Raw genomic sequence first — 72089 nt, forward strand, 5'->3', positions numbered from 1 at the left:
TTCTGTGTGCACCCATTGCTGCACTTGTGAGAGCGTCACCCTTCTGTCCAAACGCCTCCCTCCCCCTCTCCCTGCAAGGTCATTAGCATCTAGAGCTGTCACAACATCCTCTTTTACAGAGCTCTGAAATGTTTCCTAAAAGCTGTGCGTATATGCATTTGCAGGGAGGGTGTAATTTGCAGCAGACAAATTGCCCTTCAATAGACATAAAAATGACACAGCTTGAATGATCTGGAGTGTTTTAAATGGATACTTTAATGGCAATTCAAGGAATGTTCAAAGGCACATTTCACTAAATTACACAGATAAGAGGCACAAATCGTATCCACCATTTTATAAAGGTAGTTAATGATGAGAGGAACACCCAACAGACTTGGATACCCTTATCACCAAATTGTCAGTTATCTACATACCTGTATAACATTGCCTGAAGTAAATTGTCTTTTCCGGGAACCATTGGTCACATTATCATTGGACATTAACAACATAAGAAAAAGCTGCTAGATCAGGGCAGTGGCCCATCTAGTCAAGCAACATATTCTCACAGCGGCTAATCAGATGCCTGCGGAAAACCCACAAACAGGACCTGAACACAAGATAACTCTTCCTTCCTGTGATTTCCAACAACTGGTATTCAGAAGAATCATGGTGGAGGCAGAGTATAGCCATCGTGGCTAGTAGCCACTGATTACCCGTAGAGTACTGTGTAAGGCTGAGAAGAACAGGGTTCAAATGCCTGTCCAGCCACCATGCTCACTAGATGACCATGGGTCAGTTTCTGGGGGACAGTCAACTAAGTTTTACTCAGAACAGAACAACTGAAAGTAATGGATCTAACTCAGTCATGCCCATCAATTTCAATGGGTCTACTCTGAGAAACTTAGTTTAATTCCACTCACTGTCTGTCAGCTTAAACTATCCCACAGAGTTATGAGAAATAAGGACGCTTAGCAGAATACAACCCATTTTCATTTAGCTGATTTATTTTTATTTGTTTGTGTCAGAAGGGAAACATTTTGTCTAGCTTTCTACACAAATGTGACTCTACTTCCCTAGTTTCTATTTTTAATTAAGGGGTTTGTAAGTTACTCCTATTTAAAAAATGGCAAAGCAACATCTTATGTGTTCAGAACATAGTGAGGGATTCTATACCTTTTTCTGTAAAGTAATACATGTAAAATAATTACACACATCTCGTATCGTAACCCCACTTTTATTTATAGAGCCTTGGGAATCCTAAATTATCTCTCTTGCCAACTTTATTACCTTGCTTTTGCACTTAATGCTAGTTATTTCTCTTTAGTCAAATCCATGCTGAACCTCATATCTTATAATAGCTGAAACTACATTTACAGTTGCAAAATTTACAAAATTACAGTTTTGTCATTTTAAATGGCAGTAGACTAAGTACAACAGGCACTTGACAGCATAAACATCTAGTTTAATGAGCCACTAGAGTAAGCCTTTAACACTGATTTGTTCACTCTGAGATTTAAAAAAAAATAAAGACAAACAGAATTTTTCCAAAAGCATTGTGAAATGTGAAAAGTATCTGTTCTGGCTTGTTCTCAAAAGGCATAAGGGATAAAAGGCCACTGACTTTAATCAATAAAAGTAAGTGAGGAATCATAGAATTCTGGAGTTAGAAGGGACCATGTGAGTCATCTAGTCCATCCCCCAGCTATGCAGGATCCTTTTGCCCAACATGGGGCTTGAACTAGAAAATAGAACTTTTGCTTCACTACTACTTGATTTTTAAATGGACACTAAAACTCTTTTTGATGTGTTGATACCTCTCTCCAAGAACAACATTTGTTCATTGAAAATATTTATAGGCAACCTTTATGGGTAAAACTCACCCACTCAAGGCCACTTATAAAAGCAACAGATAAAAATACAGTTCCCACGATAAAAATACAATACCCAGCATGAAGGGCGAAATTGAAACATCTTCTTCAGAAGCATTCTCGGAAGATAAGTCCCTTTTTATAGGCAAGAAGTCCAGCTGCAGCCAGTGAGGTGAGGAAAGCAGAACATCCAAGGAACCCCAAGAGGCCTGGGACAGATGGCAAGTTCCTCTCCAAAAACGTGGTAGTGATTGGGAAAGCTGGGACATCCTAGGTAGAATGTGCAGTCATTTTTAGAGCACAGCAATTTCAACAACAAAGAAAGCAACTGTACAATGCAGTTAAACAGGGCGCCAGAAACTAACTCTTGCTAGATGAAAGCTAGAAGAACCCCTATCTGGTATGTAAGCAAATGAGTGAGACTACAAGACTATCAGGAACTAGAAGGAGGTGGAGACAGGAACTAAGGGATAGAGATGGGCAGTTTGAGGAGCAGAATGAGAGACTTGCAATGCATGGGAATGACTTTTCCCACTGTACTTAACTAACTGGAAACTATTTATGTGCATTTTTTCCAGTGGGAGAATGCAGGGCTGTTTGGGCTTCTGCTAATGAAATATGCCCACCTTGAATGCACACACTAGAAACTAGGCCAAGATTTCCATTTTAAGTTCATGGCTATTTTTCTATCAGGTATCCTCATAATAATATGGCAATCAATTATAGTGATGCAGTCATATAAGCCAGACAATGAAATGTTGGGTTCAGCCGTACAAAAAGAGCATGAGAAATCATACTTGCCTTTGATTCTGGTTCTGTCGCCCAAATTTCATTTTTTGAAATCCTTCCCATACTGCACAGTATCTGGAAGACAGAAAATGATATCCCACTAACAGTAATTCTTTTCATCACCATGCAAGTCATGAAGGCAGAAATGAGATAAAGACAACTGAGGGCCATTTCCTGCATCACACATGGTGTTCAGACACTGTTTCCACATACTAGAATCCCACATTGCAAGATCAGATCTAAGATCAGAGACAGATCATACACTTAACTTCCATGCTAACTCTCTTGGCTTCCCAGAAGGTGCACCACTGATGTGGTAAGCACCACATTGTCTGACCATCCCAAATGATCCGAATTTCAAACATTACCAGTATGTTGGTGGTGCAAAACCAGACCATGTGGAAAAATAGACACACCACAAGGGCAACTCATAATTCAGCAGGACAATGAGGTGAGATACGAATTGGTTCCATGTTTACTTCCCACAAATACTGCAAGCTAGGAAGATTCATAGATCCAAGTCCTCAATATCTAGCCTATACAGAAAATACCGCAACATGTTTACAAAAGAGGTTCAGATGTCACAAGGAGGTTAACTGACACACACCTAATACCTTTATCGTTTGAGTCATCTGAAGTGGTTTACTTGATAGCTGAATGGTGCACATTTGACTACAAAGAGCTATTGTTTAAATTAAAGCAGCTGCTCCACGCCATTCAAGTTTATTCTGGCTTAATTAGCATTCTGTTTGAAAAAATCCTATTGTACATAAAAACTTTGATTCAGGCATTTCAAGGATACATTAAACAACAATAGCTGGGATTCATTAGCAGCTGATGGTTATAAAAGAATGTTAGTTTCTATTGTTCTTCTTTGGTCCTTCTGATTTGCTGAGAATTCTCTCTTTAGCACAGTGACATTGAATTTGAATACCAAGAAGACCCAAAATCTCATTGGTACAGCTATATCATTTAGGTCTTTAATGAAGATGCCCAGTGAGTTCTGGCTCTCTTTACCTCTCTGGCAGCTCTCTCTCCAGCTTGCACTGCACCTTCCATGTAGCCACTCCACTGAGTAGCTGTCTCTGTGCCAGCAAAGTAGACCCTACCTACTGGCTGACGAATGACCCTGTAAAACAAACATTGCAACACATAAGTCCCACTTGGTAGGTACTGATATCAAAGAGCTTTAGGCTACTGAACAGTAGCAGGCAGTATAGCATCAAATATTCATGATGTTCAACTTTTGCTATTGTTACAGATCTGGTATAAATATGTGTAAACATGTGTAAATAAATCATATTTCAAAGACATTGCAGACTCCACTGTGTCTCATTTTCTCCAAAGGAACACAGACCCTGGTTGAGTGCCAAGACCCTCTTTGAAATCTCATGCACTGCTTGGCAGAGATTGGGGTGGCCAGTAACACTGTGAAAGTTGTTTCAGGGAAGGTGCAAATGTTTGGAAAACTCACAGAACCTTCCTCTTCACTGTTCATTTCCCCCCCTCCCATTCATGATTATGCCATTACCCTAATTGGCTATTGTTTCAGATGGAAAGGGAAAGCATCTCTGCTTCCCAACCATGCTACCCTTGACTGTTTTGTTGACAGCATCATTGTCAATTTGTATTGTGCAGCAAGACTCTGCTCTGCCTCCAATTATCACGTCTAATTATGCAGTACTAATCGTTGCAGGATGCGGACTTGGTTGAACATTCAGATGTGAATCTCTGTCCACATTCTAGCCCAAATATTCTGCTAATTGTGACTGGAGCCGGAGGAGAGAACATTGGGTCCAGTTGCCTAGCCAATGGTGACATACCATCTAACCTAACACAGTAAAAAAGGAATGAGTGGGTGATGTGTTCTGCAAGAAACAAAAATGCTGAATGAAATGCAGCCTTCCCATTTTGCCTCAGCACTAGTAATCCCCAGTTCCAGAGGTTTAAATATATCCAACATCTATTAATAGGAATCAGACAAAGGGAACTGGAAATATGTGGGCCATTTCGGGGGAGGGAATCTCCAAACTGCCCCCCTGCCCCCCGCAACTGTCTTCTCCTTCAGAGGTCCCAAGCCACATATTTGCTAGTAATCTGTAGTTAAGCCCCATGACTGTAATTGAATTGTTTCTCCTCAATGATGCCTAAATCAGGAGCATGTTATCTACAACCTTAAAATAGATTATTATGCTTTTACAGAGTGCTTTACAGCATATTATTATTTTGCCTGCTGGCAATAGCTTCAGTTTTCTGGCATTTTTCTCACTAGGATAGTGTATTAGTATGCCTAAGTGTAGCAGGATTCATATCTAGAAGGTTTTATAGTTCAACAAATTTCTGCTAGCAACAACAGAACAAGAGTATATTATTAGCTAGTTGTACCTTCCATATTGGCACATAATGCCTGGTGGCAAATAGGCTGAATAGCAGCCACCAGAATATTGTTCGGCACCCCAGTTCTTTTCTTCATAATGCACTGGCTGCAGGAATAAATCAAACAAAGTTTTTTTGTTTGTTTTTTAAGGCATTGATTCATGGCAGAATTTACATTGTAAATGCTGGATATTTTTCCAGGTTTCCATTACTGGATTACAGGGAGGTGTGTTAATTTACAAACGGAATACAATTCATATAAATCAGAGAAGGAGGTTATGCTACTTCACAGTGCTGACTCAATACTTTGGACTAAGCTGGGTTTCACTGTTACTGGCTATGAACCAGGCTGTGATTTTTCAAGCATTTCTCTAACACAAAGCCTGATTCATATCTCCGAAGAGCTGAGTGCTTTGAGGATTGGTAGGTAAGAGAAATGACTATTCTTGCAGTATGTCTATGAAGAAATGGTAATAATGGAGCAGAACTTTAATTTCCAGAACTTGCATTGTTTTCACATGTTGCAGTCCCATGGTATGGACTCATAGGTTATGCTCCTCAACCCCACAGGTGCGGTCCTTGGTAGAAGTGACCCCCCCCTGCAATTCCCCCCCTCCAGGAAAAAGTGAGAGTCTTCATGCAAATGGGAAAAGTCTGCATTAATTTGTTCCTATCAGTATTGAACAGAATCTACTTTTTTCTAAACTTTTCTAAACTTTATTGATTTGGCTTATTTTTATTTATTTAAATGATTTATATACTGCTTAACTATAAGGAATATAGTACAGAAAATATAAAAATGTGCTACAACTATAAAACCAGACTTCAGTTAAAATGTCTTTTGGAACAAAAAAAAAGGGGTATTCAACAGGTATTGGAAGTTCAACGGGGGAGGGGGCCTGCCTGACCTGAGCTGAAAGGGAATTTCATAAGATTGGAACCACAATGCTGAATGCACAGCTCTTGGTGGATATGAGCTGTTTTCATCCAAGCCATGGACAGTCGTTAATAGTGACTCCTCTGAAGATTTCAATGATGGGATACAAGGGATTAGGCAATGCTTCGTAAACAGAGTGTTTCAACAGTACAAAAGAATATGGCAGTTGCCTTCTGAAACAATGTTCTAAGAGTAACGGTTATCATGTTTTAAGAAAGCATAATTCCACCTCTCAGGGTTGCCTTTGGATAGTCTGTAAGATAGGCAAACAAGCTCTGATCATCTTTAGATGTATAGAGATTGGTATGATTGCCATTGAGATTATGGTTGCTTCCACATAGATCCAAAGTAAAAGTAAGTTTTACCAACTAAGTTTCGCTCATAGGTAGTCCTATTGAAATTAATAAACTTAATTTAGCTTTGTTCTTACGTAAATATCAATGGAGCAACTCTGATTAAAAGGTAGTTGACTATCACTACATGGTTCTTCCTGCATCAGATCCCCAAACAACATTCCTCAAAGATACCTGCCTCTTTCTGCCTCTGAGATTCTAAATAATTAAAGACCCTCAAGCTTCTTTTGCTAATCACCCATTTGAGGCAAGATAGGCACATAAACATTAATCAAAACCATTAACAAGATTGCTGTCATATGATAAATTACATTTCCCTATAACAGAAGCACTGCTTTCAAGCTAGATTTGTATTTTGCTTTACAAGGAAAAATAAACAAAAGAACACTACATCAATCAATTACATGCTGTAAAATATATATTTCCAAATAAAAAGAAAAGATTGCTTTTACAAAAAGGGGAGTTTTCCAGTACCTTATTTTGTCTTGCATTCTAATATAATATAAAAGGTCTTCATTCATTTTCAAAAAGATTGTTATCACATACCCTATTCTACCTGTAATGATTGTGCTAATTTACTTAACACACCTGTATCTCCTAATTTGTGGCATGCAATTCTGAATTTTTCTCTTATTGATTCTGAGGGGTCTGCTCTGAATATGACTGGATATCACCTGATATTTACATTTAAGGATTTCATTCAGATGGCAAGGGATAAAATAGTTGTCATCTATTACCTTTTCACCTAAGAAACAAATAATAATATGAACACAGACCTCAAATGTTCATATAGCTAAACCATAAGTTGTAATAATTAATACTCCACCAATTTTAGATGCTCTTCTTCCTTACATGTAAAGCTTCTTCTGATCCGAAGACTTTTGCATAGAGTTCACAGATTTTTCTCTTCCTACATGAAGAAGGAAAAGGAACAGACAAAATGTGAAAGGGCCCAAATCCATAATCATCAGGTTTTTGAAACTAATAGGATAGCAAAATAAGATTTCAAACAACTATCAAAACCACTGAACAACTCAAATCTTCCAGTGAGTGTATTTACTCAAAAGGCTACATTTTTTGTACTAAACTGAAGTTCATACACAAAGATGGCAGACTTTCGCCTCTTCCAGAGAGTCGGAGCATGCTATTTAGTTGCTGCTTAGCTTGTTAGGTGACCTTGTCCAAGCTCCTATCTCATAACAACCATGAAGTTAGGTTTGATTGTATGTATCTTAAAAATCTGACTTCTGCATCTTAAAAATGCACCACTATACAATGATAAAGAATTAGTTATTGTTAGAGAATACAAACAGTTGCTTATTCTTACCTCTCCTCTTTGCTAAGATCTGCTAGTCTAAATGCCTTTCTTGTAAGGATAAAGCTAAACAGGGAGGAAAGTACATGTCAATATTGCATACACAAAGGTACCAATTGGGGGGAAAAGATACATGCGACCAAAATGTTTAGAAAAACCCAACAGCAATATGTAAGAGCTACATGCAACTAGTCTTATACTTCAGAAATTGGTAACTTCAAAACAGTGCTGGATTCCTGCAATGGCATGTAGATTCCCTTGTGGTATGTGGGGATTTGTGGGCACAGCAACAAGTGCTAAAAGATAATGTTTGCATGTGTGTGAAATGAAGGACAGAGTTCAGGACATGCATGATGGAACTAATAGCAAGGCATAAATACATTTTTCTATAGGGTTCTCTAATGTTACCTAGAATACATTCCATAACTTCACACCAGCTGGTCTTGCACAAGTCTTTCTGTCAATATTTTTTGCATCTAATATATAAATGCAGGCTTCATTACCCCATAATTGCAGGCACAGAGTCATCAGGTTTAGTATCATCTAAGGTGATTGAAATTGGAGCCTCTTCATCCAAAATCATTGCACAACCACAAAAATCTGAAAGGAAAAATAGAATGGCCACCAGAAATACTCAGTGTGGAGTACTATTTCCAGGCACAAATGTACATTTATTTTAACATTAAGTATCCTGTTAGCCATTGCACATTTAGAACTCTTGTGCTGCATAAATCTTCCTGTTCAAACTTCCAAGGAATGCACTTTCTAATCTTAAATTCTTTACAATAATCATTTTTTGCTCATTGCAATATTCAAAAACTCTTTGATATGCCTCCCTGTCTCCCATTGTCATATACAATGATAATTATATTAAACACAGTTACTGAGATAATACACTGCATATCTATGTTGTGATTAATATGGATTAGAAAGGGAAAGTGCATCAACACTAGTGATTGTACATATTGACAGGATTACACAACTTGTGTACCCATCAGACGAAACTTAGATGCTTGTTAACTCCACCCTTATTACAGTTTTACTTTGAATGTTGTTAGCTTTCTTGAGCTCTACCAGAGGCAGATTTAGGGCAGCATAACTGGGTGGTGCTGTGGTCTAAACCACTGAGCCTAGGGCTTGCCGATCGGAAGGTCAGTGATTCGAATCCCCATGACGGGGTGAGCTCCCGTTGCTCGGACCCAGCTCCTGCCCACCTAGCAGTTTGAAAGCATGTCAAGTGCAAGTAGATAAATAGGTACCGCTCTGGCACGAAGGTAAATGGCGTTTACGTGCACTGCTCTGGTTCACCAGAAGCGGCTTAGTCATGCTGGCAGCATGACCTGGAAGCTGTCTGCAGACAAACGTCGGCTCCCTCGGCCAGTAAAGCGAGATGAGAGCCCCAACTCCAGAGTTGTCCGCGACTCTTTAAGTGGTTCTGCTACACTAGATGGATAGCCTAGGGGGCGCCACATGGCATTACAAGTATGACATAGTGAATTGAGCAAAATGGAAGGTGAGAGGTGGGTGGGGGGCACAAGATTTTCACCTTGAACAGTGTGCTACTCAAATTTGAAAGGTCAAAGTCTACTCTGTTTTAGTAAGCAGAAAGTGGGATATAAATGAATCAATTCTTAAAGCACACATACCTGACTTCTTCCAAAAGGCTTCTTTGTAGTACATCATGCATTTGATAACGAAGCCCATGGGAATACGCTGGATTAACTGGTTTCTTTTTGTTGGTAGTTCTGGCTTGAAATGGATCTTTGTGGTTAAGGCTGGTGGGATGGCACTAATCACGTACTTGCTCTGTAAAATGTAAACAGGAAAACATAAGACGCATATCCCAGAAGAGCAACCATGGCAGTTAAAGGCTAACGCTGCTTTGTTAAATGTTGAAAGAGTAACATTTATCGTGGCATAAGCTTTTCATACAGATCTGTACGAGGAAATGTTACACACTTTTGAGAGATGTTCGCTCAGTACTTCAATCATTCTGACATTTACATTTGTACTGGATAAAAGCTGTGAGCACTGTAGTGGCAGTCCAGTGACATAAATATAAAAGGAAGGAAGCAAGTGACAGTGAGGACAGGAAAATGTCAGAGGCTGATGAAGCTCTCATAAATAGATCAATAAAATAGATTTCAAAGATTTTCTCAGTACTGAGAAAAGCAGAGTAACACACAAGGGTGGGGCTGATTACATTGGCTTAAAAGCCATAGCGGACATGCCCCCTATTAAATGCATACTATGTTTTATTCTTATTGGATTACCTTATATATCTCATGGTTCAGTGTCTCCACAATGACACTATCACCTGATTGATCAATGTGGATTACAGGCCTCTCCAGTTTCACAGTGCCTTTGAGTAGTGCCATTATCTTCTCTGTTATCTGTCCAGAACCCCCGACAAACTTCCTCTCCTGGGAACACCAGCACCATCAGAGAAATAAGATAACAATGTTGTTATTTTATTTTTTTAAATGGTGTAGTCCATCTTTAGTTAAGCTTGAGAGAAAAAGACATTGAAAGCTTAATTTCCCAAGTAATCAAAATCAGCAAACATCTTCAACATGTGCTTGACCTGGTTGACTACTGGCGTCAGCCCTGAACCAGAACCATATCTGGACAAAAGCACATTAGTTCTCTTCTATGGGATATGGTATCTCTAATACGTTTAGTATAATTATGAAAGAGGTAATCATAGACAGTATTTTGCTATCATTTCTAGGTCAGAAGAATTCACAATTAATACAAGCACAGGGAAAGCATAAAGCTTCCAGCTTATGAAATATTGCTTTTACTGGGGACAGCAGTGCTCCCGACAAAGTTTTCCTTGAAATATTGTCTCTTTATTACTTTCATGTTCTCAGAAATTATACAAACTATTTTATAAATTCTGCTCTAATTGAGGGACCTTCCCAAAGACCCTTGTGATTAGGTCAGGCAATAAGTAGTACTGTACTTTGGGTGCATGTTTATTAAACTAGAGACTCTGGGCAGGAGGTGGTGGCGATGAGATACAGAATTCTTAAGAACACAGTAACTGGCTAGTAACCATAGAAACTAAACTGGATCATTATCAGAATAGCACAGTAAAGCCTCCATAGTATGGGGTGTGTGAATGTGGGAGAGGAAATAATCTAATTTCAACAAGAGTCTAAATGTTCAAAATAGCATGGTCTTCTGTTTGTTTATTCCGGCACATTGAGTTCTTGTCAAATGCTCTTTCTCCATCAGTTAGAGAAGATGCAACAGCACATTCTTCTCACAAGGAAGAATCCATGTATGATTTCACATACCTGCCCTCCATTGGTTACAGAAAATATCCTGGTTGTTCCTCCACACAGCTTCACATACCACAGGAACCAGAGAGCAGAGACCATGTGTGACTCCGAAGTTACGTTGATATCAACAAAGAGTGTAGCAAAATCCCTGGTGGTTCTTTATACAATGAAGAGATAGAAACAACAAAGATTGAGAGCTATTGATATTAATTTGATATTATCAACAGTATTTTTCTCTACAATTTTTTTATATATTATTATTAGGAGACCAAGCAAAGATTCTATTTAATTGGCCTTCTTGGTAGTTCTGTCACCCTCGGAAGCTTGAGGGGTGGCAATGTGAGATAAGAGTAGCCCATAAACTGTGGAATTCCAACCAAACAGAGGTGTGCCTCCAGCAGCATCATTATTTGGCTTTTATCACGCATTGAAGATGCACTTATTTATCCAGGGCTTTGATAACTGACTAGTATTATTTTGGCCTACCTGAAAATTGTGAATTAATGTAAGGATTTTAAAATATTATTATTGATTGTTGGTTTTCTTTTGTTTTAAACTCTATTGTTTCTGCCATTATAACCTGCCCTGGGACCTTATGGTGAAGGGTAGGTAAGAAATCTAATAAATAATAATAGAAGAGAGTGAAGTGTTTTCTTAATCTGATGAGGAAAGATCATTTTAATGAGTGACAGCTCCTCCTTTGTTCATTAATTTTGTACTGCTATTGATTTGTTCAGAATTTATTGCCTTTATTACGTTCCTAGATGTTATCACTTCCACTAAAAATAAATTGTCCAAAATCTCTGTTAATTGCAAAGACCTTAAAACTGCAGATAGCATATTAATATTAGTCTAGACCAGAATTGGCCAGCTGATGATCTGAGGTAGCTCCCAACTAGGCTGTTAGTCTACAAAAGCAATATGAATGTACAAATTCTATGGATTCAACGTACTGTAGCCTTATTTATTCAATGGTTGCAGTCAATGATTAATATTTGCTTTGGGGAAAACTACCGTATTTTTCGCTCTATAACACGCACCTGACCATAACACGCATGTAGTTTTTAGAGTAGGAAAATCCGTAGGCATGCCACCTGTAGGCATTCCCTCCATAACACGCACAGACATTTCCCCTTACTTTCTAGGAGGAAAAAAGTGAGTGTTATGGTGCAAAAAATACGGTATATTTCACATTAAGGACACGGGTGGCACTGTGGGTTAAACCACAGAGCCTAGGACTTGCCGATCAGAAGGTCGGCGGTTCAAATCCCCGTGACGGGGTGAACTCCCGTCGCTCAGTCCCTGCTCCTGCCAACCTAGCAGTTCAAAAGCACATCAAAGTGCAAGTAGATAAATAGGTACCACTCCGGCGGGAAGTAAACGGCATTTCCGTGCGCTGCTCTGGTTTGCCAGAAGCGGCTTAGTCATGCTGGCCACATGACCTGGAAGCTGTATGCCGGTTCCCTCGGCCAATAAACCGAGATGAGCGCCACAACCCCAGAGGCGGTCATGACTGGACCTAATGGTAAGGGGTTCCTTTACCCTTTACCTTTATATTTCACATTTAGTGGTGATGTTTGCCTCTGCCCTCTAAGGAAGCCTCATTAAGCTCATCATTTATGTAATTGAAAAGGTTTTCAGCATCTCTTTTGAACCCTCAGTACTGGTGTGTCTGGTGGGCATGGCATGGCTGGGGCATCATGGCTCCTTGTCTGGAGAGGGTTAGGCTGGGGTGAGGCCGGGAGCATGCAGCAGCAGCACTGTCACAAATCCAGCAACTCTGCCAGTGCAACCATGTAGTCCCAACCTCACCATGGCCCTGCCAAGATAAGCAGCAATGACGTCAATGGCAGGAGGGTGGCTTTGTCCCACCACACGCAGTGCAGATATGCCTCATTGTGAGGAGTCTTCCCTTGAAGTCCACCAAAGTTCTCCCTATTCCTGTCTCTCAATGCCTGCATACATTGAGATGTGGGGAAACAAGTGGAACTACCTCTTAAACTGTGGGGAATGGTAATGGGTACTATAATACCATATTCCAAAGCCCCTCCTTTCACCTTCAGAATCAGGAATGTGTTTTCTATACATCTTCCGGTATTCATGTTTATTATTCATTGATGCAATGAATGCACTTTTAAAAAAACAGATTTTATGGAAGTGATGGGGAAAGCACTGAAACGTGTGAGATGGACCAATGTTTACCGGGAAGAAATGTGAACACCCTGAAAACAAATCAGAATGACTACTCATTGTTGTATAACTGCCCACCAAAGAAATCAGAATGAATGCTCAGTAAAGACTAGGTATTGTCTAACCCGTGCATAAGCTTTGCACAAGCAAATCAGGATGGATGCTTAAGGTCAATCTGTCAAGCATGTTCCGCACTTTAAGTATATTCTACAATTTTTAACTTTCTGCTCCCAAATGTATTTCTCTAGCCACACTGTATATGTGTGATTGGTTATTCTATGACTAGAGGAGAGAGGCAACATGAATAAGGCTTTGATGTATGTAGCCTGAATATGGCATGCAGCAAGCAAAGAAGCAAGTATCACATTAAGGTAAACTTTCAAAATGAATCAAATCACCTACTTGGTCCAGCAGTGTTTGTCAATGAATTCTTTCATTGTCATTTTGTCCCATTCTGCAGCATGTGGTGCATCCCAGGGAGCATCAGCTGGAATCTGAAGACCAGAAGTGGGATGTGGGGAAATAAGTCACTCTTCTTACTCGCCAGACTACATACATCACAGTTAAAACTGAACTTCCATCCATGCACCGAAAGAGCATTCAGGCAATAGTTTCACTCCACAGCCCCAAATGCATGCTAATACAATTCTCTCTCTGTGTGTGCGTGTGTGTGTGTGTGCATGCATATATATGTACACACACACACACACACACACACACACACACACACGTGTATATATATTCATGCTTCATAGATGCAGAACACTCCATGTGGAATAAAATTAAATAGGTGAATTCTTCTATTCAGAACCAGTAGAACATTGTTTTAATCAGTCAGAACAGCTGGAGATAGGACAGCTATTAGTAGATATTTTCCAGAGCTGTCAAAGTTCACTATATGTACATTTAATACTCACTAAGATTTCAAGTGCAATCCTATACATGTCTACTCAGCACCACTGAGTCCAATAGGACTTGTACCCAGGTACCCAGTGGGAGCTAATCCTTTTTGGCCTGAGGGTCCCATTCAACCATAACCAACCCTCCAGGGGCTGCACATGCATCTTGTAAATACACACACAGAGAGAGAGCACTTAAAGGCAGATGTACAGATGCAAAGTCTCCTCTCAGCTGATCCATGCAGATCAACTGGAGAGAGACCTTTATTGCCCCATCTCTGCCCATCAGATGATCCACCTGATGACTGAGGAGGGGGCAATTTGCATCCCTCTCAAGGCACTGGGCTCCGTCTACCCCAACACTACGTCTGTTTTATTTCCCCCTTCTTTGCTGCTGTTGCAAAAAACTCTCAGGTGGAGGGAAAGAAGAAAAATTGGCTTGGACAAAATATATGCCACTAACTCTGCTTCTGGGCAAAATAGAGTGAAGCTAGGCTGGGTCACATCCAACAGAGCCAGTAAAGCTGAGAGATTTCCACTATCTGTATTTCATTATTAGGATAGTGCCGGAAAGGCAGGTCTGTGCCTCTGGCACAATTTATTTTCCTGAAGTAAAACACACTTGGTTGTTAATCATGCCAGATGACACCAACTCATTTGGCCAATACATTTCATAATTGAATATTTCAATGTCTACACAATGATTATACAGTATAAAGAACTCTCTTTGATTCTTGATGGATTCTTACTGAATGCTATCTTCATGTAGCCCTAATGATTTTCCATATGAGCTTTTAGAAATATTGCAGATAATGATACATAAAAAGGTAAAGGTACCCCTGCCCGTACGGGCCAGTCTTGCCAGACTCTAGGGTTGTGCGCCCATCTCACTCTATAGGCCGGGGGGCCAGCGCTGTCCGCAGACACTTCTGGGTCACGTGGCCAGCGTGACAAAGCTGCATCTGGCGAGCCAGCGCAGCACACGGAAACGCCGTTTACCTTCCCGCCAGTAAGCGGTCCCTATTTATCTACTTGCACCTGGGGGTGCTTTCGTACTGCTAGGTTGGCAGGCGCTGGGACCGAGCAACGGGAGCGCACCCCACCGTGGGGATTCGAACCGCCGACCTTTCGATCGGCAAGTCCTAGGCGCTGAGGCTTTAACCCACAGCGCCACCCACGTCCCTTGTAATGATACATAGTATCCCTTCATTGTTTCTAGCATACCTCTTTTCCCAGTTCATCCATTGTCCTCCAAAAATTGTTAAAATCGAGATATACGATAGGATTCCACACTGGAGGAAATGCACCACAGAATGGATAGGACTTTCCCTGAAACAAATAAATATATGGAACAATGGATTTGTTTCCTGGCATGGATCTGAGGTCTCCATAGCAGCCATATCAGTTACAATCCACAAACAAAATAGGAAATGAATCCATAAACACAAAGTATAGAAAAAGATGGATTTTTCTGAAGACATCAGCCAATAAGCAAAGGTAGTTAAGGTAGCTTTCATACACAGAATATAATGTCCATTTCCAGGGTGTGGGTGTGTGGAATTAAACTTTCTACATGTTGTTATACCACAGTCAAAATCAAGGGAAATGTATTCCTTTTAGTGAGAATATAATATAATATTCAAATATAAGCCAGACCGATCCCAAAACAAACCCTTTACACTACATACAGATTAATCAATAAATATTTAACTGGATGCAAATATTGCTGCATCATATGTCATTTATGTGATTTCATGAATATTCTTAAGTGAATGCCACCCTTCTTACTTTAGGACTATAGGGATCAGGACCACAAGGGTGTGAAAGGGTTAAGGTCTACCATTTCCTTTTGCTAACTGCATGAATGCTCTCATGTCTTCTGAGAAGAGCATAATTTTTTGCTGCTGAATCTACTACCAATTGATTTAATTTTGTGTCCCCAAGTTGTTATATGGGTGTGTGTGTCCAGAATGTCAGCAAAATGCATTGCAAAATCTGGGCTGAGGCTATGGCAAGAAAAAGCTTCGTCCTGATTTGCATGCATGTTTGAGTAAAACCTTTTACATTCATGCCATGTAGCTCATCAGATTGAAACTGCTCTTGAAATGGCTCTAAAAAGCAACATTTAAAAGTGTGCTCTATATAATTCATCTGCACAGGTTAGCAGGACGTTTCAAATATTCAAAAAGCAACAGCTAACAACCCCATTTATCCACCCCAACAAACTGAAATCAAAGAACACATAATAAATGCAATAAACAAAGCTCAAGTTCATTGTCCAACTGCCTCAGAAATAAAGGTTAATGATTACTATGGGATGAGTATTCTGACCTCTAGGTATTGCAGAAACAAAATCTCCTACAGAGTTTTTTCTTCTTCTCTTCCTCCAGCTGTTCTCACCGTTCTGCTTTTGCAAACTGTGCTCAGTTTGGTCTTTAGGACAGACACCCAAAATTGAAAACTTCATCTCCTAAGCAAATAGAGTTGCTGTCTTATACTACAGAGACCTGCCCCACCCATCCTGCCAATTGCTAAACTTCAGTAGAGAAGCAGGCTAGCATGCACAAATTAGGGCATTGCCCATTAATTCCATGTCCCATGTTTCCCTGGATGCCATAAAAACCACTGTGGTGAGACAGAGCCACAAAGTCACCCTCCTGACAGCAGGGTCTCTATAACACTGGTCTCAGGAGGATGGATCTGATAAGGTACATAAGGAGCTGCCTTATACAGAGTCTGACTATTGCTCTATTTAGCTCTGTACTATCCTCACAGGTTAGTAGCTGAAATATACTCAGAGTCGCAAAGTGATTTCATGCTCTTTATTCAGCTCATAGTGGTGAGGAGGAATGGAAGTCCCCTCAAAGTGTCTGCTTTATATACATTATTTACACAATGGGCTGCACGTGATTGGCTAATTCCGGACTTCTCCTGTAGGCCAATCAGGTTGTGGATTCACTTCTATCTGGAGCTGGATTGGGTGGCTCCTGCCGACGAATCATACTGCTGCATTGTTCTAGGACCAATCAGACTGCTGCATTCTGAATCCTATTGTTCTAGGACCAATCAGACTGCTGCATTTTGGATCCTATTGTTCTAGGACCAATCAGACTGCTGCAGTTTGGATCCTATTCAACTCACTACATAACAGTAGCATCTCTCTAGGATTACAGGCAGGGAGAATTCCCAGCTCTACCTGCAGATTCCGAAGATTAAACCTGGAACCTTCTGCATGCAAGGCAGATGCTGCAACACTGAACTCCCTTCTAGATCTCTGCTCCCCTATTGCATGGATGTGAAACGCAGTGTTTGAATAGGCACCAAAACTACTGTTGTAGCTAAATAAACATAGCGTAAGGAAACCAAATAAGAAAACTGCAGAAGACTTTTGGGCACTTAATCCTGTGTTGCTGCTCAGAGTGGCAGGGAGATAAATGTGAGTGGCAGTGCTCTAATGCAAATTTTTATCCAAAGTAACTCAGCAGATAATCCAGTTGGATTTACAGAAACATGAGAAAACTTGTCCAGTTATCACAGTCAAGTAGGAAACGTCCTCAACCCTTTCTTAGCTCATAATCACAAGATACACACCTTCTGGGAATAGAGGAACATGATCATTCCCATATAACTCAAGAGGGAGGGGGAAAACATCATCAATCAAGAAAGCAATTTCTCTTCAACAGTTAGAAGTAAACATTTTGCTGTATCTTCTAAGTGCTCTGCATTCAGATTTAAAACTCAACAGTGAACTTGTGCTTAAACCAGTGACTGGAATTATGGTCTGAAGGTTGGGAACAGCATGTAACGTAACCAAGGTGGCATGACAGAAGTTATTTTTTATTGCATACAATTTTGGCTATCACACTCTATTGCTTTATTATTTTTAAATGACATTTGAGCTTCCAAAAACTTGTTTTTGTCTACGGTGTATTGGGGGGTGGGGAGAACACACCTTGTAACTATGGAAACTTATGCATGTTTATTCAGATGTTAAGTCCCACTGTGTCCTGTTGAACACACTCACAGCAAAGGATGCATAGACATGCAAGTGCAGAGTTTTGTTCGGTTCTTCTCTATCCAGTTATTGATTTTCAATAATACAATGTGTATATAAGGCAACAAGAATTAAACTGGCACACTCTTTCTCCCAACCCAAACCCCTCCTAGTTTTAGGTGACTAGTTACAACCCTTTTATTTCAGTGGATGTTTGGAGGAGCGAGAACCTGGATTTATGCTGCTATTAGTAATTGTCATTTAATTATTCAATTATTTTTTTTAAAGATTGTGTTGTTTTATGGAATGAAGAGACAGTTCCTCCACAGAAAGCAATTCCACTGATAAGCATTCTCTTTAATTTCTGAAACCAAGATGGGACATTTTTGTTTTGTTGGAAACACGAGAACTCATAGCACTAAAATCTGTGGCTGTCCAAAGAAGCTGGATGTTGGAGGATTCAGAACAGACAAAAGGAAGTATTTCTTTACACAGAGCAACAGCAGGAGGCAGTAATAGGGGACAACTTAGATGGCTTTGAAAGAGGATTAAACCAGGCATCGGCAAATTCGGCCCTCCAGATGTTTTGGGACTACAACTCCCATCATCCCTAGCTAACAGGACCAGTGGCCAGGGATGATGGGAGTTGTAGTCTCAAAACATCTGGAGGGCCAAGTTTGCCTATGCCTGGAGGTTTTATAGAAGTAAAGGCTACCAGTGGCTGCTAGTCAGGATGGCTATGCCCTGCCTCCATGGTTGGAGGCATTCTGCTTCTGAATGCTTGTTGTTGGAAGGCACAAGAGGGGAAAGTGCTCTTGCACTTGGATCCTACTTGCAGGCTTCCCATTGCCATCTGGTTGGCTACTGTGAGAACAGGATACTGGACTACATGGGCCACTAGCAGGATACAGCAAGTTTGTCTTATGTTCTTATGAGTGTTTTGGAGTTTGGGGTTTTTTTGTTGGAGGGCAATAAAAAAATTGTTCTGCAAATCTTCAGGTTCCTGAATCTATAAAGTCCTGATCAATTGCCTTCACTCAGCAGTGCTTCATGGATCATCCATATGCAGTAGGGAATTTATTACAGTGGTACCTCGGGTTACAGACGCTTCAGGTTACAGACTCTGCTAACCCAGAAATAGTACCTTGGGTTAAGAACATTGCTTCAGGATGAGAACAGAAATCGCGTGGCAGCGGTGCGGTGGCAGCGGGAGGCCCCATCAGCTAAAGTGGCACCTCAGGTGAAGAACAGTTTCAGGTTAAGAACGGACCTCCGGAACGAATTAAGTTCTTAACCCGAGGTACCACTGTATTAGAAAAAGAATGCATAAGAAACATTTCCACTCAACTGTCAATAAACAAACAGAAAAGAGATATATGTCCTTCATATTACAATGCATCAAATGTTTTCCTGTGCACACTGCTGCCAAAAGGAGATGTAGAAATGTAATTCTTACATTTGTATGCAGGATAACTCTCTCCTTTACGTTTACTTTGTATGTTTCTATGCCAAGTTCTTTAGCCAGTCGCAGAATTCGGTTCTGGGTAGGTCCCACGTAGGCTCCACCAACATCTACATAGTTTACTTGCTTGTTCTGTCAAAAGAGGAAAAAATGCAGGAATAACAGAACCTACTGGATGTTCCACACTGGAAGAACCAGGAAGTGCTTATGTTTCATAGCAGCAAACAAAGCTCCACCTCAGAATTAGGCCTAATTCACACATGCAAACTTAGAACCACAGTTATGTGTTCTACATAACTTTGTGATTAAGCAGAACCTTTTGCAGAATTGGCATCCTCTTTCAAGAATGTCATATGCTACATTTACATAAAATATGGTTATTGGCTACTTGTTTCTTACCCTAATTGTGAAAGTCCGTCCTCCAACTCTGTCACGAGCCTCTAAAACCACAACATTAACTCCAGATTCAGACAACAACTTAGCTGCCGACAGACCTAAAACAAAGACAAAACAGTATTTTATTTTATTTCCTCTACCATTAAAAAGTACTGGGTTGTCTCCAACAAAGCTGCTCCTTTCATGCAAGGACCTCCTCTTCTCCCTGCCCTCTCAAGCCTCCTGCATCTTCTCCAGAGGGTCAGGGAAACCCCAGTAGAGATTTGGGGAATGGGGTGCATGGAGTGAAGGGGGAGTAGGAGGGGAGGGGAAGTTCATTGAACAAGTGCAAACAGAACAACTCTGTGAGGTGGAGACAGTAATGACCTTTAAACATATCTTAGAATCCTTTATGTTTACCCAAACTTTCCTGGACTCAGTTAATTTTTATTTTCCATTTTATACACTACTCAGTTTGATTTGTGACATACAGTAGCATTCAGTTGGTATATTGTTTTAATCTGGTTTTTAGGATTTTTATGAAATGCTGAATGTTAATGTTTTTATTGAAACCACTTAGATATATTTAGATAGATAGATGATAGATAGATAGATAGATAGATAGATAGATATAAACACACACACACACACACACACACGTCTGCTCAGAAGTAAGTCCCATTGAATTTACTTAAACTTAGTCCTAAATAGTAAGTGTATATAAGACAGCAGTCATAGTTATGTCCCACTGAAGTCAATGGAGTTTGTTACAGAGCAGGTATTCTAGGACTGTGCTGCAAGATGCCCAAAGGGAAGCAATCTGGATTGTCCCTGGAAAATTGGAATCAACCTGGCAGAATGATGTACCCTCAATTTCATTTCCAGAAAACATGGAAAAAGAAAAGGCTGCCACCTATGAACCCAGGAGGGTGCATAATCCTGCAGGGTTATTTTCTAATTGCCAGGTCATTTGTGGTTTGGGAACACCTGCTGCTGAGCTCCCAGCTGGCCTTTTGGGGTTTAGATTAAGAAAAAGGAAAAAAAAAACCAAAAAGACCACCATCCCCTGGCCACCTTGTAAGAAACAGACACTGCAGTTGTGGGCTATGAGCTGAAGATGGTTGACCTAATGATGCAGGGCAAAATTATTGAACAGTTCATTTGATCAGGAGGTGAGAAACAAATTAAATGAACTATTTTGGGGTAATCTCAAAGTGAAATAAATTGTTTTGCCTGCAGTTAAATTTAAATTCTAACAATTATTTCTAAATTTGTACCTACACATAAAAATTGGCAAATGCACATTTAATGCAAATTTCTGCCCTATTCCCCTCTTTTATGGTGCATATTCTCCCTTTGGGCAATGTGCAAACCCTCAAATTGGGTTTAATTCCCCCCCCCCTTTTAAATGTATAACTGCATGAGGATGGAGCTAAGTAACACAAAGAACCCCTCAAAATACAAAAACCTTCTCGAATACAAAAATGGCTGGATAAGCAAAGTGTTAACTAGCCATATATTGGCTAGGAATATACTATGAGTGAGGAGGAATTACACAAAGCATCTCAGCGCTCCCAACAATCTGAGGAAGGAAATAGGTGTACTGCCAGTCTTATATGTAATCCAGCAATTGGCTCTCTATACTATCAACTAGCACAGAGGCAGGAAGGAAAAGCCCTTTGGAGCCCCATATGTCTAGACTCAAGGCTTAGCATCACAAGCCTGGAAAGGACCTCAGGCTCACGTGACACAGTGCAGTCTTACAACAACCCAGAGTTCTAAACAGGAAAACAGAGCAAGCAATTTTGGAATTTTATCTTTATGCCACTTATTTTCCTCTGTTCCAGAATCTCACTAGTTCTTGGAGACTCCAAGTAGTAAGACACTACTTTGCCTTTTCTATGGAGAACAAAGACTCCAACTATGATGGGGAGGGGAGCAAGCTACACATGAGAAACAGGTGCATGTAATGTTTCTTTAAAATCAAAAAGCAGCTTCAGGAGTGGATGATCAGGAAGAGAGGTGGATGGGGCTTTATCCTTTCCCTGCCAGCTGTTTTTCTGTTTCCAAATTCATTTGCCTGCCACAGTGTTTCTCTTTTGCAGTTCCAAGTATTCCAATGCAGCTGGACACAGCAGGTGACTATCTCTGTGCTGACTACACGACAGCTCACAACCATATAGAGTTTGGCTACAGAGAGAGGTGGATTTTACCATTACCCCTCCCAGTAGTGGCCAGTGGGGCTGTGCAGCTAGGGTTGCATTGCTCTCCTGGCTTCCCAATGTTGCACATTGCTGTAGACTACCAAGAGGGGGAGGGACACGGGTGGCACTGTGGGTAAAACTTCAGCGCCTAGGACTTGCTGATCATCAGATTGGCGGTTCGAATCCCCGCGGCGGGGTGCACTCCCCTTGCTCAGTCCCAGCACCTGCCAACCTAGCAGTTCGAAAGCACCCCCGGGTGCAAGTAGATAAATAGGGACCGCTTACTAGTGGGAAGGTAAACGGCATTTCCGTGTGCTGCGCTGGCTCGCCAGATGCAGCTTGTCACGCTGGCCACGTGACCCGGAAGTGTCTTCGAACAGCGCTGGCCCCCGGCCTCTTAAGCGAGATGGGCGTGCAACCCCAGAGTCGGACACGACTGGCCCGTACGGGCAGGGGTACCTTTACCTTTACCTTATCAAGAGGGGGAAGGAAGGGAAGGCAGCAGGAAGTTCAGTGTGGCACAGTGGCAAGAACATTGGATTTGCACTGCACTGAATACAACCCCTTCTTCTTTCATCATGACTTTTAAGCACAGATAGTTCCAAGTCTGCAACTGTGTTGGAATTTTAGATGCTTTAATTGTGTGTTTGCCACCCTGGGTAACTTCAGGAGGAATGATGGGATTTCTTTTTCTTTCTTTCTTTCTTTCTTTCTTTCTTTCTTTCTTTCTTTCTTTCACCAGCACTGGTGAACAGTACTCAGCTGCATCCCTCATGTCTTCCAAACGTAGTCCTAGTTTCAAAAACCTTCATGCCATTACAATTTATTATAGACCTTGGCATTTTCTGAAGAAATTAAGCCTTTCCACCCAAAAGTCACAACAAAACATTACTATCACAAATTTGACTTATTCGCAAGCTCCTAGCAAAGTAGAGTCTGCTTATTATTTGGTCAGGGCAAATAAGTCATAGCCACTTGAACAGTTTGCCCAGGCGTTTCCATAGCAACTCAACTCAAGCTTGGAGGTGCTACAAAAAAGGGGGGGCCTGCATCCCAGTTTGATTCTACAGTGCATTCAAAGACACTAAACTGCAACTGCCACATTCAGCACCAGAACTGACCTACTTTTAGAAAAAGCCCCCAATCTCATTGCATCCAAACACAGATGCACAGCGATATATACAATTTGTGCTACGATCCAGTATGATAAAAAGGAAAATAAACTAATGTCAGGCTAAAGATTACAAGCCAGTTCTTCCCAGCTGCCCCCAAATTTAGCTAAAAGTCAAAACAAAACATCAGCAAAATTCTACAAGAGCTGCTTGTTCTCATCACCAACAAATCCTAAGTGTGTGAAGAACCGTGAGTGCTAAGTAGAAACTATCCATTTGGCTGCAGACCAGAATATGGTCTGTAGCAACCCCATTCACATTAAATTGACTTCTCTTGTGTAAACAAGCTGTAGACTGAGGGCTTTATCTTAGCATTACTTTTAAAAAACATGTGTAAACTGTTAGTTAACTGCATTCCATTTGCAAGGCTTCCTACCGGAACCAACTCAACAGATCCAAACATGTGAAACTTGGGCTGTTGTTGCAATACTCCTCACAATAACTATTTAATATGTGCAGGTATCTCTCAGCTAGAAATTGTTCTAAATGTATTTATTTATGTCAAAGCCTGTAGAGATGTAGCAAGGTGCAAGTCGACAAGAAGGAAGTCAAAACACTTATTCATATATGATGTGCATGGGATACTAACCCAAAGGAGTGTATAATATACATTGAAACATCCTGTAGCACTCCTCTCCACCAGCTTTGGGGGGGGGGGAGGATTAACCCACCAAGGACTGTGTGGGCTGCTGGGGCTTCCCCCGTGCAAGTGGGCAGGAGGCTCAGAGCCATGGGGAGGCAAGCTGCACCTGGTCGGGCCTTAGGGGCTGGGGTGCCAGCAGTGCCTCCTTCTCCTCGTGGTCAGCTTAGGGATGCTGAGCATGCCCTGACCCTGGGCCTGTGGAGAGGGAAGGAGGGGTAGGGTGCCTGGCCCCTCCATGTGTCAGGGCTGTTGGAGCATGCATGCACATGCTCCCTTCCACCTGCCGAGCCGCCTCCGCCTCCCTGCAATCGAGCAGCATATAAATTTTGTTAAATAAATAAAATCAATGGCTACTTCTAAGAAAGGAGGAAGGTGGTTTATATGATTTTCCTCTGCAGTTCTTTACTAATTAAGCAAGATTTTTTTAAAACTGCTAAAGTAATGAACAGCTAAAGAAATAAGTCACGAATATGAGCTTTATGCTAGAATGATAACACAAGCATCCTCCATGAGATTATGGTTATCCTGGTGCATTAAAAAAAAGTTATTGGCCTATTAGAGCAGTCACCTTGCTAGTTAACGCTGAACAGTAAGCACAGAAAATCCCTTTATGGTCTTGTCTTTGCATTTTATTTGTGCATTTATTTCCCAACATTTCTCCTTTCTTATTCACTGTCCACATCAGTTAGTGGTAAATAAGGCTAATTATCGATGTATCTTTATTACATTAGAGCTCCACCATAATGATGCACTTTTGCCATGATTTACTTTCGCTGCTTCCTCGATGGGGAATCTAATTATTCCTACACACAACTGAGAAATGAAATCTGGCAATGGCCCATCTTAACTTCAGCTCTCATTAGTCAAACAGGAATCTCTGTGCCAAGTAAAATGTGGAGCTGCCAATATGGGCCAGATAATACTTCGAAAATCCCCCCAGGGATAAACTTTCCTGCCCATTCTTCCCTTTTCCAATATGCAGTTGTGTTTTAATGGTATTTTGTTAGAGCAGCTTACTGAAATGCATGGCCTAGACTTGTTTTTCCAATACATCTTTAGGTAGCCACCAATAGTCAAAATCCCTTTCTTTTTAGGATTATACCAGACCATAGGACGCACCAGACCATAGGAGGGGGAGAACAGGGGAAAATTTTTTTTCTTGTTCTCCCCCTCTGAAACAAGGTGCGTTCAAGGTGCATTCACCCGAGCTTGTGGGGCTGGCGGTGGGGAGAAGCGCTGCTTCCCCCCCCAGCCTCAAAGATCCCTGAAGCCTTTGCGTGCAGCCATCCCCAAGCTAGAAGAGCGAGACGGAGCCCTTTGTCTCGCTGTTCTGGCTTGGGAACAGCCTTCCTTTGCGCACAGCCATCCCCAAGCTAGAAGAGCGAGATGGAGCCCTCCATCTCGCTGTTCTGGCTTGGGAACAGCCTTGCTACCCTCTCCAGGGCAGCGGGGTGCCTTCATCCCGCTGTCCTGGAGAGGCTTTGCTGCGCAGCCATCCCCAAGCTAGAACAGCGAGATGGAGCGCTCCACAGCGCTCCATCTCCCTGTTCTGCCTTTGGGCTTAGCGGCGCAGCCTGCATTTGCTCTATAGGACGCACACACATTCCCCCTTAATTTTTGGAGGGGAAAAAGTGCGTCCTATAGAGCGAAAAATACGGTAATTCCCAGGGATAAACCAGTCATGAGGATGAACAGACACTGTGGATAGCCCAAAGACCATAGGCAGAATGTTTACCACACAGAAGTAATTGCATAGTAAATAAAGTTGTTGGTATTCTATCAAGATGACTTTGATATTGTGGGAAATTTCAGTCAAACATAGCAATGCATGAGAGCTAGCTAGTGTATAAGGGGTATGTTCTGTTCCTAAACTAGGTCACTTTCCCTTACCTCCATGAGGAAGAAAATGAAGCTTCTTCCCCTCCCTCCCTCCCTCCCTCCCTTCCTTCCTTCCTTCCTCTCTTTCTCTCCCTCCACCACCCTCCCATGTGTCAAAGAAGGACATGGCTATGCTTGCTCCCAAGCTTAGAGCAAATGTTTGGAACTATAGTCTGTATTTTCTACCCAAGAGTATTTTTCCTGTCGGCAAAGCGTATATGATATTTGCAGATGCTGCCATTGCAGAATTCACAAAGCACACCTATATTTTCTGTTTTCATATATTTGAAAACTAGTTAAAATTATGATTTAGCTGGATGAGCAATTCTATGAAATGGAATAGGATTCAGTTTTTTTCTTTTCAACTACTTGGTCATGTTTGATAGATAAATATGATAGGAAGCACTTTCATTTCCCACTGCTACCAGCAAATTTGAGAAGCCACTTTTCTTGGCAACATGTTTTTGATGTTCCAAGCAACAAACCACTTACTACTATATTCAGAGTCCTCTGTACTAAATGAGATGATGCTAATTATGAACATAGCTTAGTTTCCTATGTCTTAAATTTACTTAGAGATATACCTGACTGCAGGGTTCTTTTTGATGTTGTTTACATACTTCCATTATAACCCCTAGAACAAATACAAGATCACAGAATCCTGGCCATGATTAAAGCAGCCCACAAATGCATTCAGATCCTTCTTCTCCGATATTATTCAGGGAAGTGGCCTGTATTAACTTCCTCTGTACTTTGATCTGGTATATAACATTGACTCAAGCTGATGCTGCAGGATCAGAACTAGGAAAAATTATTGAAACATTTCCCAGTATTCACCTCCATTTTATTTGTACTGTGGAAATAATCAATACCACCACTCAACTCAAGTTGGGATACATGAATGATAGGAATACCATCATCCAATAACCCATCAGAGATCAATACAAGTTCCCAGTTAATGCATTTTATTAAGATCTGTGATTAGTGGCCAATGTTATGAGGTCAGAAGTACCTAGTTCAGATTTCACCTCAGTCATGAATTGGTCTTAGGCAAGCCACACATCTTCACTCTTAGTTCACCTCCCCCATCTGTAATATAGAGTTACTAACAATAGCCAACTTTGCTGTAAGGGTTAACAGTAATAGGGATATGAGTGGCCAAAACACTTCATTTTCAAAAAGCAAAATATAAATGTATGTATTTTAATAAATAAATAGGCAGCACCTATTTCCTGGTGCTTATCCCTGGTAATTTTTTGGTTTTGTTTGTATATTTTTATGGGGATTCCTTGTGTTGTTGTTGTTGTTGTTGTTTTAAAAAAACCCTAATTAGCATGCATAGGTTTTACACATTTTGTGATTTTCAAACTTTTTTTGGTTCTCTCACCCAAGGGTACTGCCCCCAAATTTGGATCTTGGCATCCAGGGAATTCTCCTTTCTATATGAATTTATTTTCCCTTTCACCAACACAAACTAGCACACAAAATACATGAATAAAATGTACAGCAGGCAGATAAGAACTCTCAGAAATATGTAATGCCTGGAGAGAAGGGGGGTTGTACTCTTACTCTTATTAATTAAGCACCTCAACTGGTTCTCTTAATGGGATATGTATGGGGATGCTGGAGGGAGTGGGTGAGATTGCTCTGCACCCCATGTAGTGGAAAGGACAATTAAGACAAAGCTTTTTTGGTCCTGGCCCCTAAAACATCTGGAACTCCCTTCTGATGGATGAATGTTCAAAAGTGATTTGAAATACTCATCTCCAAGTTCATGGGGAGGGTCATGTGAAATGTGCTTAGGGACTGAGATGTTAGATTGCAAGTCTTCATGGCTGGGGCCATCTTTTGTACTGTGCATCTCAAGACCTTCATCAGTTCACTGAACTTATAATTGCTGCCATAAAAATACAGCATAGAGTAATAATGAAATTATGGGACATAAATGACAAAGAAGACTGAATTCTTATCCCAAGGCCAAACTACAGGCTAGGCTGAAAGATCCATGATTAGCTGATTCCCAAGCTTTTTTTTTTCATGGAAGAGTGAAGGTACTAATCTGATTGGGGATAAATAGATAGGGCTTGAGGTATTTAACCCTTGCCCCTGAACTGTTCTTCCAATCTATATCACATACACATGGCGTTTGGTCTGTCTTGAATAAAAATTCAGACATGAAAATAAGGGACTTATATTTCTCCCCCACCCCACCCCCACAATATTTAAACTGGAGCGATATTTAAACTGGAAAAGGGTTAAATGCCCCCATCCCCGGCACCACTTCCTGATCAAACTAGCACTCCCTGCTCCCCCAGCTGCATTTAACAAAGCAACAGATCTCCCATTATAACATGGAACTTGGACCTCACCCTGCTTCAAAACAGGTGACTTCTAATAAATCATTGCTCTGCTGCTGTAAGATACCAACATCAACAGGGTGTGATATTGTACTTTTTGTTTGCACATCCTGCCTTATTCTATCCAGATGAGTGGGTGTGACATTGCTGATGTAGGTGTGGAACTTCACTTGACTAGATTGGGTGGGGGGCGCGGGAATTGGCAAGCACCATGCGGGGGAGGAAGCCAATAATCAAATAATAAGCCAAGCACTTATACAGTGGTACCTCAGGTTACATACGCTTCAGGTTACAGACTCCGCTAACCCAGAAACAGTACCTCGGGTTAAGAACTTTGCTTCAGGATGAGAACAGAAATTGTGCTCTGGCAGCGTGGTGGCAGTAGGAGGCCCCATTAGCTAAAGTGGTGCTTCAGGTTAAGAACAGTTTCAGGTTAAGAACGGACCCCCGGAACGAATTAAGTACTTAACCCGAGATACCACTGTACTTAACCCAAGGTACCACTACACTCTCTTTAGAAGAGGATTAGACAGATTCATGGAGGATAAAGCTACTAGCCACAATGGCTATGTACCTCCGCTGCCTCGGAATACAAGTTGCTGGGAATAACAGCTGGGGAGGGTACTGCTGCACTCAGGTCCTACTTGCGGGCTTCCCATGGGCATCTGGCTGGCCAATTTGAGAACAGGATAATGGACTTAGATGGGCCACTGGCCTGATCTAACAGGCCCCCTTTTATGTTCATTTAAGTGTGGTTGTCTATTACCATCTGTAAGATTTGCATGCTTAATATCTCAGATGAAGTGGAATGTGACTCCAGATTGTTCAAAGTTATGCTCTATAAACCCTACAGCCTTAAAACCTGTTGTTTTGGGGCTGGCTGTAGCTATTCATTGGGACTATGTGGAAAGCACTCTGTACCTTCTTAGGGTGCTTAGAGACACCATCTTTATTCTTACTCCACATGAGATCTGGGCCCTGAAAACAAATTCAGCAGCCATGTTCTAGCTACAAATAAGCACCACTCCCACTGTTATTTAATAAGAGACCTCTGTCCTTTAATTTAGAATAATAATGCTGCTCTCAGTCTGAAGGGCTCTGTCTGATTTTTGGTAGCTTCCTGAGATAGAGGCTTGGAGAGAGGTCAATCAAAGGTTTTCCACATGCTCTCGCTGTGGCAAGCATCCAAGAAAGCAATATGATACAGCCAACTGCTACTGAAAAACAGGAACAAGGCTGGCACTATGTGTGTTTGCTCCCTTAGCTAACACATCCTTTCTTTTCTAATCTGAAGCACTGGAAGAAAAAAATGAAGAATAAATAAAAGTCTGACAGTGAAACAGCTAAATAAAGGAAGCTTTGCACCCCTGTGCTAGGAGGACTTCCTCAAAAGCAGCCCCTCCCTCCAAAATTCAAGAGGCACTTACTCCTGAGGCAAGTGTGTGCAAGAGTGTAGCCTAATTGTGCATGCAACCTCTGAAGTAAGTTGTACTGAAATTCAGTAGGGCATACTTCCTGGTATTTGTACACAGACTCATGGCCTTCCTTATTCTGTTTATATACTACTTTCCTATAGATGTATTTTGTCATCTTAATTTTACAATTCCAGGCTGTAGCAAAGGCTCCTCCTCCTATGTATATGTATATTATTTGCTTTGAAAACGCCCATGCTGACATTCTGTAAAAGCGCTCAGGGTGCTGAACAGTCTGCTCAAATAAACAATAAAAACATAAAACACCACATAGGGTTTGAATGGCATGGGCGTTCACTTTGGGACAACATTCATTTTTGAACATCCTTGAAAATACAAGAGCTGGATTATATTTCTGCAAGTGCAGGCTTGTTAAACAGGACAGAACTCTTAGCGCCTGCAGGGAGCATGTCTCTTTGTTATAAGGCAAGTAAGCGGGTTATAGTTCTTCCATTGTTATATTTCTAGCACACAAGTGATTCTCAAAAAAAGACGCCCTGTGTTTGAAGTGTCCAAGGGAATTAATTTTAATGTAACAGACAGTAGTTGGGGAGCACATATTGTGCAACAGGGGTAAGCACTGTGCTTTCAAGCAACCTGTTAACTGAGCATCCACCCAGACTTGTTTGCATGGGAATTAGATGATACCAGCTATTTAAAGAGCATTGATTCTGATTTGTTCAATGGCTGTGTCAAAACAAGTGCTACCTCACACTTTCCAGTGCATTTTCCTGTCAGTTTCCTTAATGCACGGAGTCTAGTCTTGTGTGTGTGTGTGTGTGTGTGTGTGTGTGTGTGTGTGTGTGTTACACAAGATCTGCCAATCAACTACAACTGTACTGCCGAACTCAGTGGGACGTACTTCTGAGAGTAGGCACATGTAGGATTGCACAAAAAATGCCAACCCCCTTGGCTGAGATACACGTATTCCATATCAGAATGCAAGTGTCTGCCTCAGGTAGGAAAAGAAACAGAAGAGGAACTCAACAGGTGCCAGCAGCTTTCCTGGGAGCAACGCTGCAAGTCAACAGTTTTGGTAATTTGTGTGTATGTGTTTTAAAGGGGCGGCTCAATGTATTGCTTTCGTTATCCGTCAGTGAAGGCTTTTAAACGCATACACACAATGGATCACAGCATCTCATCGTGAGAAAGTCTTCCCTAGCACTTGTACTCTCTCGGCTCGCAAGAACTTCCATCTCGCGGTGCAGTCGCCAAACTGCCTGACAAAACCCCTGTGGCTCCTCCGGACCCCGAGCCCCAAGGGAGTGGGGCGCGGCGTGACCAGCCTTCTGACCCCGAGCAGAAGCCGGCTCCGTCCGCGACAGGCAGCCACCGCCGAGCCTCGGGTGGCCCTGGGCAGACTTGACAGGGGGCGGGGCCAGAGGTCCTGTCCGCCGGGGGCCAGGCGCCTCCGGAGCCTCCGCCACCAAGTTCCTCTCACGAGCTCGGCCGAACTCGCCGCACCCCGGACGCCTTTCCCGGCGGGGCCACCACTGTCCCCAACGCGCTCAGCCGCCCAAACGGGCTCCCGTGACTGAGGGCGCGACCCTTTCCCCGCCCTCGCCTCCCGCAGCACCGCCAGGCCGGTTTCCTCACAAGGGTCACCCGGGCGGGCAAAGAGCGGGGAAGCTCACCCACCTGAGATGCCCGCGCCGACCACCACCACGTCGCAGTCGAGGCTCATGGCTGCTGCTGCTGCTGCTGCTGTGCCCTTCGCAGCTCCGGGCGCCGCCAGCCTCCTCGCGCGCCTCTCGTCCTGTCAGCGCCGCGCTCGCGCCGGGCTTCTCCACTCGGGCAAAGCGGCCACGGCGGCAGCCCTGGGAACTTCCCAGCTGGGTCTCCCTCTATGACGCCCCGCCCCCTCGCCGGCGCCGCCAATCAGGGCAGAAGGTTGGTGCCCAAGGGGAGGGAGAGGGGGCGGGGCGCTGCTTTTCTTGGCCAGACAGCGGGTCTCTCAGGCTCTTCTCGGGAAAGGAAGAGGGCGAAGTCCCCAAACTGGCGAGATCAGCCCAGCCTCTTCCCGCTCATGTACACTAGTGGCCAAAATTGTGGAAAGCTTTTGGAGAAAGTGGATTTCTGAGGTCTGATGGCTCATAACACCACTTTATTATTATTATTAATAACACACTTGACAAATGCCTTCCTTGTTTATGTTGTAATAAAAAATTCTTCATAAAAGTTATTGCATTACATTTTTCTTTAAATTATCTTTACAATGATATATAATTTTATGGTATTACTAAAAAGAAAAGAAAAAAGTGGTGTTATGAGTCATCATAGCCAAAACAAGATGCTTGGCTCTCTTAACACTCCTATTTCTGGTTATTTGGCTATATCTTTTGATAGAATACAGATAATTGAACAAACCTTGTTGCATTACAATCTTTATTGAATTATCTTTCCACTGACATATAATTTTATGGTATTACTCCATAAAATTATATATCAATGGTATATAATTGGTGTGCAGGTTGAGGAGCGCCCACACCAACTATTCTTATTAGCACAGGATCATAGGGTTGGAAGGGACCACGAGGGTCATCTAGTCCAACCCCCTGCAATGCAGGAATCTTTAGCCCAAAATGGGGCTCAAACCCACGACCCTGAGATTCAGAGTCTCTTCCTGACATCTGTCAGAATATCAGTCCTTTGAATCGGATCAGCTTTTCAGAGACTCGTCTATCTTTAAAGCATGATCTCCTTATCTTTCGAAGGCCATCGTTTGCAACATCAATGAGATATTGATAACCCTTTTCCTTTGCAAGATTTATTATGATGTGATGATTTACTTTTAAGTGTGTTCAAAGTTCTTTTGCATAGTGAGAAGTAAGGCCAAGCTCAAACTGCTAGTAAATGCCACAAATAGATAAGCAACTTGATGAGAACTGGCAGAATCAGCTTTATTCTACCTATCATAAAAAGCAGCTCTGCATTTCCCCCCTTTTATGGGTTCAAATGCTCATTCAAAATTGGCAAAGTGACTGTGGTGAAGCAAAGCAAGAATATACCCTCTGTCAATCAGGAGACAGGTGTAAAATGAATGTCTGAGTTCACGTAATATATTGACAGTTGTTAAATACATAGAACCAAAGAACCATAGAGCTGGAACAACTGTAGATGCCAACAACATCATTTCAGAGCAAGTTAACCATGGAAAGGTGTTAAGAGCCCAAGAGTATGAGGACAATAGTATGTCACTGAGCCCACCCCTCCCTCAATAATGCTACCTGTGTAGCTATGTTTGCAACATTTACACTTGTATTTATGTATACCGGTTTATATTTTAACTGTATCAGTTAATAATAGTTTCAAATTCTGCAACAGTGTTAGACAGGGAACTTTGTACCGTCAGCACCATCACTGTGATGTTGTCACTGAGTTCGTCTCAATTTTGGATGTTTTAGAAGGACTTGTTTCTACATTTTTGCTTGTTATACGTCCTTCAAATGCTGCCTGTGCAATTTACGTACACAGAATTTATCTTTGCGGTGGGGGTTTTTTTGTATAACAGTATACATTTTGATTGTATCACTTCATAGTAGTTGCTAAATGAGCAACATTGTTATATGTGGATGTTATAGAAGCTGCATGGCAAGCAGAATTTGAAATGGTTTGTGCATCTCTATGACCAGCCTTGGTTGTTAATTATTCTCTGATGAGATTCTCAAAAAAATGAAGGTTGCCTCCAACCTTAGCTTAGAAAACCACATGCTAAAAATAACCAAGGCTTGCATTCCGGCCAAAGTTCTGTCAGTGCAAGGATTTTCCTTAGTCAAGAGAAACTTCTCCCCCTCTCCTCCCCTTGTGTGTCCTCTAAATATGCCCTGGGGTTTTCCCAACCCTCCAGAGCAGATTTGGGAATGGTGTGGGGTACATGGGGAGGGGGGATTCCCATTGTGCTAGTGGGAATCCTTGCAATAAAAAAAGAATATTTTTTATTAAATTTTCCATTTTAACAATCCAATCCAATCCAATCAAATTAAATATTCCAAATTATACAAATACATATCATATAGTTCGAATATTCTGCCAAATTATAAATTTTTATTGGGACTTCCCATGCTTCAAGTTCGGGGGGACTCTGATCATCTTATATCTCTACTGCCTTGAGTTTCCAATAGTTCCTTTAAATCTTCCTGTTATTAACCTTCCTCCTTGCACTGGCTTGTACTAAAGCAACGGTAAGCTGGATACGAACCGAAAATACAGAAGACAACTTGCATTCATACAACCTCCCTTGTCTCAGCTGCTGATGTATACTGGGTCATTCACAACTGCAGGCTCTGGGATCACACTTTAAACTGAACAAGGGTCAGCAGTGTTTGAATGGGTCTGCCCCCTAACTCACCCCGGAGACTCCTCAAAGAGCTCTCCCCTCCATGGGAGCAGTGGCACAGGAACACTGGCGGCTGGTGGTCTTTGGATTGTGTGGAGCTGTTTGCTGGTCAAAGAAGTCATCAGGATTGCAGACAGTGAATTTTCCTGGCCCTGCCTGGAGGTGTCAAAGAACTATAGCCCTTCCAAACAGATGCTTTGGTACAGTTTCCCCCTTATCATGAGTCTCAGCTGCTTGCTCCCATGTACAAGCCAAGACACAGGAAGAGGGAGAAAACAGCTGAAGTGCACAAGTCAGAGAATTCTCAAGGATTTTTGTGTGTTGGAGTTGATGCTGGGGAGGAAGAGAGGCCAGTTCAGGAGCTGTAACACAGCTGCACACTCAGGGTTTAATGGCCCCTATGGTGCTACTCTTGCCCCAAATGTCTTCATGGGGGGCTTCCACCATTAATCTTGGCCATGCTTAAGCAGCATGCGGCACATGAGGATAATCTTTTGCTGCAGTGGAGGAAAGTGCTTATGCAAATGTGAAGGCGGCAGTGTGGTGTAGTGGTCAGAGTATTAGACTAGGATCTGGGTCAAATACTTGCTAAGCCCTGAAGCTCACTGGGTGACTTTGGGTCAGCTATTGTCTTTCAGCCTCACCTACCTTACATGGTGGTTGTGAGGATAAAATCGGTTGTGCATCATGTATGCCATCCTGAGATCCATGGAGGGAAGGAGGAATAAAATGCAACTTTTGTTGTTGTTTAGTCGTTTAGTCGTGTCCGACTCTTCATGGCCCCATGGACCAGAGAATGCCAGGCACCTCTGTCCTCCACTACCTCCCGCAGTTTGGTCAAACTCATGCTGGTAACCTCGAAAACACTATCCAACCATCTCGTCCTCTGTCGCCCCCTTCTCCTTGTGCCCTCCATCTTTCCCAGCATCAGTGTCTTCTCCAGGGAGTCTTCTCTTCTCATGAGGTGGCCAAAGTACTGGAGCCTCAGCTTCACGATCTGTCCTTCCAGTGAGCACTCAGGGCTGATTTCCTTAAGAATGGATGCGTTTGATCTTCTTGCAGTCCATGGGACTCTCAAGAGTCTTCTCCAGCACCATAATTCAAAAGCATCAATTCTTCGGCGATCAGCCTTCTTTATGGTCCAGCTCTCACTTCCATACATCACTACTGGGAAAACCATGGCTTTAACTATACGGACCTTTGTTGGCAAGGTGACGTCTCTACTTCTCAAGATGCTATCTAGGCCTGTCATTGCCCTTCTCCCAAGAAGCAGGCGTCTTTTAATTTCGTGGCTGCTGTCACCATCTGCAGTGATCATGGAGCCCAAGAAAGTAAAATCTCTCACTGCCTCCATTTCTTCCCCTTCTATTTGCCAGGAGGTGATGGGACCAGTGGCCATGATCTTCGTTTTTTTGATGTTGAGCTTCAGACCATATTTTGCGCTCTCCTCTTTCACCCTCATTAAAAGGTTCTTTAATTCCTCCTCACTTTCTGCCATCAAGGTTGTGTCATCTGCATATCTGAGGTTGTTGATATTTCTTCCGGCAATCTTAATTCCAGCTTGGGATTCATCCAGCCCAGCCTTTCGCATGATGTATTCTGCATATAAATTAAATAAGCAGGGAGATAAAATACAGCCTTGTCGTACTCCTTTCCCAATTTTGAACCAATCAGTTGTTCCATATCCAGTTCTAACTGTAGCTTCTTGTCCCACATAGAGATTTCTCAGGAGACAGATGAGGTGATCAGGCACTCCCATTTCTTTAAGAACTTGCCATAGTTTGCTGTGGTCGACACAGTCAAAGGCTTTTGCATAGTCAATGAAGCAGAAGTAGATGTCTTTCTGGAACTCTCTAGCTTTCTCCATAATCCAGCGCATGTTTGCAATTTGGTCTCTGGTTCCTCTGCCTCTTCTAAATCCAGCTTGCACTTCTGGGAGTTCTCGATCCACATACTGTTTGAGCCTTCCTTGTAGAATTTTAAGCATAACCATAAATGAGTGCAATTGTGCGGTAGTTGGAACATTCTTTGGCACTGCCCTTCTTTGGGATTGGGATGTAGACTGATATTCTCCAATCTTCTGGCCACTGCTGAGTTTTCCAAATTTGCTGGCATATTGAGTGTAGCACCTTAACAGCATCATCTTTTAAAATTCTAAATAGTTCAGCTGGAATACCATCACTTCCACTGGCCTTGTTATTTGCAGTGCTTTCTAAGGCCCATTTGACTTCACTTTCCAGGATGTCTGGCTCAAGGTCAGCAACCACACTACCTGGGGTGCACGAGACATCCATATCTTTCTGGTATAATTCCTCTGTGTATTCTTGCCACCTCTTCTTGATGTCTTCTGCTTCTGTTAGGTCCTTACCACTTTTGTCCTTTATTATGGTAATCTTTGTACGAAATGTTCCTTTCATATCTCCAATTTTCTTGAACAGATCTCTGGTTCTTCCTATTCTGTTGTTTTCCTCTATTTGTTTGCATTGCTCGTTTAAGAAGACGTTTAAACAAGACCTGGAGCTGACTGTGGCTCAGATCATCAGCTTCTTATAGCAAAATTCAAGCTTAAACTGAAGAAAGTAGGAAAAACCACTGGGCCGGTAAGATACAATCTAAGTCAAATCCCTTATGAATACACAGTGGAAGTGAGGAACAGGTTTAAGGATTTAGATTTGGTGGACAGAGTGCCTGAAGAACTATGGATGGAGGCTCGTAACATTGTACAGGAGGCAGCAACGAAAATCATCCCAATGAAAAGGAAATGCAAGAAAGCAAAGTGGCTGTCCAATGAGGCCTTACAAATAGCGGGGGAGAGAAGGCAAGCAAAATGCGAGGGAGATAGTGAAAGATACAGGAAATTGAATGCAGATTTCCAAAGAATTGCAAGGAGAGACAAGAAGGCCTTCTTAAACGAGCAATGCAAACAAGTAGAGGAAAATGCAACTAAAGACAGCCAAAATTAACACATGTGTAATAGATACCAGACTTGAATGTGATTTTCATTCTGAGAATCTTTTGTACGGTGTTCTGAAATCCTCTTTTAAAAGCATTTTAAAAAATCTATAGAACAGAAGGATAACTGGAGTTCTGATTCTCTGCCAACAATATTGAAAGCTAGCAGAGTGGAGATTGGAGTCATTAGCTTTCCAGATGGCTGGCTGCCCTTCTTGACTGGCGGAAGCTTGTTTTGACATCAGAGTGCAGAGAACCTGGATAAAGGATGTGAAGAAGAGACTTCGTAGTAAAGCCAAAGACCTTGTCGATCACAGTATCACAGACTTCTTTTGTACATATGGAAAGCCATAATCAGTACAACAGTTAAAAAGCATGGCATTATTCCTGGGATGCATCTGAGGCAGAGTCTAAAATAGGTCATATCTTCTGTTTTCTTTCTTTTTCATTCCTGACTTTCAGAAACGCAAGGCTTTACCATGGACACCCAACAGAACACTAATATTAAATGTTAAAACTTTCTTATCATGACTAGATACAGTGGTACCTCGGGTTACAGATGCTTCAGGTTACGCGATTTCGGGTTGTGCACTGTGCTGAACCCAGAAGTACCAGAATGGGTTACTTCCAGGTTTTGACACTCGTGCATGTGCAGAAGTGCTAAATCACGCTTTGCACATGCGCAGAAGACCAAATCGCGACCTGCACGTGCTCTGCGGGTTGCGAATGCTGCAGGTTGCGAACATGCCTCCCGCAAGGATCACGTTCGCAACCCAAGGTTCCACTGTGTGCACTTTCTGATTAAGATTTCTAAACTTGTGTTTTGCTAAGTTTCCATACTTGTATTTTTATACCACCTTTTTCTCCAAGGACCTCATAGTTCTGTTCCTCCTAATGTAATCTTCACAACAACCCTGTGAGGTTAGGCTGAGAGTCAGTAACTGTCCCAAGGTCACCCAGTGAGCTTCATGGCTGAGTGGGGATTTGAACCCTAGTCCCCCAGCTATGCTTCACACATTCAGACATAATACAGTCTCAAAGCACATAAGTGCTTTCTTAAAAGTGCTCTTCCACCCTGAAGCTCAGTAGTAAGACAGTCCCTAGCATCAGGTTTACAGTCTAAAACACATGACACATAAAGAAAAAGGGAAGGGGGCGGAAGAGGAGAAAGGCAAGCACGAGCACCAATTTTTAAAGTTTCAGCCTATCTTTTTTGCTCCTTGACTGGAAGTTAACCTACACAGTGTGAAAGGTACAGAGCAAAGCAAGGAGGGGAATTGGTTTAAGGTGGATGAGTTGCCGGGGGCGGGGGGCGGGGGATGAAACTAATGCAAAGCTAATGGAAGCCCACTGTGATGATTTTGCAAGGGACCTCGAGGATGAAACCACCTGTCTCCATGTGGATTTGAGGGCTGGCCCTGATAGTGTCTGTTGAAGGGTCTGATATGCCATCCTATCTGATTTTGAGTTTGATTTAAGTTACTGGTGCCTGGCGTTGTGGACCTTTGCAGCTGTGTGGCCTCCTATCTGCTTGACTGGGTAGATCTAAGGTGTGGTGAAAGCACATTATGGGTTGGTGCCTGTTGTGTGAGGATGTAGGTGTGGCCATTCCAGGGGAGAAAAAACCATCATGAAAACAGAGATTTGTGCCAACTTCCACTCAGTCACCAATACACCCTTGGTGGGGGGCAAGATAATTGAGAGGGTGGGTGTTCAGATGCAGATGATCTGAATTGGACTTTTTTGCCTGGATGTACAAGCTTTTTTAGAAGGAAACCAGAGAGTGCAACCTTGTTGCTTCTCCTGGACCTCTCAGCAGCTTTGGATGGTGTTGACCATGGCATCCTGCTGGACTACCTCTGTGTGTTAGGATCACAGTTTTACAGTGGTGTGAAGCCTATGTAGTCCATGTAGTGGATTCCCTTAGTTACTGGACAAGATGATGAAAGCATTAGTGCGGTGTAAAATAAGATTAGTCAGGATCCCCACCCACCCCTTTGCCCCAGTTCAGAACTTGCAGGTTAACCAAGAAATAAGGTACTGTCCCAACAAAGGAAGAATGGCAAGTAAAGTTAATGGACTATGCAGAAATGGCAAAACTCACGGGAAGATGAAGAAATAAAGAAGAAAGAACTTTCAACAAAGAATGGGGGGTTATTGTGGATATGTGGATTATTATTATTTAAATGTAAACAGTTAAATACATTAGCAGGATTAATTTAAAATCTAGCAGTTAAAAGGTGGCTTTGGAAGAAGTATAAAGAGTAATAAACAAAAGGAGTTAAGGAAGAGATGCAGCTTTGCAAATGCTCATATAGGGAACCAAGGGAGGGGAGGAGGGAAGTCTAAACAACTATGTATGCAATCATATTTGATTATTATTATTGTTAATTTGAAAAACTGAAAAATAGAATCATAAAAATAAAAAATAAGGTTTATTAACATACACAGCAAGCATAAAATTGCAGTCAAAGGGAAAAAGGAGCAAAATGTTGGAAGGTAAACAATAGCCCAGGGGACTGAGATAGCTCTCTGGTAGAAGAAATATGGCAAGGCAAGTCTGAGCCAATACACAATCAGTGTCAAAGGTGGAGCAAAGAACACTCCTCGTATATGATGACTGGAAGGTCAGCAAATGCAACGTTGCCCCTTAGGAGCAGGAGGCTGGCTGGACTTATGGAGCATTCTGTGCTTCATGTATCTTAATACATTCCATTTCTAACACTCCATGGCAGGTGCATGCCCCAAGGAATAACAGAACACGTGCTGACATCAATGTAGGCTTGAAATATTGTTCTGCATTCCTGAGATCTTAAAATCATAGCATTGTGTAGTTGGAAGGGATCCTGAGGTTCATCTAGTCCAACCCCCTGAAATGCTATAATATCAACACGTGGTCCTCCATCCAGTTCAAAACCATACCGGACCCTGCTTACCCTTGCAAAAGTGGTAGCAGTTTCTTGTTGCACCACTAGGAGGACAAATTTGTGCTGATTGGATATGATCCAGCCAAAGTTAAACATTTGTCAGGATACCATCTTACGTACACATGTTTGCTCAAGTCCCCTTGAGTTCAGATGATACTTTTGAGGAAACATGCATAGAATCAGGCCACAATGATGTGCTTAACTCTCTTATTGAAATCAATGGGATTTCAAGGTGCTAACCCTCCGTTCCTGTACCAAGCAGTATTATACCCCCAGAGCTTGTCCCAAGAGGGCTGAATGCTCACACAGCATCTTCCACTCCCAGAGCTCCTGCCAGCGCTTTATCCTGGGTGGAATTGTCACAAATTGTGCCAGTTCCTGCCAGTTCTGGAATTGTATTCCCAGGTGCAACCCCAGCAAGAAAAGAAGCTGTTCTGAGTCTTATGAAAACCCACGACTGCCTTCTCCTGCTCTGTCCCTTGGTAAATTGCATCACTCTGGGTGGGCATCTCTAGTCAAGAATATTCTCTTTCCCAGTTGCACAAGTTCAACCAGTTCTCTCAAAAGGAATATTCTGGAGTGCTGCATATATGCTAATTGCATCTAATGAACTGTGGAATGAACAAAAAGGGTTGAAGACCAGGAACTCCAGTTCAGCAGCACTATTAATTCATTAGTGGACAGTGCTGATTATTTGATGCTTGAGTAGGCATGAAATTTCTCTAATAACCCTTACTTCATATTTATGCCTTTGATTGTAATATAAAAGAAAAAGAAAAGGGGGGGATTTACCCTGAGAGAGCAGGGCCTCTCATCTAATTAGCTTAAATTTCAAGAACCCTTGTAATAAATTGATGCCAAGATCAATGAGATCTCTAGGACTAGATAATAGCCTTTTGCTTTAATATGCCTTCATTAAGTCTGCCTCCTTGAAATGCAATAAAGCACCAAAGAATGCATGCTGAGCCTGGTGTGTGATGCAAAAAAACCCTATATTTTAGTCTCATAACTTTGTCCTTCAGTTTATTTCCTTAAAATATTTTAGGAAAATTAAACAAAAAAGAGAGAACGGGAACTAATATTGGGCCCCTACAGATAAACAAGGAAAGTGTGCAGTCTGGGCAGGTAGTGCATTTATAGCTGTACTTACACTGGCTATTAATCAGATTTTAAGTTTAAAAACAAGCTGTTATCAATGTGTCCACATGCTGCGCAAGGCTTATAGTTGCTTCCAAATATTTTAAATGCTTTCACATTCCTACCTCTTTTAAATAGCCTTCGTTTTGCACTGATTTCTGTTAACAATAGCCACAGTTGAGACACTTCCAAGTCCCATTGATTACCATGGAATATATTTAAGTGCACTGTTTAAACTCCCCATTGAATAATGAGATTCAAAAGCACTGAACATTGGCTAGATCCTAACCAATATTCTGTGCACTTTTAGAACAAGGGCTTTTTTGGTTGGTCAAAGCAAGCTGCCCTTACTGTTCAAGCTTCCTCCTCAAAATGCCTCTAAAAGAAAACAACAGAAGGCAACTTAGCGTGTATAAAAGTCTTTCAAAATGGAATTCAAAGAGGGGAAATGTGCTGTGTAGGGACATGTCTCCCTGACTGTCCATTACAATGGGTCAAAATCTACCCAAGTATATTTTTCTTCTTGATTAAGGAAAGGCTGTTGAACAGGCAGACACAGCCTTCTGGCAAGGATGCACCTTTCCTAGAAATTAATGCCTATGCTCCTAACTGAGGTTTGATTACATGTTTGGTACCATTCTATCAGGCTACAGAGTGCAGGGAGAAAAAAGAAGCAGCAATTGCCTCTATTGATGCCAGATGCCATTAGTCCTCCTTCAACTGTCACCCAGTTGCAGCCATTTCATCAGGCTGCCATCATGGTTCTGTCCTAGCTGGAGATGATAAGAACTGTAATTTTAAGGACTGGGCCCTGATTCCCCCCCCCCCATCCATCCCTTTTTTCTTCTGTGTTATGCCTTTTTAGAATGCAGGCCTGAGGTCAGGGATTGTCTTACTAGGAAGTTTTTGTTTTGTTTTGTTTTTGGTTAAAGAGCAGCGTAAATGACCATTTCATTAACTCATTAAATAAGTAATAAACGTGTTCAGACAACTGTATGCTATTGTGTATTTAGTTCATAAAATAACGTGTGCACTACTTGATTGCAAAACAACAATCCTCAAAGTACTTAACCAAAAAAAACCCCTCAAAATAATATCATTAACAATAAGAATGAACAACCATAATTTTAAGACTTCCAAAAAGTTAAAATAACAACAAACTAAAAACAGATTAAAACTCACATCAACTTTCTAAATTTCTGGGCAGGCTTGTCTAAACAAAAAAATGGTTTTTAGCAGGTGCTGAAAAGAGCGTAAGAACGCTAAAAGATAGCATTCTTACAAACGCAGAACAGGCATTATGTGGTACCTGTAACAGGGCCAGTTCCACAAACTGAAGCAGTCAAATGTGGTAAGGTGATTTCATAGGCAAAGTGGTCCCAAGTTGTAAAGTTGTTACTATATACTGAGGTAACACCTTGAACCTGGCCTGGTAGCATACAAGCAACCAGTGCAGATCCCTGAGCACAGGTGTTACATCCTGACAAGGCCTCAATTCTGTCAGCAATCACACTGCAGCATTCTGCACTAACTGCAGCTTCCGGATCAAGCATGAGGGATGTCCCACATGGAGAGCACTGCGGTAATCCAGTAATCCATTGCTATAGATTTCAGGAAGATTGTACTGATTTGGTATAAATTTGGCATATAGGATTATGTCGGTGCCTGAATTTTGAGAATTGGTAAAATGGGAATATTGTATTAGCACCACTAAAATCAGGGTTAAACACTCACCAGTAGAGCAGGGAGTACACACTGACAGAGCAAGGATATCTGCTGAAGCTGAAATGACAAGCTCTGTTATTAAGGACATTGTAGACAGGGCAAATGTCAGGGGGTGAGCTCACCAATAATAATAAAAAGTGCTATACATGTAGGTTCAGTTCTTGGTAAACTCAGGCAGAGCTGAAAAGGAGACTCCTCTCTGCCACCCTGGAGAATGTTTGCCAGTGCATGTTGACAGTGCCGAGCTAAATAGATGAATAATCTGAGGCAAATTTCAATATGGGAATTGAATGCAGGATCAATACTGCAGAGGCTGAAACAGAGTCATTTAAGAACTACTGTCTAGGGATAGCAGGAATGTAAGAAATTGCTTGTAAAGCACACAAAAAGGTAGTAGTAGCATGTTGTAGTTTAATCCAGTCAGAAGTGTGTGTGTGGGACTCTGAAAAGCAATTCTATTATGCCTGTAGTATTTAGTCATTAAAGAGTAAAAGATTATGTCCAGTGATTATGGATTGGAGCGAAGACTCCATCCTTAAGCTTGTGATTACTTTCATTTTCCTAAATAGTTGTGTGCTAACCTGTTCATCAGTTATCAGCCTCTTGTTCTGGGCCTGTAAAGTGTGCAACCTTGCTGTATATTAAATGAATAAAACACTACCTTTTAACAATGCCGGTATTTACCACATGAAGTGTTTTACAAAACACAATATGCCCGAGCCATTTCACCCGCAGGCTGCTTCTGTGCTTAAACACCAGAGCCATTTCACCATTTATAAAGCTGAGGCTGCAGGGTGGAGCGAGATGAAGTTATGGATTCGGCTTATTTATTTATCTTTACATTCCTATCTTGGGCTTCCACAATTATGCTTAAGGCAGTGTGCAGCATGGAGCTAATAAAAAACATAGTGACATTAATAGCACAGATTAAACCAAGAAACCTAGGCACATTAATCAGGGAATCCTAGACAGGCAACAAAATGCCCAAGTGCATGGGAAACACTGGAAATTGTAGTCCCAGACATCTGGAGGGCACCAGGTTGGCAAAAGCTGGTCCAAAAACTACCTTACAGAACTGCCTGTTGGTATAAGAGCAAAACCAGAAAACCCAATTGGTACTCTTCCTGGAAAGTCAGAAGGATTTGATAGTTAGCAGTGTCAAAGGTCGCGGGTGGCGCTGTGGGTTAAACCACAGAGCCTAGGACTTGCTGATCAGAAGGTCAGTGGTTTGAATCCCCGTGACGGGGTGAGCTCCCGTTGCTCGGTCCCAGCTCCTGCCAACCTAGCAGTTCGAAAGCACGTCAAAGTGCAAGTAGATAAATAGGTACCACTCTGGCGGGAAGGTAAACGGCATTTCCGTGCGCTTCTCTGGTTTCGCCAGAAGCGGCTTAGTCATGCTGGCCACATGACCCGGAAGCTGTACGCCGGCTCCCTCGGCCAATAAAGAGAGATGAGCGCTGCAACCCCAGAGTCGGCCACAACTGGACCTAATGGTCAGGGGTCCCTTTACATTTACCTTTAGTATCAAAGGTTTCTGGGAAGTCTGGAAATATATCAAGGGGATCATATCCTTCCTCTGTCTTTCTGCAGATTCTCCACCAGGGCCAATTAATTGTTTCTCTTCCACAACCAAAAATGGATCTGAATTGAGATCACCTGTTACCTTCATGAATATTTGGATATGTTAAGCACCAACATCTTACCCTCCAAGTATCCTGATTTAAGCAGGACATCATAGATTGACAGAAGCCACCCTGGCTTCCGATCCACATCCTGAATGTCCTATTTTGGCTCTCATGCTCTGGCCATGCCAGGACTAAAAGATGGGTGTTTTTGGGTTCTGTGCTGTGGTGCGAGTCAGTTGGCTCACACCAGAGTGTGGGACCAAAAAACAGAAGGAAAACCCTGTGCATCACCACTTTTCTTCCTCCTTCTCTCATGGCACCATCTCCTGACACTGCACAGGCTGGTGCAACCTTCCAGTAGGCCATGCTTGTCCCTGCAGCATCTCCTGACTCTCCCCCTAGGCTGCAGAGGAGGAGAAGGATAGCGGACAAAGGTAGGGGGCGAGTGGGCAGGCGAGGAAGGGCTTGGCAGCAGGAAGAGGGCAAATGACGGGGGCAACGGGATGGTGTGGGGGGGGTGCCCTGAATTGCCCTCCCAAAACGTTGGGGGCTATGCAACATGTTTTACTATGTTATGAAGAAGAAGAAGAAGAGTTTGGATTTGATATCCCGCCTTTCACTCCCCTTCAGGAGTCTCAAAGCGGCTAACATTCTCCTTTCCCTTCCTCCCCTCACAACAAACACTCTGTGAGGTGAGTGGGGCTGAGAGACTTCAAAGAAGTGTGACTGGCCCAAGGTCACCCAGCAGCTGCATGTGGAGGAGCGGAGACGCGAACCCAGTTCCCCAGATTACGAGACTACCGCTCTTAACCACTACATCACACTGGCTCTCCCAAAAAGTTTATCCCAAAAAGGTTGACTTTAGTAAGCCTGTACAGCTGCAGCTCACATTAAAGGTAAAGGTAAAGGGACCCCTGACCATTAGGTCCAGTCGTGACCAACTCTGGGGTTGCGGCGCTCATCTCTCTTTATTGGCCAAGGGAGCTGGCGTACAGCTTCCGGGTCATGTGGCCAGCATGACTAAGCTGCTTCTGGCAAACCAGAGTAGCGCACGGAAACACTGTTTACTTTCCCGTCGGAGTGGTACCTATTTATCTTCTTGCACTGCATGCTTTTGAACTGCTAGGTTGGCAGCAGCAGGGACCGAGCAATGGGAGTTCACCCCGTCACGGGGATTTCAATCGCCGACCTTCTAATCGGCAAGTCCTAGGCTCTGCGGTTTAACCCACAGCGCAGCTCACATTACACCATATGATACGATACGATATCTTTATTGTCATTGTCCCTTGCGGGACAATGAAATTGAAAAACTACATAAAAACTACATAAAACTACCACGAAACTACATAAAACTACATAAAAACTACATAAAACATTCAAAAACCCCTAAAAACTCTAAAACCCCATTTTAAAATACACTATACTACAGAGACCCCTTATGCTGCGTTTAGAACCAGAATTGCATTAGCGTAGAAACTGTTTTTCAGGCGGCTAGTCCTGGCCTTTATAACCCTATACCTTCTTCCAGAAGGCAGAAGCTGAAAGAGATCATTTCCGGGGTGCGTACTATCATGTGCTATCTCTGCTGCTTTCTTATGGCACCTGGCAGCATAGATTTGATCTAAGGTGGGAAGAGTGCACCCAATAATTCTCTCTGCAGTCTTTACAACCCTGTATAGCATTGGTTTTTCCCCTGGCCGTGCAGCTCCCAAACCACACGCACAGACCATAAGTTAGTACGCTCTCCACAGTGCAATGGTAGAATGCCATCAACAGGTCCTTTGAGAGATTGTTTTTCCGAAGGATTCTCAGAAAATATAAACTCTGCTGTGCTCTCTTCACCAGGTCTTTGCTGTTCTCTCCCCAGGTTAGGTCGTCTCTCAACTCCATTCCCAGAAATCGAAACACTGAGACACATGCCATATAGCTAATGTTATCATTGAGGAGTTTGGTCTCACTGCCTCTGCTCCTGGTGGGGTTGGTTTTGCCAACCCATGGGAACTCCTCTGCTTTTGTCTGTGGAATGGATGCTCTTCCAGTCCTTCCTCATATGTACCTTTGGCTGTGCTGAGGTCAGCAGTGTTGAGCAGGATTCTGACTTACAGAAAACCTGCCATTAAGACTGCCATCAAATTACCTGGAATTCCATCTTACAAGTGTAAAAGGAGCCACCATCAAAGCAAGATAAGCCATCTAGCACTGTAAACTGTCTTTTTCATTGTTTAAACATACAGTTTACAGCAGAAGCCATTAGTGAGTCATTCTTATGTGTGTTGCCTGCATAATGACCAAATAGATCGTTAAAAGTTGATGTCAAGCTCGGGTCCTTATCACCTCCCTTTGGCTATTAATGCGTAATGATCAAAAGAGGAAAATGAGATTTCATTACAGCTGGTGGTTAGTTGCCAGCTATTTAGAGTCAAACAATTGCGGCTATTAATACCTAACTGCATATTCCTAGTACAAGTACTGTAAAAACAAGCTTATTTGTTACAGAATCACTTTGCTATTTAAATTTCTCATGTTAATGAACTTGGTATGAGAATTGCTCCTGGCATAGTGTGCTGGTGTCCAGGGCACTTAAAAAAGCCATTTTATTGATTGCAGGTGGGGGTGGGAAGAAAGTGCAGGACTGCATATGTATGAGCTGCACAAGAAAGCATCTATAAAAGTAACTGCTAACAAATTTCTCATTCCTATATCTTCCTTTCTTTCAGAGGTAGCCTCTTGTTCAAAGACTCTTACTCCCCAAGCGTAAAAAAGTCTGCAGCAATTTTTGTTTGAGTTTATTATAATATTATAATCTTGTTTGCAATGGGTGGCACTTCCGCAATCATTTTTTTGTTGATATAGTAGGTAGCAAAGTAGCAAATTGTTGCCAGCCTTTTAGAGATGAAAAATGTTTAATGGAAAGGCCTCCTAGCGAGGGGAAGGTTGTACAGTGGTACCTCGGGTTACAAACACCCCGGGTTACAAACACTTCGGGTTACAAACTCCGCTAACCTGGAAGTAGTACCTCGGGTTATGAACTTTGCCCCAGGATGAGAACAGAAATTGTGTAGCGGCGGCAGTGGGAGGCCCCATTAGCTAAAGTGGTACCTCAGGTTAAGAACGGTTTCAGGTTAAGAACGGACCTCCAGAACGAGTTAAGTTCATAACCAGAGGTACCACTGTACTTTGCATGCAGAAGGTCCCAGGTCCAGTGTGAACAATACACAGCTAGATGGAATAATGATCTGCATCTATGACCCTGTTATGGTCATTTCTACAGTTGCCTGGCAAGTGTTCAGTTTGTATAGTTCAAAATACAGGTAAGCTCTGCCCCCATAATCAATCACATGACATGGCGCACACACACCATTTGAATGGCAATGCCCATCAACTTGAGGGGGGGGCTGCCTACCTCAAATATTTTTTGGGAAGGCCAAAGTGTCCTCAGCCCCCAGGAGGCCTAGCACAGAACATGACCATGCCAAATGGTCCCCATGGGCCTAGCACAGAACATGACGATGCCAAATAAATACTAAAATTGCCCTCAGATCGTAAAATAAATGAAACAACATTACAGTGGTACCTTGGTTCTCAAACTTAATCTGTTCCGGGAGTCCGTTCGACTCTCAAAACTGTTCAAAAACCAAGGCACAGCTTCCGATTGGCTGCAGGAGCTTCCTGCACTCAAGCGGAAGCCACATCAGACTTTGGCTTCCGAAAAATGTTTGAAAACCAGAACACTTTGCAGTGTTTGGGAGCCGATTTGTTCGGGAGCCAAGCCACACAAGTACCAAGGTACCACTGTATACTGAAGAAAGCTAATATCTGTTTTTACTAGTGGATCTGAGATAACATCACATTAAGTAGCTTGAGATATGAAAGAAATTCACCAGCACAATGAATGCACAATAATATATATATATATATAATTTTAAAAATCAACTGTTAAAGGAAACACAGCAATGTGAATCAGCATCTAGATGTGTGTGTTGCATGCCTTGAGGAATGAACATGCTCTGACCATAGCTGTCATCGTTTCCTTTTTTTAAAGGGAAATTCCCTTATTCTGAATAGGATTCCTCCCAAGAAAAGGGAAAAGTTGACCGCTATGGCTCTGATCTAATTTTAGTTACTTTAATTCAGCAGGAGGGTGAAGTTAGGGGTTAAAGGCTATATCGTTGTCTTTTTTCAGATTTGTAATGTGCTTTGTACAAAAGTCTGAAAAATGCATTTAGAGACTATGAGTGGTATTCAACTAACTGGCTCCATCAGAGCAAGAGTTTTCACTCGTGCAATGGAACTTCCCCCTTCTCGGCACCCCACACCCTCCCCAAATCTGCTTTAAAGGGTTGGGGAAAACCCCAGAACAGATTTAAGGAGGGTGGGTAAGTTCCATTGTGCAAATGGACATCCTTGCTCTGATCCATAATTGCATAAAAATAAATAGATGGATTAGACTAGTGCTCATTCTGGAAGACCCCCTTTCTTAGGAAGGCTTGAAATATTTATTGGTGGATTAGATGATTGTTAGTTTTCCATGTATGTTTGTATCAAGCAGCAGGTGTTTACAGCTGGACATGCCTGCTGATAGGTGTTCACTTAGGAAATTCCACCAGGGGGCAATAAAGGTTTAGGAAACATTGATTTTGCACAATACAAGTTCAAGGAGGGAAAGGGGTGGGAAAGTGAACCAGGATTTTTGACAAGCTATATTGGAGGCCTGTAGAGTTACTAAAATCAATTGGAATAGCAAAAGGTCAAAACGAAAGTGGTTTTTGCTTTTTATTTTTAATTTCTCCTGTTCCAGAATTGAGCATGCAGGCAAGTCACCACATAGCCAATCATTTACAGTGCCAGATAGCAAACAACCCGGTTCCTCTTGTTTCTGAGAATGGTTAGGATGTTAATCATATGCATAGCTACTGGAAGCATGAGTCATGCTTCTGCATTTGCACATACTGTTAATGCCTGAAGCAGGGACTCCCTATCTCCCCCACAGGGAGGTGTGGGTATTCACTGTGAAGGCATAGCACATTCAATTCCACACATGGGAGATGGCAAGGCTTCATTTCATATGTTAATGATATGCACAAATACAGAAAGTGCAGGTGAGTATTTTGCATATTATTAATTCCAGAATCTGCTAGTTTCCACAGACTTCTAAAGGCCTTTGTAGTTTAAAAATACTCCGCTTTCTGAATTAAAGGTCTACTGAGGAAACTTTGCAATGAACCTCGGAAAAGTCTGTATGATTAGAACAAAATCATTTCGAAATACTGTATCATTTTCTGCCTTGTCATGCCTGCTATTTCAGAATTCAAAGAGCATTTCTTGAAGCCATCCCATAGTTAGAAGATCTACCCACTCCAATTACGTCCAAAACAACGTTGGGTCAAGCCCCTCTGAATGGCTTTTACCAGTCTAATTCACTGAGCTACTTTATCCTCAAAGTGCCATGCAAATTGCTCACAGTGTGCTGCTGAGTGCTCCAGAAGCCCAGCCACCACTTCTGGCACAACCAGTCTCCGGTTGTCTTTTTTGTCTTGTGACTCTGGCAATCTACAGAACCTAAAAGGGTGCCAGGAAAGTGACATGGGAGAAACCATTTCTCAAATGGAGAAAAATCTCAGATAACCCTATGATGAATATAAATTCAGCAAAGAAGCTGTTCTCAAAATAATAATAATAATAATAATAATAATGATGATGATGATGATGATGATGGTCCTATACCCCGTAGAACTGACTCAAATATCTAAAACAGTTTCCCCAAACTATTGGTGAGTAGCATAAATGACCATATTTCCACCTTTGGATGAGAATGTCTTGGATGAGAGTCTTCTTTTGGGAATCTGTGCTCACTGAAATCAACCAAACAGCAGCACATGACTTGTTGCCAGTGTCCTCACTGCCACTTGTAGGTATATATGGAGCAATCAAAACAAAAATGGGAAAAGTAAAATTTTAGTCAGATTTTTTTATGGCTGCAAGAATATTAATCTTTAGCTATTGGAAATATTTGGAGAGCTTTTCTATAGAGGTGTGGTATGAAGGGTATGGTTTTTGGCATTTTCAGAGACACTGACTTTAAAAAAAAAGACACATTTTACATCATTTGATCTGACTTCATTGATTATATAGCAAGATCAGAATATCCCAACGGAATACCTGTTCATATGGAACCAATAATGTCAGCTACTTTTCTTCAGAATCTGGATGCCTCTGATAGGCACAATGAGTTGTGATGAGTTAGACATTTCTGTGAAACAGCAGACAGATAACAAACACATTTTAAATGTAATTAATATTTGTAGATATGATTAATATGTGTATTATGGAATGTGGTTCTGGGGAAGAAGGCTAGGTGTGTGTGTGTAGTAATATATATATATATATATATATATATATATATATATATATATATATATATATATGCATGCTTAATTCAACAAAGTTTTTTTGGGGGGAAGGGGGAACCTGGAGGGCACCAAGTTGGAGAATTCTGCTTTAAAGGGTAGGAGCAAAGGTTCTAGCATTTTCAGTACATGGACCATTTGTGGGGGTGGGAAGTCCAACAGGGCTCCTGCAAACCAAATGTGCACCCCAGAACATGTGGCACTCCATACCAACCAGTGGACCCCCAAAGCTAATTGCTTGACTCAGCTACAGAGGTAGGAATAGAACCACTGTAACACAGTGCTTCCAATTCCCATCCCAGGGAGCCAGTCCAGGAGGATACCATGGTCAAGAACATCAAAGGCTGCAGAGATATTACGAATAAGGAGCAAGGCTGTTCTGTTTTCAATAGTGATCATCCATCAGGATGAATCAAGGCTGATTCAATTCAAGGGTCAGGTCAGATTGGAAGGGGTCTAGATAACCCATATCATTCAAGAATGTCTGCAAGTGCCCTGCCATTACCCTCTCCAACAGCATCCCTAGAAAGCAGATATGATTGTATCTTATATTAATTTGACTCACTGTATTTTCCATCTCTGTGCTCCCATTTGATATTAGATAACCCAGTGCCACTTACACTACCAATATTATGCAATTAAGGTAACCATTCTAATTACATCTTAAAAAGCATCTTAAAAAGCAGAGACATCACCTTGCCAACAAAGGTCCGTCTAGTTAAAGTCATGGTTTTCCCAGTAGTGATGTATGGAAGTGAGAGCTGGACCATAAAGAAGGCTGATCGCCGAAGAATTGATGCTTTTGAATTATGGTGCTGGAGGAGACTCTTGAGAGTCCCATGGACTGCAAGAAGATCAAACGCATCCATTCTTAAGGAAATTAGCCCTGAGTGCTCACTGGAAGGACAGATCGTGAAGCTGAGGTTCCAATACTTTGGCCACCTCATGAGAAGAGAAGACTCCCTGGAAAGATCCTGATGTTGGGAAAGATTGAGAGCACAAGGAGAAGGGGACGACAGAGGATGAGATGGTTGGACAGTGTTCTCGAAGCTACCAACATGAGTTTGACCAAACTGCAGGAGGCAGTGGAAGACAGGAGTGCCTGGCGTGCTCTGGTCCATGGGGTCACGAAGAGTCGGACACGACTAAACGACTAAACAACAACAGCAACAACATTCTAATTACTGCAGTTGGTCTTTAGAAGGACGATGAACCTGGGCTGCAGAGATTTTAAGGGCTGACACCATATTTTGTTTTTTAATTGGATTAGTGTTGTTGTTGTTTTTAAAAAAGCATTGACTGGACTGCTGGAATTGCAAACCATTTGGGAAATAGCTGAGCTCATGTGAAACACACTGCTTTTCCCCTTTGTAGGTCTAGATCAAAGAATGCCATGAGCTTGCTAGACATTATATTTTATGTGGCTAATATCAGGCATAGTGTGTTCTGAAAATGCATTTGACAGGCCTCGTTGATTACATGCCTCTTGAAGGACTTAAGAGTTATAGGACTCTCTGGGAATTTCAGTGTTTGGCCAATGGCCATATATTTATTCTAGCACAGCTCAGGTAAAAGTCAATAGAATTCTTCTCATCTTTTTAAAGCCCTTAATAGGAAGGGATTAGGGATTGAGGTATAAACTACTGGCCAAAGCCTTGTGTTACCATGACTAGACAGTCATCAGCATTAGCATAATTTAAGACAAGCAGTGACTGCATCTGGCCATTAGCATACTCCTTCCAGCAAAATTAGGTCCCAAGCAGGAAGGGACAGATTTGCCCATTTCATTTTTTCTCAGTTTCTCTCTTTTTTAAAATCTTAAGTGTAGTTGACCCCATTTCCATATCGGTTTGCAATTTTCCGCTCCAAAGGGGAAAAAAATGTGTGAATTTTCGTGCTCATTTTGCCTAATGTCCTCATTTTTGTATGCAATTATCCTTAATATGCACTATGCTAGTCCTACTCAGAGGAGACCAATTGAAATTAATTTCAATTATATTCTGAGTATAACTTAGTTGTTATATAACCTGTTAGTTACATGTTTTTAGGCATAGCAGAGTTAGAAATGCTGGTGCCTATTGATGTCAATGGGCTTCAGTGTGTCAGATTAAATCAATGGGCTTAAGGATATCTATCTCTGATCAGGTCTGCTTTAGGCCCTGTGTCACAGACTTGATTTCTCAAAGCCATTTCACACATGGCATCCTACATCCCCGTGTTGCAAAAATTATGTATGCCAGTGCATGCTTACAAGCAAAAACTGCAATGAATTAGACTAATAGGAGACTGAACGATAAACCATACAACCTGGAACTTTACCAATTTACACATAAAATTTACTAAACCTTCAGTGCAGCATTAGCCCACAATGAGACTTTAAATAGCATTTTATTTTTATTTCCAAGCTGCTTATCACAGCCATTAATGAAGAGAAATGGTGGTTGCACCAAAACATTGCCAAGCCAAAATGCCAGCAATAAACAATAATGAAATTACATATATAGGCCAATGCTCAGGGGGTTAACTGTTAATCTAAGCATTAATCCTAGCTATACTAATTCTTCCATGCAACGAAAGTAATAATATTCACCATCTATTTTTAGTTCTGGTTTCTGCCAAGTCATTAAAACAAGGTACAGTGGTACCTTGGGTTACTGGCGCTTCAGGTTACAGACTCTGCTAACCCAGAAATAGTACCTCGGGTTAAGAACTTTGCTTCAGGATGAGAACAGAAATCGTGCGGCAGTGGCGCGGCGGCAGCGGGAGGCCCCATTAGCTAAAGTGGTACCTCAGGTTAAGAACAGTTTCAGGTTAAGAACGGACCTCCAGAACTAATTAAGTTCTTAACCCGAGGTACCACTGTATGCTGGAGATCACATTAATTCCTGCACACTCATTATAAATTTCTGTATTATTGACAATATCTAGTATACTTACAAAAGCCCAAACAGGAATATTTTGAAACCTAAATGGCAAAAGGGTCTTTATGAAACAGAAATGTTGGCTGCTGACAGCCTGTGTATGAAGTCAGGCCACTTGAAGGGAGAGTTATGTGCCATTTTACAGCTGCTATCTCCCCTTCTTCAAGCACCATGAATGGATGAAGAGAAATGTCCAGAACTTCCATGTTCTTGTCTGCCCTGACTGCTCCCCAGTGTATAGTTGAACAGTGAAATTCTCTCTCACAAGTGGAGTGATGGCCACCAACTTGGGTGACTTTAAAAGAGGATTAGACTAATTCATGGAGGCTAAGGCTAGTAGCTACTGGCCACAATGGCTGCATCCTACCTTTGCTGTTGGAGGCAGTATGTCCCTGAATGTCAGTTGCTGTGAATCACAAATGGGGAGAGCGCTGTTGCACTGAGGCCCTGCTTTTGGGCTTCCCAGAGACATCTGGTTGGCCCCTGTGAAACAGGGTGCTGGACTAGATGGGCATCTGGCCTGATCCAGCACGCTCTTCTTATGTTCTCCTTGGTCCCTCGCCCCAAACCAGAAACAGGAGGAACAAGAGGAGCCTGGCAAAAAAGAGAGGTGTTTGCCCTTTTACTCACATAGTTTTCTGTTATTCCTGACTATAAAAATTGCTGGGGAGATTAGGGGCACTTCCAGACTGTCACTATTTTCAGGTGGGATTCAGTCACATTCTGGCACATTTGAGTTGTGCAATGAAAGTTGATTTGCACAACAACCCCTCCACCCCTGGTTCAGACTTTTTGTGATAAGGAAAAGTACTGGAAAGTGTAGGGGCAGCAACTGCAAATCACGATGCTCGACATGTTTTTGTATAACCTCCTCATAAACAAATCAGTGTGAATGCTCCAAAAACAACTGGCACCATCTAAACCTCCCTGCAAACAAATCAAGATGAATGCTCAGAAAACTGATGTGTTTTAAGACAGGAAATACTGTTCCAGAAACGGCTGGAGCCAGAGAATGGGATCTACCAATCGACAAGCTGTTCTGTCAGTTAGAAGCATGGCAGCTTAAGATATTCCCCACACTCCAATGTTGCACCAGGCTCCATTGTGGCTTCATTCATCTGGTCAGCTCATTGATGCCTAACATGGTACAGCTAAGACTGGTCCCCATTGTTGTCTCTTATTCTCTTGCTTGCCCAAGCCCTGACTGGCCACTGGCCAAGCTGCCTATGACTATATTATTATTTCTATGTGGGTTATATGTAGACCAGCTTTCAAAAGTCTGTCCACAGAATGAAGAACCAGGCAGATAGTACCAAGCTTTTAAAAGAACAGCAACCTTTATTTCAACTACAATGCAGCCTAGAACATGGCTGACTGAGAGCATCAGTGAGTGCATGAGAGTGAGAGGAGAAAAGTGATTTAGGAGTAACAGCAATGAGCCTCCTAAAGCTATATTCATGTATGTCGTATCTATAGTCCAGCATCTTCACCCCTTAGTCTGCTGCTCCACCACAAATCACCTATGGATTTCCCAAGCACAATGAAAATACTCTAAGGGAACCAAGATCTAATCCTGTTCTTATAAGCATGGTTGTTAATCTGACACGTTCCAAGAGGAATCAAATGTATACTTTAGTAACAAACAGAAGTGCTCACCTTCAATAATATTTAAAAGCAAACTCTGTACTAATTTGTGGTATAAGTACTAGGTCAGCTGCTCAAAGGACTGTGCAATCAGCATGGAACCATTCAGAATAGGGAATATTTAAAAAAATCACACCAGTCACCTTCTCAGAGCAATGCTTCACCTGGTTCTCTGCTAATATGTGATTTGTATAAAAATTCAAAGAAATGCAAGGTTTGCTGGACTGGCTACTACAGAGAAAAGCAGAAGACTGACTCCATTACAATGCATGAGGGATCAGATTTTTGTAGAAAGATTATTTGCTCCGTGAAATAATGAATTGCCTTAATTTGACATTAATAGCTTTGATCTGATTTGCTTTGTGACTAACCAGTGTGTCTGCCAAGCTGGAGTGCAGGTGGGAAGGACATCTTACTCTTTTCTTTTTTCTTTTTTAAAGTCCCTTCTACTACATTACTTGCTCTCCCCCCCCCCCCAGTGGAAAACAATTGCCCCATATTTCTAGAATGTAAGAACTCTTAGACAACACAATGGATGGCTTTTATTTCAGAGGCACTACATTTTAGGGGTATCATTTGGTTTGCATATTCAGGATGAAATTTTGGTGTGTGTGTGCTAGTATTCAGTCTGTGAATCTTGAAGGATTGAATATACATTATCTCAGTGCTTCTTTTATAAAGTAGGCAAGTATTATTATTCATGTATGGTGTGTGGATGAAAGATAACAGCATACCTAAAAATACCAAAACTGAGATGAGATTTGAATCATGGCATTTTAGGTCATATCAAAGTGATTCACCAACATTTTATATATTGCCTACTGTTGAAAGCTACCTGCTCTTGTGGCGAAGCGCCATTATCATACGCAAACATTAATTCATCATTTGCAAAAACTTGCAGCAGCATTTACAAAATAAGGATGAAATGTGACAAGAGGAGATCCTACAGGGAAGGAAATGTCAAAGATGAGCTTTGGGGATAACAGGGGAAGGGCAAGTCTCTCAAAGAAGTTTTTGAGAGGCTGATATTGGCTGAGGATCCTAGTGGAGCAGGAAGCAGGCAGTGCATGGGTTGCAAACATGCTAGTAACAAGGAGAGCTCCTGAGATTTGTAAGTCTGCTAAAACTGGTACTTGAAAGGATTGGGGCTTGTAGGCTGCTGGGGACTACGTAAGTTAGGTGTAAGGCAAGTTCCTATTATGTGTGTTGTAGTACCAGCCCTGTAAGCATCTGAACCAATGATCTGGTGAACCTTCTTTGAGCATGCTGCACTCTGAGGGGGAAAACCCCCCATGTGTGCCTTGCTTTATTCTTCCTATCTTCAAGAATGGTTTCTATGCCATTTCTAGTGCCTCGCTACAGTGTTTGTCCATGTGCATGTTGGGTCAGTAGGATAATTGTGACAAAGCTCTGCCACCACCATATGTACATTCATGTGCATGTTTCCAACATGCCTAAATACATCATTTGGTCATACATGCAGTTGTGGGACTGTGCTTTTTGCAAATCCCCAGGAAGCACATACAAGCCTAAGGGTGTTCATTGTACATGTTTTAAAAATGCCTGAGCAGTGCTGGTATATCTCACAGTTGCTCATTTAAATTCTTCTCATTATCCTGCCCAGTTCTTTATCAATCTCCTTACCCTGAGCAGTTTCAGCATTTATATTCATGACAGCTGACCTTGTATTCTCTTATTTCCCAAATGTTTTTTTTAAAATATTATTTGATCCTGAGCACCATATTAACTCCCTCATCCAACTCTGCAGTGTCACCAAAAAGCCCTTGGTCTTTCTCAGATCTTTCATTCTTTCTGATCAACACTTGATCTCCAACAGTTCTGACACCCCTTTGCTAATCTCTCATGCAGTTCTCAAATGCTTTCCCATTCAATGTATAAACTAGACTTTTTTGGGGGGGAAATATTTTTCACACAGTCTATCATATTTATATAGCTTTTTTAAAAATGGGGTGAGGGGATTGACAGATCAGTCTAAATTTGGTCAATAACATTTTTAAAAATGTTCCATTCAAACTCTCTTCTATGATTCTATTCCATCCCATTTGCACGTTAATGTGCAGATTTTATCTTTCTTTATTTCTTTCCATCTCTCTCTCTGCATGCTATTCTCAAAAAAGAAATAAATTTATAATCTGATGAAGCGATCTGATAGCTGCCTTTAAAATTCATTCATTCATTCATTCATTCATTTTATAACATTTATACCCCGCCTTTCCCCCCAGGAGCTCAATGTGCATACACAGTTCTTCCCTTCCTCATTTTAGCCTCACAACCAAACCTGTGAGGTAGACTGAGAAACCTCACAAGGATTCGAACTATGGTCTCCCACTAAATGCTGCACTACACTGCCTCATAGCTGCTTGGAGTGGCTAGGGAACACAAGTTGGAAAGGAGCCATGAGTAAATCAGGTCCATTAATTTCAGTAGGTCTACTCTGAGTAAAGCCTAGTTGACTACCTGGGGCTGCTAATGCTAGCATGGGAATACTGACATATCCAAGTAACCACACGAAAATGAAACAACATGCAGCGAGCTGAAATGCATTATTGGCAGAAGGAGATAGGATCTGCCCATGCGATGCCCACCTGGTGGAAACTCTAGCTCACATGGCCCTTAAATGTAAAACGTATGATGATCTCCGCCAACAATTTCTAGACCATCTATGTATTCCAACATGGAAACCAGAGACAGAGGTTATACGCTTCTTATTACAGGGGAGAGACCAGGAGCTTACCAAGACAGTAGCTAAGTTCCTCTATTTGATTTTTTTTATTGCCAAAGTACGCTACAGGATCCTGCCCTTGCTGGAGACCCACAGAGATGAAATACATTGCTCGCCTCTTCTTTCCTTTGGCAAATGACTGTACTGTTGAAATGGTGACGAGATCGCACTGGCCTATTTATTCTGAATGTTTGTATATGATGACAATAAAGGTTTGATGATGATGATGAAATGCATTATTTACTAGTGGAGCCTGAGAGCAAGATATAGGGAAATGATTTTGTAGCAGCAAAACCACTGCTAAAGTAAGATATGAATTGACATTTTCATATCTGCTCTTGTAGAATTTTAATCAAGATATTGTGTCTCATGTATGGTCAATCAGTTCAGATCCCAAACTAGGTTAGCCCTGAAGATGATGCACAGGTTTCCCTAAGTGCTGAGCCAGTTGCTGTAAGATTGCCTGACAAATCAGAATTGCTAGGGCACAGCAGTTATTGGAATTCCCTCACGTGCAAAGATGCAAACAGAGGTGGGCTTGAAAATTACGTGCAAGCAGTATTAGCCTGACCTTCTGTTAAATCAATTCTCCTATCGCACTGCTCATTATATTCTGTTATGCGATTTCAAATGTCCGGGAAGACAGATTGACTGTCCTAGGCAGTGGGCTGCCCAGTGCAGAGTTTGTTGGGGCAATGAAGCTTTTCATTTTGATTGCAGAATGCTTTTGTCTGAAATATCACCTGTCAGATTGCCCTAATTATGGAGAGACATTTGCTAGTGTCAAAGTCAATCTGCTACGGAAGCTATCTCTACGAAGTGAGTTCTGACAAGAACAGTTCAGCTAAATCATGACTCATATTAACTAATACTATGAAAACCAATGTCCGTTTACAAATTACATTTTTGTTAGTATTCTGTCATATATTGATTAGGGTTACAATGTTTAGTTGATTTAGTTAATTATAGAGTAATCCTAGCCATCACTATTCAGAAGGATGTTTTAACTAAATTCAATGGGGCTTGCTCCCAGTTAAGTGGGAATGGGATTGCAGCTTCAATCTATTAAAAAGCTGCCCCTGATATAACCAGACTGTTTTGTTAAAGTTCTTAATGCAATAGTTTACAAATGCTTCTGTGACTTACATATGGAAGATCATGCCTCTTGTAGGCAATGCAATTGTAACGTGTTTCAGCCCTTTTCAGCTCCCCCCAAAGCTGTTGTTTTTATATGCAAATTTATGTTAATTTAATCAATAACTAATTTATTTGTCAGCTAAAATATCCAGCGTGGCAATCTTAATATTGATTAAATAGAGATAGAGCATGTATTATTCCAAATATTCAGAAATATAATGCTACCTGTTCTCAATGAGACTAGATTGAGTATAAACTTTAACTTGGAGCCATTTCATTTCCATCCAGAGATATAGGGAAAATTTCTTTGCTGACCATAGAAGTCAGAAGTAATCAATCAAAGCCGCTGATAGTCAGATGGACTCAATACATTTTGCTCTTTGATCTGGAAACTAAGCAAGGGAAGACTTTTTTAATCTACATTCATCATCTTCTCTTGTCAGGTTTGGCGGGATGGCCTACTTTCATAAGTGAACTAATAGCTCTTCTTTATTAACATCATTAAGTCAATGTTGTCTTGTAAACTATCCTTTTATCTCAGTATGTAATCTTGCCTGCCCTGGAGAGTTTTTTTTCTTTTCTTTTTAAAAAGAAGTTGCTTCCCAGAAGCATGCACTTCTGCATTGTGCTTGAATACACACTGAAAGAATTGATTTTGGGTGCAGCACTAATGTACAATGTGTGTGTGTGTGTGTGTGTGAGTGAGTGAGTGAGTGAGTGTGTGCATGGGAAATGCTTGTCTTAAGCTATGGGTGAAATCCAATTTTGCTATCCTGCTTACATTATGAGTTTTTGAAGAAGCGTAAAAGGATGGAAGGCAATTTTCTGCAATTGTTCTCTTCCCATTATAGCTCCCTGTGCTCCCACACGTTCTGGTCCAGAAGGTTGGGGAGGAAACTACAGAACAAGTTACAAGGGGACAGTGGAAGGAGGGATTGAGAAGATTCCCTCCCTTCTATTACATTAGTGCAGGGATGAGGAACCTCAGGCCTGGAGGTCAAATGTGGGCCCCTAGCGCCATCTAAATGGTTGTCAGGACTCTTCCCAAGCCAGGCACCAATCTGAGGTTCACCTCTCACTGACTTTGCTGTGCACCCTTCTTTAGTGTTTTTGCCTGGCAGGAATGCGTTGTGGAATAAGTAGTAGTGGTAGCAGAAAAGAAAGCTTACTTTTCCACCACCATTGTATCTCTAAGTAGCTGTTTGGCAGAGCTTTTCCAAGGGGTAAATGGGCTTTTGACATCTGGCCAAGAGAGTGTTGCCAAGTGTAGTTCCAGTTCATTTCCAGATCTAATTCAAGGTGCTCATGTTAGCATTTTAAGCCCTAAATGCCTACCCTCCAACATTTACCTGATGAAAATAGGGACATCCTATTCCATAATAATTTTATTAATTTTATTAATAATAATTGTACTGTGTGTACCCACCCATCTGACTGGCTTGCCCCAGCCACTCTGGGTGGCTTCCAACATATATAAAACATTAAACATCAATTAAACATTAGAAACTGGGATGGCTTCTGTAAATCTGGGACTGTACCTAGACTATAGTGGCACTTGGAGAGTCTGTAAATGACCTAGGTCAAATGACCTAGTGTCTTCCTTCCCTACTGACCCTCTCAGGTGCTAAGATCAACAGAGATTTGGAGGAAAAACAAAAAAAAAATTCCTTCCAGTAGCACCTTAAAGACCAACTAAGTTAGTTCTTGGTATGAGCTTTCGTGTGCATGCACACTTCTTCAGATACACTGAAGTTTCTATTTCTATTTCAGTGTATCTGAAGAAGTGTGCATGCACACGAAAGCTCATACCAAGAACTAACTTAGTTGGTCTTTAAGGTGCTACTGGAAGGGAAAAAAATTTTTTGTTTTGACTATGGCAGACCAACACGGCTACCTATCTGTAAGAGATTTGGAGGGTAGTGGCCTGATACCTGTCTGTGGTAGTCCCTAAATTGTGGGATTTCCTCCCCACAGAGATGCATCTGACATCTTCATTCTATAGCTTTTGGTGAATCCTGAAGACACAACTCTACCCTGCCTTTGACACTTGATATTTATGCTTTCAGAACCCACCCTATTCCTGTGACTTTAATTTGTCCCAACTGTTCTTAATTTCTGGATTTTAAATGGCTACAGCCTGCCCTGGCCTCCAATTAAGAGTGGGTAATCATAGTCAGAATACTTTTGGTTTGCCTGGATGGAGGACCATCCAGTGTGTATTGAAATCACCCTACCATGGAAAAGTAAAATTCACTTCATCCCTCACCTCTGGCCCCTTCCTCCACCAGTGTCTGATGGCTGGAAAGTTGCCTGGAAGGAAACTTGGCTGGCAAAGGCTTCCCCCTCCTGTATTAGTGGACTCCTCAGCTACACCAGCGGGACACTGGTGGCGCTGTGGGTTAAACCACAGAGCCTAGGACTTGCCAATCAGAAGGTCGGCGGTTCGAATCACCGCAACGGGGTGAGCTCCCATTGCTCGGTCCCTGCTCCTGCCAACCTAGCAGTTTGAAAGCACATCAAAGTGCAAGTAGATAAATAGGTACCACTCCAACGGGAAGGTAAACGGCGTTTCCGTGCCCTGCTCTGGTTCGCCAGAAGCGGCTTAGTCATGCTGGCCACATGACCCGGAAGCTGTACACCGGCTCCCTCAGCCAATAAAGCGAGATGAGTGCTGCAACCCCAGAGTCGGTCACGACTGGACCTAATGGTCAGGGGTCCCTTTACCTTTACAGCTGCACCAAAAGCCATTCAATGAGTGGGACCCCAACACTAGTTTTCACCCTATAGCATTATGTCTTGTTTAACATCCCCTCCTCTCTGTGTCTCTTTGTCAAAAGCTGAAAACAACTGAGAACCATTTTTACTGTACTGAAAGCCAAAACCCACAGTCCTATTTAACTAATCTTATGGAGAGAACGCAAAGAACGTCTATCCCAGGAACTGTGCGCCTCGATCCACACTGCCACAGGGGGTCTCAAGGCAAAATGAATATTTTTCTGTTTGCTGGCTTGTTTGTACCTAAGAGGATGACAAGCTGAATATACTTGCTGGATTTGATTCCTGCCTCTGTGAGTCTGCAATTTGTGAGGCTGCTGCCTATTGATGGTACATTTTGAAAGGAAGAGCTGCTACAAAGCGGAGAGATTGTTCTGCGTTAATGGAAACACTGCAAAGCAAATAAATCAGTGCTTTTTTCTGGGGGGACGCAGGGGTAAGCATAGCCCTAAACATTTTGTGAATCTAAGTTTGGCCCCATTGAGGGGCAGTATTTTAATATGAGTAGGAAAATGAGAGTACCCATAAACATTTTTTTTAAAGAAAAAAGCACTGCCTAGACCCATTTAGTTGGTAGACAGCCTCACTGAAATCAATGGGACTTACTTGTGGGGAGATATGCATAGAATTGCACTCTCAAATATAGCATGTTGTGCCAATAATTTCAAGTTTGATAGATTTTTTAAAAAAATATGTGTAATCATTTCTGACATAGCAGCGTATAGATACGCTGCTAAGTTTTTTCTTTTGGTGCGGCATGCCCTTCTTGCTCACAGAAAGAGGTGCAGCTGTACATTAGAAGGCACAAAAGACTTTCGAAGTTACTTAAGGGTGTGACAACGTGATCCAAAACCACAACACATTTCCTTAGAAATAAGTCTCATTGATTTTAATGAAATTTAGTTCCATTGAAAACACAGCCTAAGTCCCATTTATTAGGCTCATAAAAGTGAAATGATGAATTTATGCAATGATTTTAACAAGGAACATATGAAGCTGAGTTTTATCAAAGCAGAGCACTGGTTCATCGAGCCAGGTGTTATCTACTGTGACTGACAGCAGCTCTCCAAGGTTTCGGACAGAGACACCTGCTGTGAAAGATCCTGAAAACTGAAGATAGTAAATATGGGACCTTCTTTATGCAAACAATTCCATTTCTTCCCCATATTGGAGACACTAATTTGCTTATGTCGTGTCTTTTTCATCTACTTCGCACAGTTGGGTGTTTGCGTGACTGCAGTAGTGTTTTGTTTGAATTTGGCTAATTGGCATTTGGAGTGTATTGGACAGAAACTTTACACAGGTACCATGAACATTCAGAGATGTACCATGTACATGTGCCATGTACACTTAGAGAGTGCACCAGACAGGGAATTTACACATGCTCCATGTGTACTCATAAAGCTCTTCCATACCAAAGGAAACACTGGCTTGCTCCATTATCTGTGCGTTTAGAGTACATTGGAGGGGGGATAATGATGACTCCAATGTATGTACCCGGAGCTTCTTTATGCAAGGTTAAACCCTCTTGTGAAGAACCTCTGTGTGTGCATTGATGATGGGCATCTCCTTCTGAAGCTCTCCAAATCGCCAGTGCAGGGACAGAGCTGGCCCATGTGGCTGCAGCAGTCTGTGGGGTGGCACAGGTAGGGCAGTGTAACTCAACTGGCTTCCCAAAGACAAACATCAGTTGGTTAGAGCAGGCTTCCTGAACCTCAGCCCTCCAGCTGTTTGTGGCCTACAACTCCCATGATCCCTAGCTAGCAGGACCAGTGGTCAGGGATGCTGGGAGTTGTAGTCTCAAAACATCTGGAGGGCCAAGGTTGAGGAAGCCTGGGTTAGAGAACATGGTGCTGATAATACCAAGGCTGCAGGTTCAGTCCCCATATGGGACAGCTGCATATTCCTGCATTGCAGGGGGTTGGACCAGATGATCCCCAGAGTCTCTTCCGACTCTACGGTTCTATGAATCTATGATCATTTCTGGTTACTGAGAAAGGGAGAGGCAAGGGAGCCTTGCTGCAGTGTGGGCACACATTGGCATGTCATATTGGCACCACACTGAGCTGCCCGTGCATCTCCCCCTCTCCCTTTCAGTACCCAACAGGGATTCTCAGCATTGGGAAGCCTGGTGAGCAATGCCCCACCCTGCACCGACCACCACTGCCATGTGGCCCACTCTTTCAATGCAGACCCCTTCCTTATATTAAACCAGGGGTCAGCCAACTTTTTCAGCAGGGGGCTGGTCCACTGTCCCTCAGACCTTGGGGGGCGGCCTATATTTTGGGGGGGGAAATGAACGAATTCCTATGCCCCACAAATAACCCAGAGATGCATTTTAAATACAAGGACACATTCTACTCATGTAAAAACGTGCTGATTCCTGGACCGTCCACGGGCCGGATCTGGAAGGCGATTGGGCCGCATCTGGCCCCCGGGCCTTAGTTTGCCTACCCATGTATTAAACTATGCCATAAAGCTGCATTTTCTAAATGCTGAAACAGATGGCAGCCATGAGATCTCCTCTTTGTGACTGATATGCAACAAAAAGCCTTGAGAACAGCTTCGTTTTTTTTAATAGCAGTGCTATTCTAGAGCAGCAGGACCCTTTTCTGATCTTTCAGATTGCAGATTATATCAGTCATTTATTTTTTTTGCCAAAACAGAGCTCCTAGCAACCATGCCAAGGATGAAGGCTAATTTTCAACCAGTAAATGTTAAGCTGAATGGCACCTTTTTTCAAAAGCTACCCATCGCTGGAGCTGCCATGTTGGAAAATGGCCATTCCTGCCCAAACAAGGCCAAGTGAGGACTGGCCCCATACCCTATTTCGCTCAGCACGACAAACATAGTACTTGATCCAAATTTCATGCTTCTGCTTCAAATTGAGCAGGATTCTGGCGCTGGAGTGAGCCATCTCATCACTGTGATTTTATGATGGCAAGAATGAGCATGGCTTCTCCTAGAGTGACTATTAATTTCACAGTTGCTTCCAAGGGAGTAAAATGAAACACTGCAGGAGACAAAAGTAGAAGGACTTGGCGAATGCTACAGGTGACGATTACAGACCTGCTGCTCACCACATCCAGGAAAGACAACAACCCAACCCCAACCATTCTTTAGCCCTCGATGTTGAGGGCTAAAACTGCAGGTGGCAACAGCAGTCACGAAATACCTGCTTCTTGGGAGAAAAGCAATGACAAACCTAGACAGCATCTTAAAAAGCAGAGACATCACTTTCCCAACAAAGGTCTGTATAGTTAAAGCTATGGTTTTCCCAGTAGTGATGTATGGAAGTGAGAGCTGGACCATAAAGAAGGCTGATCACCGAAGAATTTATGCTTTTGAATTATGGTGCTGGAGGAGACTCTTGAGAGTCCCATGGACTGCAAGAAGATCAAACCTATCCATTCTTAAGGAAATTAGCCCTGAGTGGTCACTGGAAGGACAGATTGTGGAGCTGAGGCTCCAGTACTTTGGCCACCTCATGAGAAGAGAAGACTCCCTGGAAAAGACCCTGATGTTGGGAAAGATTGAGGGCACTAGGAGAAGGGGACGACAGAGGACGAGATGGTTGGACAGTGTTCTCAAAGCTACTAACATGAGTTTGACTAAACTGCAGGAGGCAGTGGAAGACAGGAGTGCCTGGCGTGCTCTGGCCCATGGGGTCACAAAGAGTTAGACATGACTAAATGACTAAACAACAACAACAACTTTGGTGGGTGGGGCCAGCACTCACCTTAATTTACATGTTAGCCCTTAATGGCTGAATACACTCTTCATTAATCACCCCAACAGCTGGTTCTTCCAACCTTATTGGTTCCTTCGGGTCTGCTGCTTGAGGTCCAGATCATGACACCATGATTTGGTAGAATCATTTTGTGAAGAGTGATAAATAGCATTTGGAGGATCAGAAAGGGAGAGCACAGAGGGTGGAAACACTAATTAAAAATGAGGAAAGTTATGCCTGGGAGCTTATGTGAGTTTTCCAGCACCCCTTCTAGCTCCATTTTTATCTCCAGAATTTCAATTCGCAAAAAATGGGGTGTTGCACAATATTTAGATGTAGCGAAGCATTATTCATCATAGAAAATAATGCTTTGGGACAATATGCATTGTTGAACTGTGTCATATGTCTTCCCTGCTTAACTCTTCTATTTTTACTAATAACATTGGAAAGCCTATCTGCTATATTAGGCAGTTGCCTGCCAGAAAAGAAGAAAGAAAAATCGACCAGCACCAGAATGTTAAGAATGGCAAAGAAGAAGAATATGGGCCCAAAGACTATAACATATGATTAAAAACAAAACTTCAGCTTTTAATATTGCAGTGGATTATACCGTTGCTGCCAGAGCATTAGGCATGAATACACTATGTTTTCTGCATTGTAAGTCTTTATTTATACACAACTGATTTGCCAATAAGTAAACTTGTTTCTTGGGAAATGCAATTCAGATGTGAAAAAAACAATATCTTCTGGCAGTTCAAGGGTAGAGCATCACTTTAACTGGAGAAGGTCAGTCAGATTTGCTTATATAGCTTAAGACGCCTTGATTACACTAGCAGGCAGCATTTTCCCCTCACTTCTGAGAAGAAATACTGATTCAACCAGTGCTTTCCTGTGCCTTTAATTACATTTCTCTTGACCTCTCTGCTCTAATCATTGTACATTTGATTTTTCTTCTTTGCTTGTGTATCAACACCAAACATATATGAGCATTAGCTTGCTGGGGCTTGCTGGATGTTGTTCCTGAAGTCAGCTGACTGGCTCTTTAAGTTGGAATAAAATACCCCTTTTAATATGGGCTGCAGGTAGCTTGCTCTTCAATCAAACAATCATAATACAGGCTTGACTACTGTAATTCACTCTACGCGGGGCTGCCCTTGAAGCTGTCCCAGAAACTCCAGTGGGTGCAGAATGCTGCAGCGAAGCTCCTCACAGGGTCTCTGCCATGGGAGCATATTCACCCAGTGCTTTTCCAGCTGCACTGGCTCCCGGTGGAGTACAGGGTCAGATTTAAGGTGCTGCTTTTGACCTTTAAAGCCCTTCATGGCCTAGGACCCTTGTACCTATGGGACCACCTCTCCTGGTATGCCCCATGAAGGACCTTAAGGTGCATAAATAGCAACACCCTAAAGGTCCAGGGCACTAAGGAAGTTAGATTAGCCTCAACCAGAGCCAGGGCCTTTTCAACTCTGGCTCTGGCCTGGTGGAACACTCTTTCTCATGAGACCAGGGCCCTGCGAGATTTGATTTCTTTCTGCAGGGTCTGTAAGACAGAGTTCCACCTAGCCTTTGGCTTAGAATCAGTTTGATTCCCTCCCCCTCTTTCTTTTTCCTTTCTCCTCCTGTGAAGAGGCTGCATCCTAATGTTTTAATGTTGTATTTTAATCTTGTTTTTAAAATGTATTTTAATCAACTTGTTTTTATTATTGGTTGTTAGCCGCCCTGAGCCCAGTCTTGGCTGGGGAGGGCGGGGTATAAATAAAATTTATTATTATTATTATTATAGAGGCACAAACATTTTACAGTGGAAACTAGGGAAAAGATCAAGATCCAAAGCTTTGTGCTTTGGAAAAGATCAAGTTTCGGTCAGAAGCACTTTGGAGGCTGTTTCATTTGGCTTAGGGTTCGAATTTGAATCCCTGTTAGGGGAAAATGAAGCTTCATGGCTCCCTCCCTCCCTATTATGGATTTAAAAAAAACACACCAAAAAACTCAGATAATACTTTCCCCCTCTTGGCAGAACTGGATGGAATTTGCAAGCATATTAACCCCTTCTGAATAGATAACAAATGCCATATTACTGACAAATAGGTCCAAGACTTTTTGTGATGGCCACCATTAACACCCCCACCACCAATAAAAGTGAAGAATTAGAGGGAATTTTCAAGCATGGCAGTCCTGAATGAATGAATGAATGAATGAATGAATGAATCCTGCCAACTTTCAGGAGGATAGCTGCAGTGTTTTTTCCTGCCAAGGCAGAATTTACTGATTGGGAGTTCATTTATTCTCTCATATTGTTTTATGGGTGATCTGTATGAAAATAGCAGAGATGGGAGAGATTTTCCAAGGTAAGAAACCTGTCAATTCACACACATATGGATCCAGGATGTTTTGTGCCAGGCACTTTTAAATGGATTTGGGGTGGGGGAGAACTGAAAGAGATTGCATCCCCCTCTCCTCTTTTCTGGGCAAGAATATGAAAATGGCATGCTTTATAGAAGTGCCCCTAGGAAAGTAACTTCAGAATGAGAGGGCAGGACCTAGGGAGTAATGATGAATTAAACTGCCTCAGGCTGGTGTTCTGCTAAATTGGCACAAAAAGAGACAGAAAGTAAGTGCAAAGGTGATTTGCCAGGGTGGGATATGTGGTCATGTGGCACAGAGGCAGAAGGACTTGAATATCAAGCATTTTCCAAGCAAGTACCACTAGCAGAACTATTCCTTCTGAACTCCATCTGTTTTCCTCATATGACAAACTTTGAAAACCAAGTTTTCACTTTCAGAACAAATACATCTGCAGCATATTTTTTTAGCACCCTAATATCCAAAGTGCCTAAGAGATCCCCACTTCACTCTGAGGTGCTTCAAAGAAATCCCACTTTGGCTCTGACAAGTCCCGAATCTGTTTGAAGACGCCTGCTTTGGCTATTGATTTCGCAGCATTTTTTGCACACCCCCAGCGGAGAAACATACTTGGGAGGGAGGCTCATCATACTTCCAGCTTAGTTGTACAGTGGTACCGGGTTAAGAACTTAATTCGTTCCGGAGGTCCATTCTTAACCTGAAACTGTTCTTAGCCTGAAGCACCACTTTAACTAATGGGGCTTCCTGCCGCTGCCGCGCCACTGGAGCACAATTTCCGTTCTCATCCTGAAGCAAAGTTCTTAACCGGAGGTACTATTTCTGGGTTAGGGGAGTCTGTAACCCGAAGCATATGTAACCTGAAGCGTATGTAACCTGAGGTACCACTGTACAGTGTGTCAGGAACTGCTGACTCATCATATAGCAAATGTTTGAGCTGTATGTAGATGGTAGTTTCTCAGTGAGATACCCCAACACTCTTGACTGACACTGCTCATCCAACCGGGCCACTGGATCCCTTTGGACAGAAAGGAGTGTAAAAGGGTTTCCTGTTCCAAATGAGCCTCACAAAATCTTCCTGGCTTCTGGCGTTCCTCTATCCTTTGGCTGTCCTTCTGTCCAACTTGTTCCTTGATCCTGCCATCTGATTTGCCTTGTGGTTCCAACTTACTCCTTGGTCCTTCCCACTGGCAGCTCACACATGTTCCATGTTCCTAGAAATTTAAATGTGTCAAGGCAATCCCAAGCTACATATTTGTGAATAAATGAAGTATCACCAGAACACGTGTCTCCAGTACTCACTCTTCACAAGCACCCTGAACCCGACAAAGTGCCCTGGAATATCTTGCTGTGCTGGGACTGGGGAGTGCAAAACAGGCTTCATTTTTCCCCTGCTGTGTAAAGAGAGAATTTGGAGGGTTCTTTAAAGAAATAAGCGAATAAGCTGCAAGCAATGTGTTTAGAGTCAGAGAGCAGAATTGCCATTACTGTTTCTGACAGTTCGGGATATTGTGTTATCTCTTTTTCAAGATTTACACCACAGGCAAGTGTGCATTATAATTCAGTATTATTATGCAGTACATGTTGGAAGCTCATATGTGTGTGAGGAACATACTGCAGTAAGACCAGGAATACCAGCCAGAGCATTTGGGAGGCTGGAGGAATAGGGCTTGCCACTGTTGCCTCCTCCAGCATGTCCATTTTGCTGCTGCCTGCCTCCTCTGGAGGAGAGATGAACCAGCCAGCTGTGGACCATCTAGCATGGTAAGAAAATTCCCACCCCATCTGAACTGTATTTGACCCAGGCTGTTGTGGCCACTTGGAGTACAGCAAAGCTAGACCACTTGTATTTAGCTTTGGGCAGGGGTGGTGGTGATCTGTTAACTTATGTTTCCCCCTCTACTTATATTGAATTTATTCTGCTTTGTTGAAATATTATTTTGTCTCATTTGAATTTATTGATAGGTTTTGTGACAAACATCACATATGTTTAGTGTACCCAAATGTTTTGTATATTGATAATAAGATGGTGTTGTGAGCTTCTTTGTGCACAGTAGAAAACTGGCGTTTAAATGAACTAAATTTAATTAGCTACTTTGGAAATGAGAGGTGTCAACAGAATTGCACTTCACATTTTTGTGAAGCATGTCTGTAAAGATGCAATTAAAAATCATACAGCATCTAGCATTGCACATTGCAATTGCTACAAGAGGCAGAAAAATCATTAAGTGGTCCAAGACCTTCAGCAGTTTTCAGATGGTCCATCAGAAAGCAAATGTTTGGGAACCAATGGAATAAATGAACTTGTTTCCATGGAAATATATATATATATATATATATATATATATATATATATATACAGAAAAGTGCTGTGATGCACAAAGACCCATCTATGTAGCTGATTCCCCTCCCCCACTCTTTGGGGTGCTTTGTTCTACCCCAGTTATCCTCCTCACCTTTTTCATCCTTGGAAGGCTCTCTGTGACCAGGCACCTGCATATAGCACATATCACATAGCCCTTGTTTACCCTTCTATATAATAAAAGGTTACAAAATCAATAAAAATAAATGGGATCTGCACAAACTTATGCTAGTACTCTTGTTCTGCTCTCAATCATTTCCTTGGTGCCTGGGCAGGAGAATTTCCAGGTGTTTGTACTCATAATTCCCATAATTTTGGACATTAGCAACAGTGGAACTATCCTGAATCTATAAAAGGTCCATGGGAATTTGCCAGTGCCATAGGCAAGACTCGATTTTTAAACTGATACTTCTTTTTCTTTTGCTTTTAAGGCAGATATCATTGGCTGTAACTAGAATTTGGATACAGAAGATTTTTTACTGTCGAGTCAACACAGAATAGAAAGCCTAATGAAGCTTGAACACATTATTACAGGGATTTTCTACTTCTCTTTCATTCATTTAAAGTAAATATTATTGTAGCATGTATTGAAGGCTTGCCTTTTGTTATTAACATTTAATGTTTAAAGCCTGAGATTTGAATACTGCCTATCCATGCATATATAGATGTCTTTTATTTTCATTTTATTTTCACTTTCAGTTTTTTAAAGAATGCAAGTATAATGTGCTTGAAATAGATGCTTGTTTTATTGCCTATGCAGTGCAGTCCTAAGTAAGTTTATGCAGAAGCAAGCAAGCAAGAATATTACTGGCATGGGGTATCTGAATCTCTTTTGCAGCTTTATCAGTCAACACAAATGTAAAGGAAGCACAATTCAAAGTTCATAGTAGATGGTGCATTGCTCTTGTTAGGCTTCACCTAATGCGTAGAAGCTACAGTCAGTACTGCTAGAAGGATTGTGGATAGATGGGCTTATTCTTTTCACTTTTGGTGGGACTGTCCAGCAGTTTTCCAGCATGGTTTCCGATTCCTGCTAGGAATGACTTCACATTAGACCACAGACTGCACCTAAAAGCTCTGCTTCCTCATCCTTTTGAACCTAATGACTCTGGAATCCCAATTTTGAAATAAGATTTCATGGCAGCATGGTTTCCATTTCTCTCCAGTGTGGAAGCTAAAACTAAAACAAATCTCCATTTCAAATGTCACTTCACCAGAATTTGGTGTGGCCAGGTAGTTGAGCTACACCTCCGTGTGTTTTTCATATGAAGGCCTCCTGGCCAACCTGGCTGCAGCAGCTGCTGGGCGAGATTAGACAGGACTATAAATAACAAGAGAGCTCCTGCTAACATAGTGCCAAGGGGACAGATAATTAGGCAGCTGGGGGCTATCAAATGTATTGTGCAGAATGTAACATGCATGACTATCTGCCTGCAGGACAGACAATGTTCACCGCATTAACACTCCAACAGATCTTGCTCCCCCTTTAGGTTTTGTAGGGGGTGGGCAAAGCCATAGCTTGAGATTCAGCACACAGAGTAAGTCAAGCCTCTGTCTATCTTCCTGGCCCAGTCCAAGGCAGAACTGGCTCCATGTCTCTTGTTCTCTTACACTCAATGATGACATCACCTCCAACCTGTCCCCTTTACTGGAAGAAGAAGGTAGCAGTGAGGTCTGCACAGTGCAAATGCACTAGCAGGAACACCAGATTAAATCAGCCAGTGCATTTGCACCATGCTGACCTTGCCACCACCTCT

At 42.1% G+C, this 72089-nt stretch overlaps 1 protein-coding gene across 1 annotated transcript; it reads right to left on the reverse strand.

The window, feature by feature from the left end:
* Positions 1-237: 237 nt before the first annotated feature.
* LOC128413076 (amine oxidase [flavin-containing] A-like) lies at positions 238-31384 on the reverse strand. The gene is made up of 15 exons (XM_053386876.1): positions 31189-31384; positions 19849-19943; positions 19444-19581; positions 15218-15322; positions 13497-13588; positions 10920-11061; positions 9891-10040; positions 9264-9423; positions 8121-8217; positions 7630-7683; positions 7155-7212; positions 5022-5119; positions 3654-3765; positions 2649-2711; positions 238-2117 (listed from the first exon to the last, which is right to left on the reverse strand). The coding sequence occupies exons 1-15, from the start codon at positions 31232-31234 to the stop codon at positions 1956-1958; spliced, it is 1572 nt and encodes a 523-aa protein (XP_053242851.1). The 5' UTR covers positions 31235-31384; the 3' UTR covers positions 238-1955.
* Between the last annotated feature and the right edge of the window lie 40705 nt (positions 31385-72089).

The sequence above is a fragment of the Podarcis raffonei genome, chromosome 4 (assembly GCF_027172205.1).
Source record: "Podarcis raffonei isolate rPodRaf1 chromosome 4, rPodRaf1.pri, whole genome shotgun sequence".
NCBI classification, from domain to species: domain Eukaryota; kingdom Metazoa; phylum Chordata; class Lepidosauria; order Squamata; family Lacertidae; genus Podarcis; species Podarcis raffonei.

What these genes read in the sequence shown, in the direction of transcription:
- LOC128413076 (XM_053386876.1), bottom strand. Translation starts at nt 31,234, where the DNA reads ATGAGCCTCGACTGCGACGTGGTGGTGGTCGGCGCGGGCATCTCAG. An exon ending in TGAACCATGAGATATATAAG is followed by an intron (nt 9,424 to 9,890) that starts GTAATCCAATAA and finishes TACATTTTACAG; the next exon opens with AGCAAGTACGTGATTAGTGC. An exon ending in GATCAGAAGAAGCTTTACAT is followed by an intron (nt 5,120 to 7,154) that starts GTAAGGAAGAAG and finishes TTATTCCTGCAG; the next exon opens with CCAGTGCATTATGAAGAAAA.